The sequence below is a fragment of the Dipodomys spectabilis genome, unplaced genomic scaffold (genome assembly GCF_019054845.1).
Source record: "Dipodomys spectabilis isolate Male_0828 unplaced genomic scaffold, ASM1905484v1 ptg000095l, whole genome shotgun sequence".
Classification (NCBI taxonomy): Eukaryota; Metazoa; Chordata; class Mammalia; order Rodentia; family Heteromyidae; genus Dipodomys; species Dipodomys spectabilis.
In genome coordinates this window covers 24,752,454-24,824,304 of record NW_024870772.1, presented here as the reverse complement: position 1 = coordinate 24,824,304, position 71,851 = coordinate 24,752,454, and the positions used below count along the sequence as shown (strand labels likewise).

The window sequence follows — 71,851 nt, the reverse complement described above, 5'->3', positions numbered from 1 at the left end:
TTCAAGTACAGCCAGGGAAGGTAAAACTGGGAGACTCTTATCTACAATTAATCATCAAAAAGTTGAAAGGGAGTGTGGTTCAAGTGGTAGCATGCCAGCCTTGGGCAAAAAAGCTCAAGGACAGCACATGGGCCCTGAGTTCAAGCCCCAGTATTAGCCTAAAAGGAAAATTTTTTTTTTCCTGTCGGTCATGGGGCTTGAACTCTGGGCCTACGTGCTGTTCCTTAGCTCTTCAGCTCAAAGCTTGCTCTCTACCACTTGAGCCACAGCACCACTTCCAGTTTTCTGAGTGGTTTATTGGAGATAAGAGTCTCACAGACTTTCCTGAATGGGCTGGCTTTTAACTGCGATCCTCAGATCTCAGCCTCCTGAGAAGCTAGGATTACAGGCGTGAGTCACTGGCGCCTGGCCTAAAAGGAAAATCTTGACCAGTAACTAAAAGACATCAAACACATACCAGAAGTGGACAGAAAATTCAGGATGGACAGGATGAGAAGGTAATCAGCACAAAAACTCAAAGTGCAATTAAAGGGGACCTTCATCCCTTTTATCAACAGTTCAGCACAAAAACTCAAAGTGCAATTAAAGGGGACCTTCATCCCTTTTATCAACAGTTTGGTGTTTGGCTTCTTCCTTCTATAACCTACACACACACACACACACACACACACACACACACACACACACACACACACACACACACAGAGTGTGCATGCACAGGTTTGGACATTTCAGCAAATCAGTATGTCCAGATCTATCAGCTCAACTATCACTTGTTTGACAGTTCTCCTACTGAATGCAAGAGGAGCAGGCATGCATGGAGACAGGCTGACTTACAGATCCTGAAGGAAGATCCAAAGGTTATAAGGAAGACAAACAACAAACAAACAAAGACTCCCTGTTTTCATAAAGGAACTTCCTTTTCTTATATCAATTGTTTGCAAAAATTAAAAAAAAAAAACAAATTGTTTGCTTTCCCTCCTCCATTCACAACAGTCAAGCAGCGTCTGCCCTTCTTTACAGGAATGAATAAATGTTCTGCAAATATTAAATAATGTCTCCTGGTGATTATTTATTTATTTATTGTTTATTTTTGTGTGGACATTGAGGCTTGAACTTAGGGCCTCTTGCTCTCACTTGCCTTTGTCTGCTCAAAGCAAGGCTCTAACACTTGAGTCATACCTCCACTTCTGACTTTTTGCTGGTTAATTGGAGATAAGAGTCTCATGAACTTTGCTGCCCTAGGTGACTTTAAGCCACAATCCTCAGATTTCAGCCTCATGAGAAACTAGAATTACAGGCATGGGCCACCCGTGCCCCTGATTTCATCTTTAATAAGGAATATGTGCTGGGTGCTGATGGCTCATGCCTGTGATCCTAGCTACTCAGGAGGCTGAGATCTGAAGATCACAGTTGAAAGCCAGCCCAGGCAAGAAAGTCCGTGAGACTCTTTTCTCCAATAAATCACCAGAAAACCGGAAGTGGCTCTGTGGCTCAAGTGGTAAAGAGCTAGCTTTGAGCTGAAGCGCTGAGGGACAGCGCCCAGGCCCAGAGTTCAAGCCCCACGACCAATAAAAAGAAAAAGAAAAAAAAATATGAGTTGTTGATACATCTTATAAATCTTTATATATTACTATTATAAATAAGTCTGAAGAAACATCATTAGGTATATAAGATACATACCATTGGAGTGTTTCTATAGGGAAAATTCCTTAAACTGAGATCTCAGGATCAAAACAGTTGTGTGTTTACAGTTTGACCAGGATTGTAGGAATGGCTTCTGATGATAGGAGGATGATAGTTAAGCAGGATGAGGGCTCTAGCACTAGGAAAGAGGCCTTGGGCGTTCTCTGTGTCATGGCACAGGCTACTTCCAGCCTTGTCTTGTCTGATTTCCTCCCTTGGACCCTTGGCCTTTGCCCTGAGACATGGTGTTTGAGGCTAGAACCTTGGAAAAGACTTCTACTATGGAAGCATGCTGTCCACCCTCCTTCCCGTTTCCTAATTTCCTACTGGAAGTATGGTGGGGGAGACGTTGCTCCTTGCTTTCACAATCTGGCCTACGGCAGGACCTTTGTGCCCGTTTCCTCTTCTTAGATATGAGGGTGGGCACATCTTCTATATGGGATGGACAATGCCTGCAATAGCACCTGGTTTGAGTGAAAAAGCTTAGAGGCAGCACACAGGCCTTGATTTCAAGCCTCACCATCAGCAGACACAAAAATGTGTTTGGTGGCTGGGTTTGGGCAGCATCCCCATTCAAGGCTAATATATCTGAAAAGCACGGAGCACATGAGGACATTTGGTTCTCACCTTGTGATGGGCTTGGCTCTTTACCCTTTGCGGGGATCAGAGAAGATAAGGGAGAGCATTTTGAAAGCAAAGGGAAAGAAGATAGCCAGGGCAAACAAAGGAAAGCAGCTGGCAGGAAGCAGAATGGATAAAGGAGATCTGAAAGAATTTATCAGAGGTCTTTTATGAGGCTTCACTTGTGAGAAGAGAGATGTCTGACTGGTGGATGTTTGAAAGAATGACTTTTTTTTTTGGTTGGTTGTGGGTTTTGAACTCTGTGCCTGGACACTGTCCCTGAGCTCTTCAGCTCAAGGCAAGCGTTCTACCACTTGAACCACAGCACCACTTCCAGTTTTCTGGTGGTTAATTGGAGATAAGAGTCTCACGGACTTTCCTGCCCCACCTGGCTTTTAACTTTGATCCTCAGATCTCAGCCTCCTGAGTAGCTAGGATTACAGGTGTGAGCCACTGGCGCCAAGTGACTTTTTTTTTTTTTTTGTAATGCTAGTATTGGGGCCTGAACTGAACTCAGAGCCTTGCCCTTTTGCTAGACCTTTTCCCCTCAAGACTGACACTCTACCAGTTGAGCTACAACTCCACTTCTGCCTTCTTTTCTGTTAATTAGTGATAAGTGTCTCATGGACTTTCCTGCCTAGATCGGCCTCAAACTGATACTCAGACCTCAGCCTCCTGAGTAGCTAGAATTACAGGTGTGAGCCACTGGTGCCTGGCAAAGAATGACTTTAGGAATCACAGAAGCTTGAAGACCATGCTGATGCTGGGGAAGTCTTGAAGATGCTCAAGGTGGGCAGGCTCAGGGGGGAAAGACTTAACAGTCCACTAGGCTGAAAATATTTGATTTAATCTAGGGTGTTAAAAACCTACTTTTAAATTATCTGAAGTAATTATATAAGGGGTTTCAATTCCACATGTCAGTGTATACGTATCTTGATCAATGTTACCTTTTTCCATGGTTCTCCTCTCTATCTGTCCCAACCTTCCTTTTTTTTTTTTTTTTTTTTTGCTTATCATCCTGGAGCTGAACATGACACAAATGGTCTAATGACTTCTAGAACTGTTTCAGAGACACAGCAACTTGAAGGAACTTGCTTGAAGTGACTTGTGCTTGTGATTTTGAAGGTGAATGTGAAGAAACTCTGAATTAGACTTTTGTGTGTGTGTGGCTCTGAGGTATATGAAATGAAATGACTGTACTCAGGTGATTCTGTGTGTGTGTGTGTGTGTGTGTGTGTGTGTGTGTATATGAGGGCTTGAACCCAGACCTTATACTTTTACTTTGCTATTTTATTCAAAGCTGGCACTCTACCACTTACGTCATACCTCCACTCTCTGCTTTTTTCTGGCTAATTGAATCTCTTGAATTTGTCTGCTCAGGCTGGCTTTCAACCAGATCCTCATATCTCAGCCTCCTGAGTAGCTAGGATTACAAGTGTGAACCATGGGTGCCTGACTATTAATACATTTACGTAGGACACTAACCTCTTAGAGAGAGACATCGGTAAAATAATCTACAAAATTCTTTATAGCTTGGTGTTCACCATAATTTAAAATATCACATGAATCCTCAATTTATAATTAAAAAAATAAGTTAAGAAACAGGTACGTATCCAATAAATAATACTTATGCATCAGTTGGGCTGACAAGTGCCTTCACATTTCTGAGACTTGTGAATGATGGAGTCTCTGTTGACTGTGGCTTTATCTTTAAAGAGGTTCTTGGCTGTCGTTTCCCAGTTAATTTGATTCCTCATCTTGGTGAATTTTTCCCTCTGAGCTCTGCCATCTGAATGGTTTTAAGGCATTCTGTTACTTCACCGATTTTTCCCTCCATGAAAACGACCTGAAAAGGCCTTGGCCAGCCCCGCTGTATTCATCAATCAGCATTCACCTACATGCTCCTTGTGGTGGGAGAAACCATGGCAACTGCAGTGCTGGTGGATAGGGAAGTTGGTCCCTGGGCTTCTGATCCCTTATGTAGGGAGGTGAAAACCTTCTCCTTCTTAGGAGCCATGCCACACAGATGGAAGAGAACGTATTGATATTCTAGTCCCCAATTAGTTTAAAATGCATTTGCTGATGCTCACTATTTGAAGGAGCATCTTGGGGTTAGGCAAAGGGTGTGAAATTGGCTCTTCTCTGACCAAATGTCCCGTGCCTTAAAAGAGGAGCAGCAAGAACTCAGGAAATCACAAAGCAAGCCAGGGGAGGCTGGCCAAGAAAGAATGGTTCTGCTTGGCTCATGGGCGGCAGTGAGAATCAACAATGACTTTGAACTGATCAGAACAAGCTCAGAAGGGGATGGGTAGGTGAGATATCCCACGTAGGAGAGAGCAGAGACGGGAGAGGGGCAGCAATGGAGGGCAGCAGGGCTTGGGAAGACAGGATCTGCAAACACTGATGGTGCAGACAGAACACAACAACCAACACCCAAGAAAAGCCTTCTGTCTTTAGTCAAAGGAACAGTAAGAGGAAATACTGGTGAGCAGAAATGTTTTCAGACAGTTGAAACTGTATTTTAGCCGAATACCTCAGAAAAAACTCTGTCACAACCCTGAGCTATGTCAGCAAAGGGATGAACTAAATAGCACATCAACACTGTGCCAGATAAAGCTGTGATGGGGGACCCAAGACCCTACCAGGGTGATATTGGAGAAATTACGTGGGGAGTCTGGACTCTACTTCTTCCCCTTGGACTATGTCAAGGGAGACCGAGGGGTAGAGAGTCAAAACCTTCACCAGTGCCCACTGGTGTTGGTGGTGGAGATTACCATGAGAGTGGAAACTGCATCCAACAACGAAGACCTCCTTCTCTACCACCACCACCTCAGGTGTCAGTGAAGGCCCTGTGCAAAGTCAGAGACAGCCAACTAAGATAGTGGGTTTAAATGAGCCCCACAGTTTCATAACATAAACCTACATTGTCCAAGTTTCAGTTGGAAATCCTTTGTTATATCAAGAACCCAGAAGATCTCAACATGAATGGAAAAAAAAAATCATCCATAGGCGCCAATGCTGATAGGTTAATCTGACGTGGACTTTAAAGCAATTATGATAAAATTGTTTCAATGAACAGTTGTGAATATGTTTGCAACAAACGAAAAAAAGTAGAAAGCTTCCATAAAGAAATAGAAATAAGGCTGGGAAGGTGGCTCAGTGGTAGAGTGCTTGCCTTGCATGCATGAGGCCCTGGGTTCGATTCCTCAGCACCACATAAGCAGAAAAAAAAAGAAATAGAAATAAATAGAAAAAAAATATGATGAAAGCTGGAGATGTAGCTCAATGGTAAACTGCTTGCCTAGCATTTATGAGGCCTTATGTTCTATCCCCAGCAACACACACACACACACACACACACATACACACACACACACACACACACACACACACACACACACACACACACAGAGAAATGCAAAGCTCAGTAGGTAAGATGAACAGCAGATAGGTATAATTTGTGGATTAAAACAAGAAGGAGAATACAAAGTGAAAAAAGTAAACCAAGGCTCAGAGACCTGTATTACTATGACAAAAACTCTAATATTTCTGTCATTAGAGTTGAAGAAATTTAGATGAAAGGAAACAGAACTAAAAAAATTACTTGATGGGACACAATGAAGGAAGAGGTGACATTGTCCAAAAAGAAATGTACTCATTACCTAACTAATGAAATCGTAACCTCTCTGTATATCACCTTTATAATAACAATAAAAAATTAAAAAATACTTGAAACAATAATTTCTGGAACCTTTCCATATTTTAAGGGTCTTACATCTACAAGGTCAAGAAGTGAACCCTAAACTAGGCATTGGTGGCTCACACCTAAAATCCTAGCTGCTCAAGAGGCAAAACTAACCAAGGAAGACAAATCTGAAAGACTCTACTTCCAAATAACCTTCAAAAAGTCAGAACTGGAGATGTGACTCCAATGGCAGAGCACCAGTCAAGTTAACAAACTGAGCAAGTGAGAAGCTCTGAGTTTAAATCTCAGTACCTCCCCCAAATTATAATACTAACTAATGTGGCTCTAATGTATAGAATATAATAATATTATATGGAGAAATTATATATTATATGGAGATATAATATTATATGGAGAATTATATATATATGGAGAAAGGTAAAGACATAATGGTAGATAAGGTAAAATGCCACTCAAAATGGCAACATGGTGACATCAGTAAGTGTGATGTAAGCTATGTATTTATGATGTAATAGCTAGAATAACCACAAAAACAAGCTATAAATCACATTCACAAAAGCTGGTAAGTTGAGTGCCAGTCATGTCTGTAATTCTAGCTACTCAGAAGGCTGAGAGCTGACAATTATGATTCAAAACCAGCACAGGCAAGAAACTCTGTAGTACTCCTAATTAACTACCCCAAAGCCATTAAGTGGAGCTGGGGCACAAGTGGTAGAATGCCAGCCTTGAACGGAAGTAGCTAAGTGAGAGCATGAGGCCCTATCAAGCCCCAGTACTGGCGCACATGCACACATAAAGAAAAAGTGAAATTCTAAAACACAGCAGCAAATCATGGAAAGTTGGGAAAAAGAAAACAGCAATAAAAGGTAGACAAACAGAAAAAAAGACAATCCCTTAAAATACCAACAATAACATTCAGCATCATGAGTCTAAGTGTGTCAATTAAAAGGCAGGTTGAGTGGGGCATCAGAGGCTCATACCTGTAATCCTACCTACTCAAGAGGCTGAGATCTGAGAGTCGTGGTTTTAAGCCTGCCAGGCCAGGAAAGTCAGTGAGACTCTTATCTCCAATAAATCACGCAGAAAACCAGAAGTGGGGCTGTGGCTCAAGTGGTAGAGCGTTTGCCTTGAGCTGAAGAGCTCAGGGATAACACCCAGGCCCAGAGTTCAAGCCCCAAGACCGACCAAAAAAAAAAAAAAACAGGCAGGTTTGAGCCAGGGGTCAGTGGCTCACATCTGTAATCCTAGCTACTCAAGGAGGCTGAGGTGTGAGGATCGGGGTTAGAAAGCCATCCTGGGCAGGAAACTCCTATCTCCAATAAACTACCAAAAAGCCATAAATGAAGCAGTGGCTCAAGTGGTAGAGTGCTAGTTTAGCAAAAGAAACTCAGGAACAGCACCTAGGTCCTGTTCAAGCCCCAGACCCGCACAAAGAGAGAAAGAGAGAGGGGGGGAGATTGATAAAACTGATTTTCAATTGTATCTACACTCATTTCCAATTTAATGAAACAGGGTAAAAGTAAAAGAAAGGAAAAACTATGTCATGCATGCATTAATCAAAGCCTTCAGAGTAAAGAAAATTACCAGACACAGAAGGAATATCATCTAATATTGAAAGTGTTAGTTTATCCAGAAGATATAGTAATCATCAATGTATATGAACAAAATAATAAAGCTGAAAAAATGCAATATAAAAATTTTCCTAAAAACAATCTGAACAGTTTTTGGGAGTTACAAAGTTGCCTATGAATGGTCCTAGTTCATATTCCTAAAAGACTTATACCAAAGTATTTACAAATGAGCTAATCAGTCTAGAATTTGCCTCAGAACCATCCAGATGAAAGGAAAAGCAGGTGAGAATTAGAAGATGAATGACCATAGAAAAACATCCAAGCTGGTAGATAGACATGTAGATTCTTTTTAAAAAAATTAAAGAAATTGTTAGCCAGGCACTGGTGGCTCACGCCTATAATCCTGGCTACTCAGGAGGCTGAGATCTGAGGATCGCAATTCAAAGACAGCCCAGGCAGGAAAGTCTGTGAGACTCTTATTTCCAATAAACCACTGGAAAACCAGAAGTGACACTGTGGCCGAAGTGGTAGAGCACTTGCCTTGAGCTGAAGAGCTGAGGGACAGCACCCAGGCCCAGAGTTCAAGCCCCATGACTGACAAAAAAAAAAAAAAAGAAAGAAAGAAAAAAAAAGAAAACAAAAGAAATTGTTACTATGAAGGTGGTGTACAGAGGAGGACTTACTAGTCAGGGAAAGAGTATATTTCCTTTTGGACAATGTCACCCATTCCTCAGACATGTGGGTTCTTAACACTAAAGTTGCTGAACATGGAGCTATGGGAGACAGGCAGGTTGCTGGTTAAGTCCGGGACTTTGCAGGCAACTGAAAAAAGTGAATCTTGTCTTTGCCTCTTAGCCTATATTGCTAATATGTCATAGGGTAACTGTACAGGTAACTTTATTCAAGGATGGGGAGAGGAAGAGAAGACAGTTGGAGACAGGCACGGTGGGAGGTGGGTCAGGAGACTGATGATGCCAAGAATCCAGAAAAAGATTTAAGAGCTGTGGGTATATGACAGTTGAGAAGAAGCCATTAGAGTTTTGTGTTCAGGATGCCATTGGTGCTGATAATGGTTTTGGCTTAGTGCAAAGGGCGAGCCCAGATTCAGTGTTGAGAAATAGGTGGGGAGAGAGGAATGGATGGCCACTGCTTCCAGAACCTTGAGGAGAAGGGTGCGAAGGCTCTGTAGCTCAAAGGAAGAAACAGCTAATGAGGTTCAGGAACAGAAAGAAACAAAAGAGGAAGAGAAGTTGAAGAGAAGAAACAAGGACAGTCGTTTTCATCTCTTGGCTATTGCAATTGTTGCTACTATAAACATCAGTGTGCAAATAGCTTAAGAGCTTTTTCCAGTCTCTTGGTTTGTTCCCAGAAAGTGATTACTGGATCATATGGTAGCTCTATCTGTAGTACTTTGAGGAAATTCCAACTGTTTTCCACAGCTGCCTTATTTTACATTTCTACTAGCAGTGAAAAAGCAACTTCTCTCCAGCAGTTGTTTTTTGTTTTAATTTTTGTTTTTGTTTTCCTTTTTTTTATTGTGAAAATACTGTACAGGTTACAATTACATGGGCAGGATAATGAGTACATTTCTTATCAAGCATTGTAGCCTCCTCCTTTGTTTCCCCTTCCCATCCCTTCCCATCCTCCCCCTCCCCCACCCAATCCTCTCCAGCCCCCCCCCCCATTTTAATTTTTGTTTTGTTGATAATTGTCATCCTAACAGGTGTCATGTAGTTTTGACACATATGTAATAAAGAAAATATGCTTTCTACATAGAATGGAATATTATTCAACCTTATAAAGGAAGGAATCCTGCCTCATGTTACAACATGGACACACCTGGAAGACATAATGTTCAGTGAAACAAAGGACAAATGATTCAGGATTCCATTTGTTTGAAGTATCTAAAATGGTAAGACTCGTAAATAGAAGACTACAATAGTGCTGTCCAGGGCTGGGGTGGGGTTTGAGGATATGGGGAATTGTTATTCAATGCCTGTGTCGCTTCTGTGGTATAAGATCATGCCTGCAGCAAACAATTCAGTATTGCCCACCTCAAAATTTAAGAGGCTGGATCCTATGTTAAATGTCCTTACACAAAATAATAAAAAACAAGGGCACAAGGAAATATTTGGAGCTGACACATTTATTATCTTGAATTGCTTTGCATCCCAGGCATTTACATAAGTTAAAACTTGCCAACTTGCACAGAAATGGAGGGACAAAGCGCAAACAGATGCAGCATGGGTACTCACTAGATATTATGTTGAAAATGAGCTATATAACTTGTGGGTGGGATTGGGAAGAAAAACTAGAAGAGAGAAAATGAGGGGAGGGGTAACACTGTCTAAAAAGAAATGTAGTCAATACCTGACTTGCATAACTAACCCCTCTGTACATCACCTTTATCATAGCAATAAAAATCAAAATGTAAAAAAGACAAAAAAAACTTGTCAAATTGGCTTCAGTAAATATAGCAGGTTTATGTATATCAATGATACTTCAATAATGTGCTGGGGCAGAGAGAAAGAGAGAGGAAGAGAGAGAGAGAGAGACAGAGACAGAGAGTCAGAGACTGAGATAGAGAGATAGAGAGATCGATCTCCCAACCCCAGACTGAAGTTCGGAGTGAGAGTAGGGTCCAAAGAGCAGAGTGAAAGGAAATCCCTCTTCTATCAGATTGGGACTGACCAAAGATTATGCTTCTCCTACTTCCTGGCTCAGACGTTTTAAATTCCCACTCAACCAGCTGTTTTCATTTTTATTTTTAAAAATTACTTGATTGTTATTATAGAGGTGAGGTACAGAGGGGATACATATACAGGAGTCAGGTAATAAGTCCGTTTCCTTTCATACAGTGTCCTCTGTCCCCTCATTCTCTCCTTTTCCCTCCCTCCCATCTCCACCCATGAGTGGACTTTCATCAATGCGCAGTGCGCTCCACTGTTGCACTTTTCACCCTTTTCCTCAGATCCTGGGGGCCCCACTCCCCATACACATGAATACACTGTATATGAAGTAAAGACTACAGAGTCATTAGAAAAAAACAAATTAAAGTGTTTCATTTCTATATATTAGGAGTTCATTTCAGTCTATAGTCTATCTTATATAAATATGGAGAGGCGCTTAGGCATTGCACCGTTGTGATTCTGTCCCGAGACAATCCTCTTTGGGGCTCACTGTAAGTGAATGTCTAGAATCCCATGTAATTTGTCATATCCCAGTACATTTTAGATCCAACTTCTGCATATCAGAGAAAACATGTGCCATTTGTTTCTGATCTTGGCTTATCTCACTTCACATGATTTGTTTTAGGTCCATCTGTTTCTCTGCAAATGATATTATTTTATTCTTTCTAATGGCTGTGTAAAATTCCATTGTATATGGGTACCATAGTTTTTGGATCCACTCATCTATTGTGGGGCATCTGGGCTGTTTCTGTATCTTGTCTATGGTGAATAGTGAGGCAATGAACATAGATGTGCAGGTGTCTTTATTATACCCTGGTTTATGATGTTCATGGTAAATGCCCAGGAGTGGTATGGCTGGGTTGTGGGGAAGCTCAACCAGCTATATTTCTAAATATATGTGTTGTAAAGATACTGTACAGAGGGGTTAACAGTTACATGAGTAACGTCATGAGTCCATTTCCTATCTAGCATTGTTACCCCCTCCTTTGTTTTTCCCTTACCATCCCTTCCCTCCCCATCTCCTCCCTCCCCCAACCAAGCTGTAAAGTTCATTTTCAACATAGTGTCTTGTACATCTCATCGTTACAATGGGTCAACCTGTATCCTTGTTTCAGTATTTTGTTATTTCCCTTCCCCTCCCCAAATTAGAAAAATGTATATACAAGATGCAGGGCACCAGAATCAAATATAGTGAAAACAGGGGTTACATCATGGGGGAAGAACATTCAACCAGCTATTTTTAAAAAAAGAGCGTCATAAGAGAATCATGAATTATGAAGGCTGACTAGGCCTATTTTCAATGTGAAAAGGGAATTGTGATTTTCTTTTAAACATTAGTTCTTGGTATTTATTATTTAATGTGGATACTGGGGCTTGAACTCAGGGCCTGGGCACTGTCCCTTAGCTTTTGTGCTCCAGGCTGGTACTCTGTCACTTGAACCACAGTCCCACTTCTGCCTTTTTGTGGGTAATTGAAAATAAAAGTCTCATGGAGCTGCCCAGGCAGCTTTGAACTAAGATTCTCAGATATCAGCCTCCTGAGTAGATGGGATTACAGGCACCAGCATCTGGCTAGCTCTGTGATTTATAGAACCAAAACGTTTATAGATGAAATGATATAGCTGAAATTTATTGATGAAGAAAGTGAGAGTTGCTTTTTTTTTTCCCTAGGGAAAGGTTGCGAAACATTTTTTTAGGGATCAATTTGCTAAACAAACCCTTCTGTGTTCCTTAATGAAGGTCCTGTTGGCTAACGTCCCCTGCCACTCATCCCTTCCCACAGAGGCTGTCATGTATGTCTCATTACTCTCAAGAGTGACCAGTCTGCACCTACGCATTCACACCCACACAGAAGACGTTGATGTTCAATCTGGAAATTCTAGACGAGAAAGAGGTCTTTCCATCGTTAAGCTTGAGGCTTAGTGCTTTGTCAATCACCATGGGCTGAAGGCTCATGGGGCAAATCCTTTGAGGCAAGCTTTGTCTGAGGCTGCTGCCTGGATACGGATTGAACCTGTTGCCCAAAGCTTTGTGAGCTGGAAGTCCCGTGCTTCTGTGATGACATTGAGATAGTTTCTACCTTAAGAGGGGGAGCTACTCAGGAACTGAGATCTGAGGATCATGGTTTAAACCAGCCCAATTAGATAGGTCCAAAAAGCTGAAAGCAGATCTGTGGTTCAAGCGGTAGAGCACCAGCCTTGCACAAAAAAGCTATGGGAAAGCACTCAGGCCCTGAGTACAAGCCTCAATACCAGTGAGTGCGTGTGCACACGTACCCCCCCCCCCCCACACACATACACAGAGGAGGAGGAGCCTCGTAGAAGGAAATCAGGCTATCAGAACATGCTCATGGAAGGGATTAATGGCAATCTTTCAGGAACTTCCTAGAGTAGGTTGTTATAAGCAGGACTGACACGTCCGTCCCCTGAATCACTTGTTTACTTCCTGCTCAACAAGTGACCTCTCCCTCTTTCATGTGACCCACCACAGAGCCATTCACTGTGTTATCAGGATCCACAGGCCTCACCAGAGCCCACACAAAGCTGTAAGCTTTAAAACTGTGAGCTAAACAAACCTCTTTGTTACTTAGTTTCAGAGGTTTTAGTATGGGCTAGACAGGCATTTAAGACTTTCCTAACAATTTTCTCCTCCTCATTCCTTTCTCTTCACTCTTCTTCTTTTCCTCCTCTCCCCCCTCCCCACTCCCTCTCCTCCTCCTCTTCTTCTTCCTCTTCCTCCTCCTCTCTTCCTCTGCTTCTTCTTCTTCTTGACAGGGTCTCATTGTGTAACACATATTGGCCTCCAACTTGCAATTCTACTGCCCCAACCTACAGAATTCTGGGACTCATAGCAGCTCCCAATCTATGAACACTAACCTGACCCTGGAGTTCTACAAGTGGCCCACTCTTCTCTAAGCCAAGGGCCTAGGAGTCTACTGAAGAGTCTCTGCTCATTTGACCTGGCAGTGCAAGAATTTCTGTTGAAGTCCAGGTAAATGAGGCCTCCCGGCAAAAATTACCCAACCCACTGATGGCCCCATTGCTACATCAATGGTAGGCAGGGGCCCAGAAGGAGCAGAAACTCAAACACAGGGAAGGTTAAGCAGTGGGGATGAGCTTTATTAAGGTGGTCACCTTCATGTTTCCAATGTTCATAAGAACTTGTACAATAGGCCAGTTTTAACACACATGCCCTTCTGTTACAGTACCATCTACATCCAGAAAGCAGTACAAATACATTGTACAATGAATATGTTCCACCTTAAAGGTTTTGTTGATAGACAATGCAGAAACAATATTTACAGACCCTTTGTAAGTTGAAATTTTAGATACTCAAGATTTACTCATAAAACTAACATTTATGTAGGTTTTTTTTTCTTCAGGTAAGAAAGGCCAGTCTTTATAAAAATACTTTGTATAAATTCAGAGTCAGAACTAAAACATTTAATCCTATTAAAATACCTTTTACTATAAAAAAGTACTGATTTCTAAATCAATTGCTCTTTTTGTGTGTGTGTGTGTGATGGAACTGGGGCTTGCACTAAGAGCCCGAATATTGTCCCTTAGCTTTTTTTGCTCAAGGCTGGTACTTTACCACTTGAGCCATAGCTCCACTTCTGGCTTTCTGCTAGTTAGTCAGAGATGAGAGTCTCACAGACTTTGCTGCCCAGGATGGCTTTGAGCCATGATCATCAGATCTCCGCCTCCTGAGTAGTAAGGATTATAGGCATAAGCCACCAGGCTCAGCTTAATAAATTGCTTTTCACAATATTTATCAATATTCAAGGAACACCCATTCACATATGTGGACGAGGCCATCCACATACAAGGGATTTGTTAAAGGAACCTCCGTCTTAGTCACCATCAGGAATTTGATTTTAGAGATGGTCCATGTGTTCAACTATGTTTCATGTGAACGATGCAAAGTATTCTATGAAAAGTGAACTCAAATGTCTATCTATGACCATCATTTATGAAGACAAACTCTCCGGCTTAGAGAGAGAATTGTCTCCATGGGAAATCACGTTTGTTTAGGATTCAGCTACATTTTACCTTGAACTGTTTAACTTGGGAAACTTGTGATGGCATTTTGGCCACTATCTGAAATCAGCTCATTCATTTCATTCTGCTTACTCTCTTTGAGAGCATGGTTGGGGTGAGTTTTCTGTGTCTGGACTCTTTTGGATCTTCTAAAGCAGACTTTCAGTAGCAGATAACACAACTCTGCCACATTGAGCAACATGCAAATCACAGACGCAGAAATCATAAAAATGGTGAAGACAGTTTTCTCAGTTGGCCTGGAAATGAAGCAGTCAACAAGATTGGGGCAGGGATCAATGCCACATTTCAGCACCCAGGGCAGGTGGTACCCATTGTAGAGAAAGTAAAACACATACATGAAAGCAGCTTCAAAGATGATTCGGAAAAAGATGCTGCTGGTGTAAGTCCACCACAGTGATCCCTCGATCCGCACTTTTTGTCTTTTAATATCCTCTAAGTCTTTGAATTCATCCCTCTTCTCTCCACGCCTGAACTTGCGAGCAGCTTCTTGTCTGTGGTAGGCCACGTGCATGGCCACTAGCAGTGCAGGGGTGGACACAAAGATTAGTTGTAAAGCCCAGAGCCGGATGTGGGACACTGGGAAGAAATGGTCATAGCACACGTTCTTACATCCTGGCTGCAGTGTGTTGCAGACAAAGTCCTCCTGCTCATCACCCCACACTTCCTGGGCAGCCACCACAAGGATCATAACTCGGAAAATGAAGATGACAGTGATCCATACCTTGCCGATGCTGGTGGAGTGCTTGTTCACACCCCCGATGAAAGTGTGCAGCGTCCCCCAGTCCATGGTGCCAGCTTATTCCTAGGCAATAGGGACAAATCGGGACAAATCAGTGGAGTCTCTGAATTGGTGAGACAATGCTACAATGAACTATACATTACAGGTACAGATGAGTAAATTGTGACATAACTTCCACCCCCTAGTCTATGAGTAGGAGTTTTTCTATCAGGAAAGCCTGTTCCAAATATATTCTGTTGCTTAGAGGGGAGGCAGATTCCATATTAGGTTGCTAATCACCATCAACAGAAATATAGGTAAACACATCTGTGTTGAAGTTCCCTTTCAGTCCCGCTGTGTAAGCTTGGCTTTTACAGAAATCATATAATCCTAGTTGGTGTAATCCTAGTCAGGAGGCTGAGTTCTGAGCATCTCAGTTTGAGACCAGTTTGGGCAGAATAGTCTATGAGACTCATCTCCAATTAACCAGGAGAAAGCTTGAAGTGGAGCTATGACTCAAGTGGTAGAGTACCAGCCTTGAGTGAAAAAGCCAAGGTACAGCAAGCTCCCAGGCCCCGAGTTCAAGTCCTAGTACCAGCACAAAATACAAACCAACCAACAAGAAAGCAAGGACTCACAGAACTTTCAAACAGTAGATTTTATTCACTGAATTGCTTATCCAAGAAAAGATTTAGTAGGATTGTATAACTGGTTTTACTCAGTAGAAATGGGAAGAAATAAAATAATTCTTTCCTTACTTTATACACGATACACATGCTTATTTCTATTTTATTTCTTTAAAAAATTATATGTAGCTGTAGTTCCAGTTCAACATTCTGGTTTATGAATACAATGCGCCTTAATCAATGTTCCCCTCAAGTTACTGGATTCCATTCTCACATAAACACATTGAATATTATGACTGTACTCTCCCATCCTTTCTCTCTCCATTTATCTACCCACCTCTCTTTGACCTCACCTCCAGTTTCCTGGTCTTCATTTATTAAACTGTAAGCTAGTTGTTTACTCATACTTATTTCTAGCTTGAATTATACCATTGTCTGGAATCATGTGTTATTAGAAAAGCTCATATTGTGAGCTATTTTCTTCAGAAAGAGAATCACAAGGTTTTATACAAATTATTTCCTTGTTCTCCAATTTAAGCAGGCCCTAGATGGCTTTCCATCAAAATTTGGATTCCTTTTACAGCAGGACCCATTGCTAATGGGGAGCAGCTGCCACCAAGCCCCTAGTTACCCTCTCTGCTAAGGACTGATTTAGCATCTCTAAAGGAAAAGGATTTCCATACATCTCTGGAAACTTTTGCTGCAATCCAAACTGTTTGTTTTCTTGTCCTACGAAAAGATTAGTCTTTAGTCAAGAAGACTAAATACTTGCTGGATGCTAGTAGCTACTGTTATCATAGACTGAGATGTGAGGATCATGGTTCACAGCTAGCCTGGGCAAAAAAAGCCCATGAGACTTTTTATCTCCAATTCACTAGCAGAACCAACAACAAACTAACCAGAAATGGAGCTATGATTTGAGTGGTAGAGTGTTAGGTGAAAGGAAAAAGCCTAGTGAGATCAAGAGGCAGGCTACAGGGAATAAGCAAACAAACAACCTTGGTCAACATTCATACACTGAATTTATCAGCCTAGACTTTAGGAAAGCATATTAATTGATTAAATTAAAAAGAAAAGAGAAGTTAAATTTTGTAGCTGAAGCAAAGCAACAAGCTGAGGCAAGCAACAAGGGTTTATTAACGAACTTGTTCATTGTTACGAGGGCAGGTAAAGACTGGAGAGGCTTCAGGTAGCTTGAGGAATGAGGTGGAAAGCCATAAAAAAAGTGGGAGATGATTCAGATCCTCCCTCACACCAATGGAGTGGCCCAAGCTTATAACAAGATCAAGAATTTAAAACAGAATACAAGCTGCACCTTACAAAACCAAAATCAATATAAAAAGGTAAAAATGTCAGGATGTGAAAAATAAAGAAAACTAAGATACTTGAGCCCAACTGAGTGCTGGTGGCTCATGCCTGTAATCCTAGCTATGCAGGAGTCTGAGATCTGAGGAATCAAGTTCAAAGCCAGGTCAAGCAGAAAAGTCTCTAAAACTCTTATCTCTAATTAGCTATTAAAACACTAGAAGTGGAGCTGTGGCTTTTGTGCTAGAGCATAAGCTTTGAATGAAAAGCTAAGGAAAAGTGCCCAGGTCCTGAGTTCAAGCCCGGCACTGGCATTTGTATACCTCAAGAGAGTATGAAATATTCTCTTTTATATGCCTGTTATTACATGGGCAAAAGAAGCTTTCAGTATCCACACTAAATAACCCTTTGATGTTAAAAGATTAATCCTAATTAATAAGAATTATACAATTAATTTTTAGTCTCTGCTGAAAGACATTATAATGCATTGTTCTTTGCTGTTCTGTCCTAGTGTCATTTTAGAATGTTATCAGTGGGGAGAGAGGAGTTTAATCACCTTGAACTTTAGACCTAGTTTACAGTAGCTGTTCTCTTATGGGATCAGCCTGTGTGTTTATAAATTGACGTCTTCTCATTAGCCAATAAACATAAACATATCCTATAATGTACCTAATCAGCCAGGTATTTTTGTTTTGTTTTGTTTTGTGTGCCAGTACTGGGGTTTGAACTCAGTGCCTGGACACTGTCCCTTAGCTTTTTTGCTTCAAGGCTACTTGAGCCACAGCTCCTCTTCTGGCTTATTAGAGATGAGAGATTCACAGACTTTCTTGCCCTGGCTTCCCATTGAGATCCTCGGACCTCAGCTTCTTGTATAGCTAAGAATACAGATGTGAGTCACTAGTCCCTGACCTGCTTTTTCTGTGCTTTTTTTTTTTTTTGTATTAAAAAAATATGTAGTTTTACAAGAGTTTCAGCTCAACATATCAACTTATGAGGACAATGCATCTTGATTACTGTCACCCCTTTCACCAGTCTCCCTTCGTTTTTTTAAAGAAAAAAAAAGGGTTATCCAAGTCATCAAGAAAAATGAGGTTAAACCCCAATACAGACATATTTAGCCCACTAGTCACTGAAGACAATCAGGCAAGAAGCAAGTCACCTGATTCAAAGGATCTTCTTGCAAGAGCAACAAAGGCCCTGTTATTTATAGTTGAAGAAAAGATCCAAAAGGACTAGTGTTTTCTGCTCTTTGTAATTTACCCTGGCTGGGTTCAGCAAAGCAAGTGCTTTCAGTGAGGAGGAGGCAAATTTCCTAGCAGTGAAAAATGCCTTTTGAAATTCTTTTGTTTTGATCTCATTATTCCTGAGGGGCTCATAACAAATCCTCCCGGGTACCTGTCCTGCATAGCATTCTCTACAGGCCAAGAGTGAGGAAGGAAGGGTCACTCACAAGCATTAGGAGACAGGCCAAGATGGTGGTCCTTGTTGGGTTTACTGAGCCCTAAATTTGCTCACATAGGTCTGCAGTCATTGGGAAAGTCTAGAGGACTTCTGGAGACTTCTGCCACAAGGGAGCTATGTGAGATAAAGTGACAGAACGCTGACGGTATAGCCAGGTCAGCACTGAGCTCTTTATGCTCTATTCTGTCAGTGGGTCCAGGCACCCAGGCCAGAGGGCATGCAAGGAGTGGGGACACAGCATCCCAGGTTTTAGACTACCCTTGTGGAAATGTATGACCTGCTGGTTGCCAATGGCTCATAACTATAATCCTAACTACTCAGCAGGCTGAGATCTGAGGACCCAGGTTTGAAGCCAGCCAGGGCAAGAAAGTCTGTGAGACTGTTATTTTCAACTAACCAGCAAAAAGCCAGAAATGGAGATATGACTCAAGTGGCAGAGCACCAGCTTTGAGCAAAAAAGCCAAGTAAGAGTGTGAGGTCCTGAGTTCAAGCCCCACATACTGACACAAAAGAAAAAATAAAAAAGAAACGCATGATCAGGATGTAATTTTCATTAGTACTTTGATTAAAGAGCAGAAAACCCAACACTTGTTTGGAAATTGTCAATAATTTAGAATTAATTTGTAAAATTACTGCATCCATTGGAACCCTTTGTAATCTTAGTAAAGCAAATCCTTCTTTCATGTTTCAGCTGGCCCAAAGCTGATGGGAGGAGCTTCTTCAAACATAAACACACATTTAGTTCTCTGTAAAGCAGAATTTTGTTTTAACTTCTCTGATTCTCACAAGAAACAAGTAGACATACTTAGCCCTTTGTGCTCCTTCGATAGCTCAGTTGATAGAATGGAGGATTGTAGGGAGCTGTCACCTTCTAAGAATGCAGTTACATTTAAACTTAAGAAGGTAAAATGGACCTGGTGTAGTGATACATCTAATTATAGTGCCCAACCCCACTCTCATTCTTGAAACTAAAACTCCAGTCCTAAATATTTAGCTCCAAAAGTTAGTGCCTACAGTGGCATTACTTCTGATGAAACACATAGTAGTTTAAATTAATAATTCTTTCCCTTCACAATTCAAATCACTTAGGTCTATTGACGTTCTAACAGCAGTGCCATCTCCCTTGATAATTTTATTTATTTTTCATTTACTTGTTTATATATATATATATATGTCTGTCTATCTATCATGCTGGAAAACTGGGGCTTAAACTCAGGGCCTTTTATTCTTGTTTAACTTTTTAGCTAAAGGCTTGTACTCCACCACTTGAGCCACACCTTCACTTCTGACTTTTGCTGTTTAGTTGGAGAAAACAGTCTCTCAGACTTGTCTTCCTGGGCTGGCTTTGAATGTCAATTGTCAGATCTCAGTCTTCTGAGTAGCTAGGATTACAGACATGAGCCACTGGTGTCCAGCTTAATTGTTACCCTTCCTCCCCTTTTTGTAAGGAATTTAATCACAGCTGCTTAGACATGCCATTTTAGACAAAACCCAAGCTAAAGCCCTAAACATGAGAGCATTATCCATCAGCATGCAACAAGAAGTGGGAAAGATCTTTCTTTTTGTAAGATAGCTTGGAAAAAAATCATTTTGCAAATATTTGCTAGATCTGAGAGGAGAACACACTCTTCACAAGGTCTATGTGAGTTCTACGGAACTTCAGATAAAAGGAAAACAAGGACTGGGCAAAGCTAACAAACCTGAGCCTTATTTCCACGGATTCTCAGTGTGGGAGATCCAAGATCAGGGCAAGGTACCTGCTTGATTGCCTGGAAGACAGCAGCACTCAGTGACTGTGAATGTAAATCTTTGCTGTTTCTTGCAGTAAGTGAGGAAACTGCCTATAGAACAAAAAATAGTAGTTGTTGCCACACTTTTTAAAGTCTTCTAGCCCATGTTCATTGAATTAACTTTATGAGTACTTTTCCTTTATCCCCAGAATGATTATGGGGTAGGTTTGGATGGTCTCCATTTCCTAATGCTAAAGAAAAAATCAAAGGTGTTCTTTGTATAGATCTTTCCTCTGCCAAAACAATAACAACAATAATAACTATGATCCCTCTAACCCAAATCTCTCATGCTTCAAACATGAAAAAAATGGAACAAGGAAGAATTTGGGAAGCTAAATACGCCTTTAGTTTCAAATCAACAGCTTAACATGAAACTCTCAAGGTCTTTCTTTAATCTGGAAGAATCAATATCTTTTGTCTCCAGAAATCTCGGGCAATCTGAGGGACAATCTGATAGTTGGTTTTTAAATTTTATGATGCAAAACTTCAATGCTTTCAAAGTAACATTTAATGATAACAATGCACTTAGGCCTCTCAGACTTCTTCACAATTATTAAGAGTGAAACTTTCCTTTTGACTGTGAGTTAACATACAAGATGGGCCATTTATAGAATTACACATCTCTTGTTCTACTTAAGAAATCAGCGTTTCAAATAGAATTTCCACTAAGTTTAACTTCTCTAGATCTGTTGGCAATATCTGTTCACTTGCAAAGTTGGCTTTCCAAATATTTAAATTCTACCCATTTAAATGACTCTAGCAATAAAAATGGAAAAGGTCCTCTGAGGCCCAGTTCCTTATGGCTGGGACAAATAAACATAACTTTTATCTATTATTGTATAGCCATTGGGAAGACTATGACTTACTATACCAAGAAGCTTGAGTCAAAAATCATTTTCCCCAAATTTTATTCCTCTTAATGTGCATACAAATGACTCAAAGCTTCTGGAATATTCAGACTGAATCAAAGATGCATACTGGTCAGGTACAAGTTCGAATTTTCTTTCAGCCTACTGAAATGGCTGAGCCAGATCTTATATAGTTCTTTTCCTTCTCAACATAGAATTGTAAAATGAAAATGTAAGATGCTGGTGGCTCGTGCCTCTAATCCTAGCTACTCAGGAGGCTGAGATCTGAGAATTGAGATTTGGAGCCATCCTGGGCAGAAAAGTCTATGAGACTGTTATCTCCAATTAACCAGCAAAAAGCTGGATGTGGAGCTGTGTGTGGTTCAAGTGCTAGAGTGCTAGCCTTGAGCAAAAGAGCTAAGCAAGATTATGAGCCCCGAATTCAAGTCCCAGTATTAGTACCAAAAAAAAAAGAAAGAAAGAAAGAAAAGAAAGAAAGAGAGAGAGAGAGAAAGAAAGAAAGAAAGGAAGGAAGAAAGAAAAGAAAAGAAAAGAAAAAGAATAATCTCTATTACCTGTATCAGAATTTGTCTTAACAACTAGTGGAACAGTTGAACAGAGACCAGTGTCTTCAGGGTCTTAGACTCTGTAGTGACAGTGAACATCTCAGTTATGTGACAGGCTAGAGCCTTGGGGTTCTCTCTTTATAACCCCCCTCCCAAGGTTCAAACAACATCAGCAAAGACTGCCCAATAGAAACAGCAAGACACAGCTGTCCCTCCACAGAAAGAGTTCTGAGCAGCATTCTACAATTCTGAGAAACTGCACTGGGGCAGGACATTTCTTCTAGTACACTGGTTAGATTCTTCTAGAACTGGGGCAAGAAAAGCCGAAAGTATACTCGAAGGAAAACAAAGATAGAGAGTTAAACTTAACCAGGCATCAAACTGACAGGCTAGGAGGGGACACTAAGGAGACTGACCCAAGCATCTCTGACCAGGTGTCCATAGCAACCTGAAGGCCACACTCACCCTGATCTCCGGCAAAGGAAGGCCAGCCCAAGTCAGCAAAACAGAATGCCCAACACCTGGGATGTCTCCTGCAGGGCCATCTGACAGGTGACTGCACCTTTTAATAGGACGTGTCACCGGTTCCTTTAAATTACTGTTGTCCACACTCTTGTCACCTACTCATCACAAGTTTCTTGGATTGAAATTATGCAACCCATACTGATCAGCTCTCTCCTGGACTTAATCTGTTGGCTCCAAATCTCAGGATTTGACTGAAGTTAAACATCGTCTCTGGACCTGGTTTTCTGTTTCCCCCCAAAGGAATTCGGTTACCAGTCCCAAAGTAAAAATAAAAATCCAAAAACGCAGCAAAGAGAATAGGGGAAAAGGGCACATAGTTCTTGCTCTGGCCACTTCCACACACAATGCGTATACCAATGAAACCTGTCGCACAAGTCGGAAGGGACTCTGCGGTGGAAGTCAAACCAGTTTATCCTCGTTCCTGGAAGCCAGCTTTGCGGGAGAGGGGTGCCCAGAGTGGCGCCCACTGCTCAGCCCGCCCGTGAGCTCGGAGGGATGCGGATGGAGAGGCAGATAAGGATGCCGGCAGCCCCAGGGCGGCGGGCACCCACCCTCAGCCACCCACCTGCGGGCAGTCACCAAGGGGCTGGCCTCCAGCGCCCTGCGGAGCTACAAGGGCCAGGAAGGGGACAGATCTCCCACCTTACCGGCTCCGCTTCTCGGGGGGGGGGGACTCCCCCTCCCGCTTTCCCTAGGGCTCGGATGGCGCCCCTCGCTCGCGCCCCTCACTGCCCGGCGCCCGCGTACCTGCTGGGTAGGACCGGGGTGCTGGGCGCGGCGGCGGCGCCCTGGGCTCCGGCTGGCAGGGCCGATCGGCTGCGGGCGGCGGGATTTAAGACGGGTGAGGAGTCGGAATCGGTGTTGGGCTCCCACCTGCAGCGCCTTTTTAACCGCGCCCCACCCCGCCTCTGCCCTGACGCGTCCCGGGCGGGCTGCGGGAAGCCAGCGCGCGGTCCCTGACGCGCACGACCCGGGGCGCAGGCTGGGCCCTTCCCGCGGGGACAGGGGCGCACGGAGGGTCTTCCTTGGGGGTGCGGAGGAGCCTGGGGTGCAGGGCGTGCGGGGGCTCCTGCGCACAGGAATGGGAGCAACAGCCAGGGCTGGTCATGGGCACCCAGGGCCCACCCGCAAAGCATGTGACCAGGCTAGCCCGGCCGGGGTAGGGGCTGCCAGGACCCCCCCAGGGCAGCAGACTTTGGGTGGTTGATCTCATCTGCCTTAGCAGGGGTTTGGAGGAAGCAGCAGCCACTGGAACAAGCTGATGTGTTTTTGAGAGGAAAGGTCCAGGACCCCAGGGGCCTCGCCGTGGTGCTCTCTCCTGGACAGCAGTCTGGAAGGCCTTTATGCATCACTGGCCACTTGGAGAAGCAACAACGGTTAATTTATTAGTTACTCCCATTTTTTTTGAAGTTTAACCCGGGAGCAGGGTGGCCTTCCGCAGGCCTGCCTACCACCAAGGGACCCTACGTTTACATACAGGGCCCAGAAAGCCCAGGGCTGGTGCACAGGGTGGTTGCTGCACGGGCTGGTGGGGTTTAGGGACCCGGCTTTACAAGTTCTGACGTATCCTGCAAGATATATGGAATTTGCTTATTGCACAAAATTGGTTAGTAATTAACCATCATCTACCAGTTGGGTCATTCTCTCATAAAACAGGACTAATGGGGGGGGGGGGGAGCTGAAAATATGTTTTCTAGGTCATGGAGATTGAGCTAAGACTTTATTAAAAAACCTGCTTTCCTCAAATACTTCAATACTAGGTTACCAAAGGATTAGTTCTGGGCCAAACAAGTTTATAACGTGTCTAGTGTACCTTGAAATGGCTTTGAGCCAAGGATGGAAGGACAGAACCTGAGGCTTAGGTGTAGCTTGAGCCTTGAATCTTTGTCCCTTCTCCTGTCTCTCACAGTCTGGCCACAGTGGACCTTCCAGTTTTGTCTCCATCATACCTCTAGGCACACATTCCACACAGGCTCCATCTGTTTTGCCCAGGAAAACAATTGTTTCTAAGCGGATGTTAATGTTGTGGGGGTAGGGGTGGGTGGGATGGAAATTATAAACAATTTAAACTGTTCTTGCGCCTTCCTTCCCCTCCCTCCCCTTTCCTCCTCTTCCCCTCCCCTCCCCTCCCTCCCTCCCCTCCCCTCCCTCCCTCCCTTCCCCTCCCCCCTCCCCTCCTCTCCCCCTTTCTCTCCCCTCCCCTCCCCTTTTTTCCCTTCCTTCCCTTTTCTCCTCCCCTCTCTTCTCCCCTTTCCCCTTCCCTTCCCTTCCCTCCCTTTTCCTTCTTTCATTATTTTGTCTCCTTTTTGCATTCCTATAGTAATAGGTAAAGTACTTTGTATATAGTAAGTGCCATTATGCTATTATTTGTGTATTATCAGCATAGCAGAGTCCTGCTTTTGCTTTCTTAAAGCCTGTCACCTCTCAGTCCTACAGCTGGTCCCTTGCAAAAACAGTGCCCAAGGGGCTGGGAAGGTGGCTCAGTGGTATGCATGCATAAGGCCCTGGGTTCAATTCCTCAGCAGCACATAAGCATACAAAGCTGCAAGTGGTACTGTGGCTCAAGTGGTAAAGCACTAGTGTTGAGCAGAGGAGCGGAGGGACAGTGTCCAGGCCCAGAGTTCAGGCCCCATGACTGACAAAACAAAAACAAACAAAATACAGTGTCTGAGCTTCTTCACGCTGGGCAGTAGGAGCAATTCAGGACAGGACTATCAGGGCAAAGCGGTTTCCAAGAATGTATGTGCTAGCCTCAATCAAGAAAGCTCAGAAACAGTACGCAATCCCTGAGTTCAAGCCTCATTACTGGTGCGTGTGCGCATGTGCACACACACACACACACACACACACAACCCCACAACAAACAAACAAAAATACTTCTTGTACTCCTGGTTATAAGTGATAACGAAATTCATTTGATAACTATCCTCTGCAGTGTAGTGGTCATTTCTGAGGATGTAAGTTTAATGGGTACGAAATGTGTAAAGTGCAAATTCTGCAATGTAAGGAGATGTGAAGGGATGATGGATGAGAGGCTCTTGAAAATCTACAAATTTACTTGGTGGTCTCTTCTGATTTTACATAAAGAACTAAGGGGGTTCCCGTGGTTGCTGGTGCTTGCATACAGGATAGAACTTCAATTCCATTGATCAAGCTTACACCATCTGACATGAAAGCTCAGCTTTGGATTTTTTTTCTGGTACTGGGGCATGAAAGGATAAATTCAAACATATTTAAATATCTCAAATGTCATATTTATGTACATACACACATTGTACTGATACTAGGGCTTGAACTCAGGGCCTGGGCATTGCCCTTGAGTTTTTTTTTTCCCCCCTCAAGGCTGGAGCTCTATCATTTGAGCTATAGCTTCACTTCTGGCTTTTGGCTGGTTAACTGGAAATAGTCTTAAGGATGGGCTGGGAAGGTGGCTTAGTGGTAGAGTGCTTGTCTTGCATGCATGAGGCCCTGGGTTCGATTCCTCAGCACTACATAGGCAGAAAAAGCTGGAAGTGGCTCAAGTAGTAAAGTGCTAGCCTTGGGGTGAAGAGCTGAGGGACAGTGCCCAGGCCCAGAGTTCAGCCCCATGACTGATAACAACAACAAAAGTGTCTTAAGGAATTTACTGTTCAGGCTGACTTCAAATTTTGATCCTCAGATCTCAACCTCTTGAGTAGCTAGGTGTGAAGCACCAGCACCCAGGTTGGACTCTGTCTTGATGTGATCTTAGATGCCTAGCAGGGAAGAAATGAAATGGAAAATAACATTTGTCTACTTACTCAACTCCAAAGCCCATACTACAGTTAGTAGCATATCCCTCAATGGGGGTTTCGCTGTCATCAATACAGCTTATCATTGTTGATGATGACTTTGAACATCTGGGTGAGATAGTGTCTGTCAGGTTTGTCTATTTCAAGTTTCTCCTTTCCCTATATTTCCACACAGTGAAACATGTGCCTTTTCCCAATGTATTCACGTATTTGTTTACTTCTACTAGTATGGACTTATGGATATTTATTGCATATTTTGGAACCACTGAGATCTCTTTAATTTGGCTCCTGTGTCCATTTTGATACATATAATTGAGTGTGTGTGTGTGTGTGTGTGTGTGTGTGTGTGTGTGTGTGTGTGTGTGCATGCATGTATGTTTCAACACTCTGCCTGGTACTGGAAGTAGTTCCAGCTCATTTGGGTTATTTCCAATTCAGCCCTAAAATCAGCCTTTCTCTAAGTTGTGTCCGTCTTTTCCTGGAGTACCAACGTGTGTCCTGTGTGCTTTTTTCCCATTAGTTGTCTTCCCAAGTAACTGTAGGCTCCTTTCTGAGAGGGACCACAGCTTTGCTGTCTGGATCTTTTGTCCCTTGTACAAACATCAGTGTTGAACTTGATGTACATCAGGGTGGGTGACAGCAGGTATTTGTTGAATGAATGCCCTCAAAAATTTTGTGAAGATATTAGGAGGAGTCTGATTGATGAATGAGGAGGACAGTTCTAACCCATTTTATCATTGGTCTGGTGCCTTGTGCATAAGAACATGATAGCTACAGAAGACTAGAGCATTGTGCTGACTCAGAATGGTTAGACTCCAACAGGGAGATGTGACATATGCTGATCTAGGGGAAGGAGCTGTAAAACATAGAGGTGTTTCACACCCCACCAATCAGAGGTTAAGGAGTCCATACCGGTCCTTTGCTTTGCAAGCTCAGAAACAATCTTCAAAACAGTCTACAAAACCTGAAGAGATTGGATCCTAGGCCATAATGCCAATGTTTCAATTTTTTGTTGGAGATGAACCTGCCCTGTTGGGAGCTGGGGAGGCCAGTTCACTTCTACACAGCCTGATACTGAGCCTAGAATCAGGCTTACAAAAGGCACATGGTTCCCAGAGTTATTTCTATGAAGCAGTGGGAGCCTGATAAATTGCCTTTTTTAAATTAAAGTATATGGAATATCATATAGGCTTCCCAAAGATCTGGATTGTCCATCTTTGGTTTCTGTGTTGTTGTTGTTGTTTGTGCTTTGTTTTTATCATCCTGGAGCTTGAACTCAGGGCCTGTATGCTGCCCCTGAGCTTTTCTTTTTTTGTTGTTGGTTGTGGGGCTTAAACTCAGGGTCTGGGTGCTGTCCCTGAGATTTTGTGCTCAAAGCTAGAACTCTACCACTTTGAGCCATAGAGCCACTTCCGGTTTCCTGGTGGTTAATTGGAGATAAGAATCTCAAGGACTTTGCTGCCCAGGCTGGCTTTGAACTGTGAGCCTTAGATCTCAGCCTCCTGACTAGTGAGGATTGCAGGTGTGAACTACCAGCATCTGGCTCCCTGAGCACAAAGCTAGTACTACTTTAGCGAGAACTAGCTCTACTTCCAGCTTTTTGGTGGTTGGTTGGAGATAAGAGTCTCATAGACTTTACTGGCCAAGCTGGCTTTGACTTGTGATCCTCAGATCTCAGCCTCCTGAGTAGATAGGATTAACAGGTGTGAGCCACTGACACCTGGCTTTGGCTTTGGGCTTTTAAAATTATATGGAAACCATAGATCTCAACTAAACACATCTTCACTTCTCATACTCATATCAAATTATAGCTAGTTGAGTCATAATTTCCTTCTAACATTTGTACCTAGACTTTTTCTTCTTCTATTTCCTTCCTTCCATCCTTTTCTTTCTTATTGGTGTTTGAACTTGAGTTCCAAATAGACACTCTTAATACATAAGCCACACTCCCAGCCCCATTTATATTGCATTGTATTGTATTGATCTATTCTATTCTTTCTATTTTTTTTTTTTTTGCTGATTCTGGGGCTTGAACTCATGGCCTCACTAATTTACTCATGACTGGCTCTATTACTTCAGTCCTACCTCTAGCTCTTCTTTTTGCTAGTTAATTGGAAGTAAAATCTGGTGATTTTTCTGACTGGGTTGTCTTAAAATCTAGTTAATTTTCTGAATATGTAGGAATACAGGCACGATCCACTTTATTTTTACATGAAAATTTGAAAATAGGCAAGTATTTAATAATCTGTGAGCAACTTCTTTGGGATATTTCTGAGATAGGTCACAACTCATTTTTAGGTGTCATTTTCATGACCTTAAACACATCTTGGGGTGACTTACTGAACTTTCTTACTTCTATGAAGATTATATAACAAAGTATTATTCCACAGAATGTTATTTCACAATAAGAAGACATATGAGACACAATAAAACCAAATTCCGCTGGGCAAAGTGGCCCATGTCCTAGTTACTTAGGAGCCTAATATCAGGATTGTAGCTCAGGACCAGTCAAATTTCTCAAGACCTCATCTCAATAAGAACTGTGTGTAGTGGTACAAACCTGCATCTCAGCAATGAGAAAAATATAACTAGAATGATCAAGGCCCAAGCTGGCCCAGGGGAAAAAAAATGAAACCTTATTTTAAGAATAACTAAAGCAAAAGGGCAAGGGCTAGAGCATGGTCAAATAGAATGCCTGTCTAGCTAGTATTTGGCCCCTAGTTCAAATCTTAGTACCACAAAAAACCCACAAAAAAATGATCAATTCTTTTCTGCACCAAGTCAAAGGAGGGACAACTCAATGAGGTGGAAAGATCTGTCCAAAGCATCACAACCTAGCCTATAGGGAGAGGTTGGCTAGGAGAATCTGGAATGAACATGATGTGTTGGTGACAGAGGAGACAGGCTAGCCTGGCTAGAGTGTGATGTGGCTGCCTGCAAGTACTTTGAAAGTTCCCTCTAAATCACATGTCAGAATGTGTGCTTCAATTGCCATTGAAACAGTTGTAAGAGGCGAGACATTCACAAAGGAACTAGGCTTTCTCCCTCTGGGTGGAATCAATTTGCTCGGCTTGCCTCCCATCTTCAGTTCTGTGAGGACAAAGTGAGCTAGTCACTGCCATCTTGGAAACCAGAATTTGACATTGGACTTGGTACCACCCCAAACTGGGAGCTAGTAAACTTGTATTCATTATTGATCACCTGGTCTGCAGTAGTCTGTTAAGAATTCAATGTCTCCATGAGGTGAATGGCTCTGCCCTTCTCTAGGCTGGTTCCACCTGGTGTGAGCTGAGGGCCAGGCATGTGCTTTTGGAGACAGTCACAAATGCTGAACAGAACAGGCAGGTAAGTGTCTATCAGATGATCAGAGGCCAGCAGTGGAGGCTGGCTGAAGGTGGGGGACTGAGGACTTCCTGGGGGCTCTGTAGCCTGGGCTCTGAGGCTTCTTACGAGAAACTCCTGGTAAAGGGGGAGGTGTCACCAACTTGGAGGGACCATACTGAGTCACACATACAGTTAGGAGCTCAAATGAGCTAGATCCGTGGTTTCTTCTAGCAGCACAAGGACATGCTGACAAAAAAGTTGACTTGGGAGTGCCTGAGTATGTGCAAGTTTTTGGCAGCCCACACTTGAATCGGGCTGAAATGTGTGAAATGAGCTGAGAAGACAGGGGTGATTTAAAAAAAAAAAGGGAATTAAAACTGATATACAAGTGTGACTCAGATTGTAGAGGGTCAGCCAATGAGTGAAAGCAAGTGTCAGATACCGACTTTGAGTCCTGGTCTCAGCCAACAGCAAAAAAACTTGATATGCACAAAAATAACTTTTTCATGGTTCATCTATGTGTGAATACATCCATGGAAAAAGTATATGGTTTTCTGGTGTGCATGTGACTATAATTTCTTTTTACCCAAATGATATACTGTATGTGTTATTTGCAAATTATGCTTTTACTTAATGATTTTATTAGAGATTTATCCATATTGATTTGTGCAAAGTTATGGTTCTTAACATCAAACTACTGTTATAGCAAATAAATATGCCACATTTTATTTTAGTGAAATAAAAAAGACTGGGTAATGCTCTGGACCCTAGGATCCAGCCTTGCCTCTGAGTCTCCCTGCTCACCACTCCTATCTTCTTCTTTCCTGGCCTCAATTTTTCTCAAACATGCTACACTACCCCTGCTTTGGTGACTTGACTCCCACAGAGTCTTCATGCCCTTGTCCTCTTCTTGATAAGCCTGTACCTGCATCCAGCCTCCTTCCCAGGTACCCAGGTACACACCATGTTGCATTCATTTCAGACAAGCCATTTCAAGGACTCCCTTACCCAGTATATAGCCCCATGCCCAAACCCTAGGAGTAAAATGGTCACGTTCAAGTGGAATTAAGTAAGTATTTGCTGTTTGGAGGAGTGATATTTTTTAATGTTAAATAAAATTTAGGCCTGAGGAAAACTTTGTACTTGAATCTTTACTTAGAGAACTGCACTAATTTAGTACAAATAGCAATCAATTTATCAATCAACCAATTATAGCAGCCAAGCCTCAGTCAGTCATGGGTGGTCCATGGATTCAGATGCCAAGCTGTGATTAGTTTAGCTGGCTCTGTGTATCACCTCTGCTTCCTGCCCATAAATGTCTGGTGTTGCAGCTTTTTGGTTTCCAGAAACTGTCCTGGTCCTAAAGGCTGAGAACTGTGAACCCAAGCCAGCTTGGCTCTTTAAACTAAATTTGTTGTAATTTGTTATTTTTTTGGTGATATTGGGGCTTGCAAATGCTCTACTCCTGAGCCAGACCCCCAGACCTTTTTGCTTCATTTTGTTTTTAGATAAGATATTATGATTTTTTCCCCCCAGGCCAACCTCAGACATTGATCCTCCTATTTCTGCTTTCCTTGTAGCTGAGATTATTGCCATGTATCACCACACCCAGCCTTTAATTTGAATTTTGATGGAACGTGAGTGGGAGAGAAGTCAGTGAGATAAGCACTGAGCCTTGTAGAAAATCAGCAGGTCCACCACTAAGAGAGCAGGAACAATGTAAAAAAACAGGATTGGAAGGGAGATGAGTGTGGCAGAGATTGGCAGGTAAGGCAGTTTCCTAAAGAGTGATGTGTGGGTGAATCCGAGTTATCTAGAAAGAAAGAACTGATTGGAAGTATGTACTCATAGATTGATTTTTAAAAAAGAATTGGCTTATGCAATGTGGGGCTGACAAATTAGAAGTTTACAGGATAAGCTAGAAAGCCAGGAAGGAGTTGGTGATTCAGTATAGTCTGGAAGCAACCGGGGGCAAGTCCTCAGCCTCTTTTCCTACAGTCTTTAACTGCTTCAATGAGGCCCACCAAATTATAGAGGACCATCTGCTTTACTCAAAGATTTAACTGTTATTCTCATCTAAAACAATAGACCTTCACAATGATATCTAGATAGGTATCTGACCATATTGGGGTACTACAGCCTAGACAAGTTCATAGATGAAATTAACCTGAACCATGGGTCCATTCATGCTTCAGCAACTGCTGATTGATTCCCATCATGTGCAAGACTTTAAGGGCCTGAAGCGCAGAAAAAATCTTCTTAAAGGGCTCAGAGTCGAGTAGGGAAGCCATCCAGTGATCAACCAGGTGCAGAACATCAATGAGAGCTTCTGACAGGATCAAAGGCCACATGTACTATGGACAGGTCAAGAGCATGAGCACAAAGGAGAGGTTTCTGGAACCTCTAACTTTTAAGTGGGTGCTGATGGCTCACACCTGTAATCCTAGTTTGATGCTACTAGGGCACACTCTTATCTCCAATTAACCAACAAAAATCTGGGAGTGGAGGTATAGCTGAAGTGATAGGTCACAAGCCTTGAGTAAGAAGTTAAGGGAGAGTGCCCTGGTCCTGAGTTTAAGACTCAGTACTGGCATTAAAAAAAAAAGACCCTAATTTTACATATGGTATCTAAACTGAAATGAAACACTACAAGATTTTTGTATTTTTTAGGTCCCAGATGAGGCTTGAACTCAGGACATGGGCACTGTCCCATCTCTACTTATGACTTTTTGCTGGTTGATTGAAAATGAGAGTCTCATGGACTTTGATGTCTAGGCCAGCTTTGAACCATAGTCCTCAGATCTCAGCCTTTTGAGTAGCTTGGATTATAGGTGTGAGCCACTGGCACCCAGCTACACAGTAAATCTTAAGCCATCCTGTATATATAGAGAGAACTTGTCTTAAAAATAAAAATAAATAAAATTATTTTTATGGGCAGGAATGTCCAATTAACTAGCAAAAAGCTGGAAGAGAGACAGCTCATGTGGTACAGCACCAGCCTTGAGCATAGAAGCTAAGAAAGTACAAGGTTGTGAGTTCAAGCCCCAGTACTGGAATATACACAAAAATATAAACAGAAGATATTTAGGGTATTTAAATAGGATTGAACTTTTTCCCAGCAATAAGGAATATATTGAAGACATTTGTCTATGAGTGTGTCCTTTGGAAGTAATCACTCACTGCTAGATGTCAAATTCATTCTCTGCAAATGTGCTCCTTTTTGAGCAATGAATTTCTTGCATTGTTTTTTTTTCTTACTTCTTTTTTTTTTTTTTTTTGGGTCCGGTTGTGGGGCCTGAACTCTGGGCCTGGGTGCTGTCGCCGAGCTCTTCAGCTCAAGGCTAGTGCTCTACCACTTGAGCCACAGTGCTACTTCTGGCTTTTTCTGCTTAAGTGGTACTGAGGAATTGAACCCAGGGCCTCATGCATGCAAGGCAAGCGCTCTACCACTGAGCCACCTTCCCAGCCCCTTCTTTCCTTACTTCTTTTCTTGGGCTTTTCTCCAAAAGTCTCATGCTATGACAATTTTAGCATATCTGTATTATCAATGGAAGTTTTGAGGGCTGAATGTGACATGAGGCATTTTTTTGCGTTGGGGCTCAGGAGACAGAAGCATTGGGAAACACTATGAATACATGAGTGTTGTTGTGATAGTAAGTGAAAGATAAGAACATTTATTTGAAGTGGATCTCTGAGTCTTGCTTGTAGTTTTTCAGTGAACTTTGTTAATAACTTATTTTCCATTTTCTCTTGATCATGAGAAAACATATTCAGTCTTCAAGAGCTCACAGTACTTCCCAGCAAAGGACATTACACTTGACCTTTTCTTTTCTTTCCTTTTTTTTTTTTTTAACCTGGTTGCAGTGTGTCGGGTACACAAAAGTGGAGCTTTTATGAAAGCCCTGGTCTTCAAGGGGACTGAGTTCTGGGTTTCTTACTCAATTTAGAGCAAGTCTGTGTTTTTGTTGTTGTTGTTGTTATTATTTTTTGTGCCAATACTGGCGCTTGAACTCAGGGCCTTGTGCTTTTGTTTTTTTCTGCTCTAGCCTGGTACTCTATTACTTGAGCCACAGCACTACTTAAGGCTTTTGGCTGCTTAATTGGAGACGAGTCTCACAAATTTTTATGTATGAACTGGCTTTGAACTGGGAGTCTTAGATCTCAACTTCCTGAGTAGCTAGTATTACAGGTATGAACCACCAGTGTCACTAGCAGAGGCCTTTTACTCCAGTGGCAAGGAACAATCCGAAAGAGCATTTTCAAACAATTTTCACTTCAGAGACCACAGAGTTTCTTCTATAGGAGATGAAAGAGGATGAGGAAGGAGACATTGCCCTGAGTGAGGCTTGAAGTCCCTTAGAACTCCGACTCCCATCCTCCTGAATTTCTCCTTTAAGAGCTTCCATCCACTGGGTGCTGAATGCTCACACCTATGATCCTAGCTACTCAAGAGGCTGAGATCTGAAGATTATGGTTTGAAGCTAGCTAGCTAGCCCAGGCTGAAAGACTTATCTCAAATTAACCAGCAAAAGTCTGGAAGTAGGGATTAGGGATTTATCTCAGTGGAAGAGCACTAGGCAAGTGCAAAGTCATAAATTTGGTCTTCAGTTCTGCAAATAAATTAATAATCTGGAAGTGGAGGTATAGCTCAAGTGGCGGAGTGCCAGCCTTGAGTGAAAAAGCCAATCAAGATGTAGAGGCCCTGAGTTAAAGCCCTATTATTGGCGCGCGCGTGTGCGTGCGCGCGCACACACACACACACACACACACACACACTCCATCAGAGCACCAGCTACAAAAGTGCCTTCCCTCCCTGAGCTTTTCAGCCAACTCAACCACCCTCCAGTGGGGAGAATTTATCAATAATATTTTATTGTTTATTAAGAAATACCATGGGCCAGGTGCTGGTAGCTCACACCCAGCTATACAGTACTACTCAGGAAGCTGGGATCTGAGGATCCTGTTTTGAAGACAGCATGGGCACATAAATCTAAGAGACTCTTTATCTCCAACCAACCAGCAAGAAGCATGAAGTGGAGGTATGGCTCAAGAGATAGAGCACCAGCCTTGAGTGAAAAAACTAAGCAAGAATGTTAGACCCTGAGTTTAAGCCCCAGTACCAGAACAGAAAGAAGGAAAGGAAAAAAGAAGGAAGGAAGGAAGGAAGGAAAGGAAGAAAGAGAGAAAGGGAGAGTGAGAAAGAAAGAAGGAAAGGAAGAAAGAGCAAGAGAGCTTCCAGAGTCCCAGGTATCATCACAGAGGGTCTATCCAGGCTGCAGCTGGAATGGAACTCAGAGTGCACTGAAAGCCAGGCATTGGGGCTCAAAGATGTCCCACAGGTTTCTTGTACTTTTGGTATTTTTGCATATTTCATAGTATCGCTTTATTCCTTTTGGCTGTTTTCCTTCCTTCCTTCCTTCCTTCCTTCCTTCCTTCCTTCCTTCCTTCCTTCCTTCCTTCCTTCCTTCCTTCCTTCCCTCCTTCCCTCCCTCCTTCCCTCTCTTTCTCTCTCTCTCTTTCTTTCTTTCCTTCTTTCTCTTTCCTTCTTTCTCCTTCCTTCTTTCCTTCCTTCCTTCTTTTTATTCTTTCTTTTTTTTTGTGCCCATCCTGGTGCCTTGAACTCAATGTCCCTGAGTTTTTTCCTCAAGTCTAGTACTCTAATTTGAGCCACAGCTCCACTTTTGGGGTATGTTTGTGTGTGTGTGTGTACCTGTAGTTAACTGGAGATAAGAATCTCATGGACATTCCTGCCCTGGCTGGCTTTGAACCATGATCCTCAAATCTCAGCCTCCCAAATAGCTAGGATTACAGATGTGAACCACCAATAGCCAGCTCTCTGTGTGTGTGTGTGTGAGAGAGAGAGAGAGACAATACTGGGGTTTAATTCAGGGCCTAGTAGCTGTCCTTTAGCTTTTTCACTCAAGGCTGGTGCTCTATCACTTGAGCCACAGTTCCACTTTCAGCTTTTGGTTGTTAATTGTAGCTAAGAGTTCCATAGACTTTACTGCATGACTAGCTTTAAACTGTGATCAACAGGTCTTGGCCTCCTGAAGGTAAGATTATAGGTGTGAGCCCAATAGCACCTGGATCATTTTCTTTTTCTTTTTAAAAATTATTATTCTTACATAGCTGTACAAAGTTGAAATATGTTAGTTGAAAGATTTAAGTTTTAGGTTGAGTGCTGGTGGCTCACACCTGTAATGCTAGCTACTCAGGAGGCTGAGATCTGAGGATTGTAGTTTGAAGCCAGTCTGGGCCAAAATATCCAGGAGACATTTTAATTCCCAGCAAAAAGTTGGAACTGGTGGTGTGGCTGAAGTGGTAGAGCGCCAGCCTTGAGTGGAAAAAGTTGAGGAAACAAAGCAAGGAGGAATGAAGGCAGGAGGGAAGGAAGAGAGGATGGAGGAAAGAAGGGAAGGAGGGTGACAGAGTAGGGAAGGAAAGAAGGGAAGAGGGAGGAAAAGGAGGGAGGGAAAGAGAAAAAAAGATGAGAGGAAGAAGAGGAAACAAGGGAAGGAAAGGAAGGAAGCAAAGAGGAAAGGAAGGAAAGGAAGGAAGGATATGTTTGCTAGTTGAAAAAAATGAAGTTGTAGCCATCTCCTTTCAGAGCTCTGTCTTCTTCCACCCTTTATAGCAATGTCTGCTCTTTGCTCCAGCCTCCATATACAAGGTTGTTGTTCATTTCCAGTCCATGGGGCAGCTTATTAGGAAGTTCAGAGGCTTTCTATTTTCATAGCATATGTGCAAGTAGCTCCTTTCTAGAAGAGAATAATAATACAAAGTCAGCTGACCCCGAGGCAGGTCATTTAGAAAACATTGTCACACGGGCTGGGAAGGTGGCTCAGTAGTAGAGTGCTTGCTTCACATGCATTAGACCCTGGCTTCAATTCCTTAGCACCACATAAACAGAAAAAGCCAGAAGTGGTGCTGTGGCTCGAGTGGTAGAGCGCTCACCTTGAGCTGAAGAGCTGAGGGACAGCGCCCAGGCCCAGAGTTTAAGCCCTATGACTGACCAAAAAAAAAAAAAACACAAAAAAAAAAACAAAAAACATTGTCACTTTCCATGTTCCTCATTTGTAACTTATTTTTCTTGAGGAGAAATTTGAAGGTGAACACAGTTACTCATCTACTAAACCTTCATTCAAGAAAAGGGCTGAGCCAGTGACTTGCAGAATCTGACCCGATTTCAGCCTTTGGCACAGACAGCTGTACCTTCCTGAGCCCTTGCTGAGACTTTGACCCAGAGCCCAAGCTGTTTATCTCCTTAGACTGTTGTATCAAAGCTCCACAGCTTCAGTAATTCAGGCAGATGGAATCTTCCGTCTTAACTGATCAAGAAGATTGTGGTTCACTGTTTCTCTTTGAAATCTTAACTCAATACTTGGCATAGCTAAACTTGGCCACATCATTTCTCACTTCAGCCCTGGGAAAGATCAGCATCTGTCTTTAGGCTGACAAGGATTAGGATTATGTCACTGATATGGTGCTATTCCAGCTGCTATCAACAACTCAGCTCAACATCAGTTACTCAGCAGCCTTGTATTTGGGTGACATCAAGCTGTAACAGTCTCTGACAGGTCACGACAAACTCTCAAGCTGTCATTGGGACAAGGAAAATAATAGTCCATGACAGGTGAATGCTGAAGAATTTGATATGATTTGTCTCTTGTGGCCAGTTTTCTATGAGACCTGAAGAATGGGAGAAGATGGAAATAAAGATGTGTGTGTGTGTGTGTGTGTGTGTGTGTGTGTGTGTGTGTGTGTGTGTATGCGTGCATGTGGGCGCTGGGGCTTGAACTCAGGGCCTGGGAGTTATCCCTTAGCTTTTCCTCTCAAAGCTGGTGCTTTACCACTTGAGCCACTCCTCCACTTCTGACTTTTTGGTGGTTCGTTGGAGATAAAAGTCTCACAAACTTTCCTACCTGGACTGGCTTTGAACAGTCTGGCTTTGATCTCAGTCTCACTCACAGGAGTGAGCCATCAGTGCCTGGCTTAGATGTTTAACATTAATTATTGTTTACAATGCTCAATTTTTAAGCAAGGAAAGGAGGGAGACAGGAGAAAGGTGGTGATAACAAAAAAGCCAAGAACATTAGTGAAGTGTCACCACCCACCTTCTCTTCAAGTCCCTTGCCTCAGGCAAGGCTACTGAGCCCGCTTCTCTTCTAGGAATCATGGGGCATTGCTTCCCTGTCCAAGTCAAATCTCCTGCTACGTGGATGATTTCTCTAGAAATCTTTTCTAGAAATAGCTCTACAAGTCTCTCTTCTCTTTTTGTTATCTTGACTCAGGCCTTTATTATCCAGCTTTTTCAGTCATTTACTGTGTTCAACAATAGTTTGTGAGGTCTAAAAATGTGGGAAGTCCTTGGATGCAGTTGCGAACCCTGATTCCTGCAAGTAGGATCTTCCATGGCCAGGCAGGTGAGAGGGACATTTAACAGATAATCCCGAGTGCAATGCAGATTTCTACAATGGGGATCGCAAAAGGAAGCATCAGGACACCCCATAGGTGAAGGAAATTAGCCTGTAGGGTACAGAGAGAGTATCTCAGTTGGGTGCTAGTGCAATCCTAACTACTGAGGAGGCTGAAATCTGAGGATCGCAGTTCAAAGCCATCCTGAGCAGACAAGTTAATTAGTCTCTTATCTCCAGTCAACCACCAAAAGCCAGAAGTGGAGGAGAGACTCAAGTGGTATAGCATCCGCCTCCAGTAAAATAGCCAAGTGAGAGCACAAGGCTCTGAATTCAAGCCCCAGTACTGGCTCAAAAATAAGATTTAAACAAAAAGAAAGTGTCACACTTGAAGTGACACCAGAAGGAAGGAGGGCATCAGGACCTCTTCTCTTCCCACACTTGTGCCCTCCATCTTGCAGTATTTCCTTTGGGCAGAACAGCCTGCATGTTCTAGAGACCAGTCTCTGCCTTTAATTCCCAATGCTTGCATACAAGTCATGTTTTCAACATACACAGCCCCATTACTACTTACCAGTTGTCCATTTATGCTGCTCCTTGATTTGGAATTTTCTCCTTCCACCTCAGGAAGTCTTTCCCACCCCCTCTCCCTCCCTCCCTCCCTTCCTTTTCTCTTTCTTGTGTGCTGGTACTGGGGCTTGAATCCATAGCCTGGGAACTAAAACTATCCCTTAGCTTTTTCACTCAAGGTTAGTGTTCTACCACTTGAACCACATCTCTAACTTTTGGCTTTTTTGGTGGTTCATGGAGGTAAGAATCTCACACATTTTCCTGTCTGGGCTGGCTTTGAACCATTATTCTCAGGACTCAGTCTCCTGAGTAGCTAGGATTATAGGAGTGAGACACCGGTACTTGGCTAATTGATTCTTATTAACTGTCCTTGTCTTGAACTATCTTACTAATACAATTATTTAGTATTCAGACTATTCTACCATGTTACACTGCAGTTCATTTGTATTTTTTTTTAGAGTAAAAGAACCTTAAGGACAGAAGCACCATTATTGTCTTTCTTAGCACTTAGCATCCAGTACTAGAACTAGCTCAGCACCCACCACTAGCAACAGCACCCAGCATCTAGAACCCAGTACCCAGGGCTAAGCACCTAGGAGTACAAGAAGCATCTAGTGTCCAAGAAAATGCTTCTATACAGCAGTACTTTCCTAATCAAGCTAAGAAAGCAATTTCCTTTGCCCCACAGGGGACTGCAGAGGAAACAACAGCTGCCTTTCAATGCTGTTAAAGATACTTCCTTTATGAAGAAAATCATCATTCTAAATGTATAACCCTATGAATGCAAGGCTACTGTAAATACTTTTGCATGTACTTAAATTACTATCCTATAATCACAAACACATAAGTCTATTCAATTTAGTATGGTAAAAGGAGTTATGCTGAATATTTTCTAAACTCCTGTTGTATTAAGAAGGTTAAGAGAACGTATACAAATTCTATTCTGTGGGCAAAATGCCATAGAAGCGAAGAATCTGGTTTACTAGCCAGGCACTGGTGGTTCACACTGTCATCCTAGCTACTCAGGAGGCTGATTTGAAGATCAAGGTTCAAAGCCATCCCAGGCAGAAAAGTCTGTGAGACCCTTATTTTCAATTACTCAGCAAAATGTTAGATGTGGATGTGTGGTAGTGTGTCAGCCTTGAGTGAAAACACTGAGAGCATGAAACTTTAAGCCCCAGTACTGTCATATACACACACACAAGAATCACACACACACACACACACACACACACATCTGGTTTACTGGGCCCATTGAGTCATTTGGTGGTTTCATAGACAGCAGTGAGCCTGCCTCCCCTGAAGTAAGAAGTGGGTGGCAATTTTGGAGACCTCTTAAGAGGTGAATCCTTATCTTACTCAGGAATGGAAGGGGAGGCAGCAGAGATTCATGCCAATAATATTGCTTGCTCTTCAGGTCATGAAGACCTTTCATACGGTTCCACTGGAAAAACAATTCCCAGAAGATACTGTGACTTCCCTTCCCCTCCCTCTTTCTTTCTTTTTTGCGTGCCAGTTCTGGGACTTGAACTCAGGACCTTGAATTGTTGCACAATATAATCTCCACTTCTGTTTTCTTCCTCCTCCTCCTCCCCTTCCTCCTCCTCCTCCTATTCCTCCTCCTCCTCCTCTTCCTCTTCCTCTTCTTCTTTGTGCTGGTCCTGAAGCTTAAACTCAGGGCTACAGCACTGTCCCTTAGCATTTTTGCTTAAGGCTAGTGCTCTACCACTTGAGACACAGTTCCATTTCCTGCTTTTTGCTGGTAATTGTAGATAAGAGTTTCACAGACTGCCTGAGCTAACTTTGAACCATGCTTCTCAGATCTCAGCCTCCTGCGCAGCTGGGATTACAAGCACAAACCACTGGCACCCAGCTGTTTATTTTCTAAAAAGAAAACAACTCTGGGTTCAGGATGGTTCATTTCTTTCTTCAGATAACAACTATTTATTGGCTGTAGCTGTGCCAGCCAGACAGAGGGACTTGCCCAGGCAAGTCGTTAGGACAAGCTTCCTGATGCTCGCTCACACTGCCTCATCCCACAGGGCACTCCGGTGGACACCGCCTGGGAGGTAGGCATGGGGGACAGGACGCTGTCATTAGACACACCTCGGATCCATGTTACACTTTGCTTCTCCAGTTAGATCAATGGTTGAGCTTTGAATAAAAAGGCCAACTCTGTACTCTTCATTTTGAATCTTCTAGCACATGTTAAATATTCAATAAGATCCAAGGAAGGTTTCTGGGCTGAACTTCTCCATTTTCTGCAAAGCTATCTTTTCTGTTCTCTATATAGACAGATTTTCAGATCTTTTTTTGGTTGCTTGTGAGGCTTGAACTCTGGGCCTGGGTGCTGTCCCTCAACTCTTCAGCTCAAGGCTAGTGTTCTACTACTTGAGCCACAGCCCCGCTTCCAGTTTTCTGATTGGTTTATTGGAGATAAGAGTCTCATGGATTTTACTTCCCAGGGCTGGCTTTGAACCGTAATCCTCAGATTTCAGCCTCCTGAGTAGCTAGGATTACAGGAATGAGCCACTGGTGCTTTTAGATCTATTATGTAACATTATTAGGACTAAAGTCCTCCAAAATTCTACTAATGTTGTAGAATTTACTATTAAATGCCACAAATATCAAGGATTTGGACACAAGATTTTGGCTGTGACATTCTGTTCAAAGTTGAGTTATAGCTTTATGTGGAATGTGACTTTTTTTTTAACACTTCCATGTAGGTGAAGGCAGGATACATTTGAAACTCCTCTGCATCTTTGATGATACCTTTCTTCCGTTGTAGCTTGGCTTTTGTGTGTGTGTGTGTGTGTGTGTGTGTGTGTATGCTGATACTAGGGTCTTGACCTCAGGGCCTCCTGCCTTTGCTTGGCTTTTCTGCTCCAGGCTAGTACTCTATCATTTGAGACACATCTCCTCTTCTGGATTTTTGCTAGTTAATTGAAGAGTTTTTGGACTTTTCTTTTCTTTCTTTTGTTTTGGGGGGGAGGGTCCAATCGTGGGGCCTGAACTCTGGGCCTGAGCGCTTTCCCTCAGCTCTTCAGCTCAAGGCTAGCGCTCTACCACTTGAGCCACAGTGCCACTTCCAGCTTTTTTTTTGCTTATGTGGTGCTGAGAAATCGAACCCAGGGCCTCAGACATGCAAGGCAAGCGCTCTACCATTGAGCCAACTTCCCAGCCCGAGTTTTTGGACTTTTCTATCCAGGCTGATTTCAAACTGAGATTAAAATCTCAGCCTCCTGAGTAGCTAGGATTATAGTGCTTGCTCTAAAGTCACAGTGACTTTATGTGTGTTCTGGGATGTTCTAATAATACTGACATCAGCTAATAAAGCACTTCTCAGAAGCTATCCCCATCCTTAAGCCACACATGAGCTTGTTATTGTCAAGTAGGCTTAGTGGCAATAGAAATAGGAAGATGGAAGAAACTACAACAGATGTGACGTTCTCTAAGCAGACAGCTACTTCCTAAATCTAAACAATAACATGGACTGGTTTAGTTGATCAGGTATCTTCTTCATGCTTCTTGTTTTTACCAGTTTAGTTTGAGCTTGTGTATTCTGGGGCTCTTCTCTGGTGTTTTCAGTGTTTTGGTGTGATTCAGAGCTTCAAGCTTGGGTGTGTTCTAGTACTGGAGCTTGAATTCAGAGCCTGGGTACTCTCCTTTACCTTGTTCACTCAAGGCTGGTGCTCTATCACTTGAGCACAACTCTACTTCCGGAGTTTTAGTGGCTAATTGGAGATAAAATCTCAGAGTTTTTCTACCTGGGCTGGCTTCAAACAGATCCTCAGATCTCAGCATCCTGAATACCTAGGATTATAGGCACAAGCCACCTGTACTTGGCAGAACTTCAAGCTCTTTGAGGAGGAGGAAGCTAGTTATACTGGAGTACTTTCTTGCCTAACTACAAATTATATTTTGAGATAAAGATCCGTGGGTAGCAGTGTGGAGACAGTTTGCCACTGCCACTGGGCATGGTGTTTGGGGCCAAGTACTTCCAGACTCAAGAGCAGTGTGTATTAATTTGAGAAGACAGGGATATGAATATAAATCAACACATATGACAATAAAAGTTTCTTGATGGATTGTAATTACATTATGCAATAGGAAACCTGGACTGAATAGCAGGTTATGGCTTCCTAAGAGAAGAAATGTAAAGGCAAAAAAATGTGAGGCAACAAATCGGAAATGAGACAGAATACTTAAATGGGCTGAGGAAAGAACATAGGAATGCTGACTACTTGTCTGGTTGCCATTATGCCAAAGCTCCTATAAAATAGTCCAGCTCTGTTAGGCATAGGTTTCTCTCTTCTTTCCTTCCATAAATCAAGTTTTCTTTGGCTTCTTTCTTACTGGTGATATTGTTTTATTATCTTTATTTTTTTGGGGGGTGCTGGTTCTGGGTTTGAACTCAGGGCCTGGGGCATTAAGCTTTTGTACTCAAGGTTAGGGATCTACCACTTGAGCCATGGCTCCACTTCTAGCTTTGTTGGTGGTTAATTGGAAATTTGAGAATCACAGCTTTCTTGCCCAGGGTAGTTTTGTATTGCTTAGATCTTAGCTTCCTGAGTAGCTAGGATTATCCATGTGAGCCACTAGTGCCCGATGATATTGTTTTATCTCCACAGTTGAGTTCCCTGAAAGAGTAAGGGACACCAACTCACCTGTCAGTTCTGTCCTTCACAACCATCCTAGCAGAGTTGGATGAGCTTCTGGGATGGCTTCCTAGGCCCTCATTCTTCCAGTCATCCCTAAGGATTTGTGGGGCACTTGATTCCAAGGCACTCCCCTTCCTCCACTACCTTCATGTGGATACCCTAAGCTGTAGAGGCTCACGTCCCTCATACAAAATGACAGTCTTAAGCCAGGTGCTGGTGGCACATGCCTGGAATCTTAGCTCCTGTGCACATCAAGATTCAAAGCCAGCCAAGATAAGAAAATCTGCTAGACTCTTATCTCCAATTACCCAGCAAAAAGCCAGAAGCAGATGTGTGGCTCAAGGGGAAAAGTGCCTGTCTTGAGTAGAAAAGCCAAATGAGAGTTTGAGGCCCTGAGTTCAAGCCCTACTACCAGAACACATACACAAAAATGACCTAGTCTTTGCAAAGAACCTAATCACATCCTCCTTCTACTTTAAAATCATCCTATAAAACCTAAAAAATTCAAAATTCTGTATAGTCATATTATGTTGCTCTCAGAATAGTAACAAGAAAAAGTCTACATTTTATCTGTCTCATTTTATCATACATACTGATGAAGTAAAAATAATTTTTTTGTGCCAGCACTGGGGCTTGAGCTCAGGGCCTTACTCTCTAGCTTGGCTTTTTCCCTCAAGGCTCATACTCTACCACTTGAGTCATAGTTTCACTTTCAGATTTCTGCTGATTAAGGGGAGATAAGAGTTTCTCAAATTTGTCTTCCTGGGTTGGCTTTGAACTACAATCCTCAGAACTTAGCCTCCTGAGTAGCTAGCATTATAGGTATGAGATACCTGGCTTATCAGATTTTCTTGTCCATGTTGGATGCTCAGATGCAGATGTGAGGGTCAACTCTAGCCTATTTGTCTCTCTGTGACTTATGAACATTATGGCCTGTGGTTAAAGTGGATATTTAAAATACCATCTGCACTCTGTTCTTAGAAGTTAATGCTTCATTGTAACTTATAGATACATTTCAATAATTTCTTCAACCATTCTTATGCATTGATTTGGTAGCAAGTCAGAAGATATATGCATCTTCTCAATTTTATTTTAAGCTTTTCAACAATCCTGGAAACGCAAAATGCAATGCCCACTCTGAAGTTGAAACAGAAACTCACAAGTGATTCGTCTAAGATGCACAGCTAATAAATGCAGAGGTATGTTAGGACAACTGGTCTTAGGGGAAGGATCCACATTATCAAGGAAGGAATTCTTGATCTGGAACCCATAGAGAAGGTACAATGACGAGCTTCCGGTGGTTCATGAGCTCCATGAAGTTGAGCACAGAAGCTTGTGTGCATGTACTCATGCGCATTTTTCTAGAGGAAGTATATACAGCATTGGCTACATTCCCCAGGGATCCAAGGTAACATAGTGTTTGACTTCTATGCAAGTCCTCATAGCATTGGTGGCTGAGAGTGGTACTCCCTGGGGAAGATTGATCTTTCTTGTTTAAATTTCTTCAACCTGTTCATAAAAAATAGAAAATGAAACACAGTTGAGTGCAGTGGCCTATACCTGTAACCTTAACTACTTAGGAGGTTTGAGATCTGTGGATCGTGGCTCAAAGCCAGCCTAGGCAGACAAATAGGAGAGATTCTTATCCCCAATTAGTCAGCAAAAAGCCAGAAGTGGAGGTATGGATCAAGCTGCAGAGAGTCAGCTTTGAGCAAAAAAGCCAAGTGGGAATGTGAGGTCTTGCATTGAAACCAGTATACACACACACATGCAAATAAACCAAGAGTTTATTTAGCTCATAGTTTTGTGCCAGCCCTATTCTGATGAGGACCACTTAGCAGATGGCATCACAATGAGATTGTGTACAAAGCCAAGAGATCACATAGCCAGTGGGCCCTCAGGTGTAAGCTCACTCTTACAACAGCTCAGTCTCTTGAGGACCAACTCAGGGTTCTACCAGAATAACCTCAGTCTCTTCTCAGTGCGTTCTGAGCTTTTTGAATTCTGAGATGTAGTACCAGGCCCCACTTATTGTGTGGATGAATTCAGCTCCAATGACTTCTGTACAAAATGATTCCAATTATGAGATTTTTTTTTCCCTCTTACCTATGATGCAGGATGGACCTAGGCCCAGATGAGGAGAGAAAAAAGTGTGAAAATAAGGATTATAATCCTAAGTGGACATACCTCTTGGGAGATTTTTTTTTTACTCTCAGGATGGTAGTTTGTCTTTTTAGCAAGCTGGTGCTGCATACGTCCCAAAATGTGCATTGTACAACAATGGAACATTCTACCTTAACTTCAATCGCTCTGAGTTGTCCCTTATTAGCAGCTTTCTTGTCATCATACTGTACTGTTCAATGACCAGCTCTGTCTGGGGAAGTGGAATTTGAATAATTCCTTGGCATTTCATACCACATATGTAATCTCCTCAGCACAGCAGAATGTGCAGAGTGTGCTGAGATGGGTGGGAAACACGAGCTGTGTGACAAGTGTAATAGAAAGCCTTAGACTGAGAGAACCACCGGCAGCTAGGTAGCTTTCCCCTACTATAACCAAGACCTGAGCCAATAAGCTCATAAAGAAGAAAGGTTTATTTCAGTTCATAGTTTCAGAGTTTTTTTTTTTTTTTTTTGCCAGTCATGGGGCCTGAACTCTGGGTTTGGGTGCTATACCTCATCTCTTCAGCTCAAGTCTAGCGTTCTAATACTTGAGCCACAGCACCACTTCCGGCTTTTTCTGCTTATGTGGTACTGAGGAGTCAAACTCAGGGCCTCGTGCATGCAAGGCAAGGACTCTACCACTGAGCCACCTTTCTAGCCCGTCAGACAAAGATTTATTTCATGAAAGTCCCATTGCTTTGGAGAGGTGGTGAGGCAGCAAAGGCAGGAGTTTGTGGCAAACTGTTCTCCTCATGGCCAAAAATCAAAAGAGGAAAATTGAAAAAGGATCTATGGCTCCAATATCTCTTCAAGGACACACACCTTGTGTGTGTGCGTGTGTGTGTGTGTGTGTGTGTGTGTGTGTGTGTGTGTGTGTGTGTGTGTGAGCCAGTAGTGGGGCTTGAAATCAGAGCCTGGCATTGTTCCTCAGCTTTTTTTGCTCAAGGCTGCTTCTTTACCACTTAAGCATACCTCCACTTCAAGATTTTTGATGGCTAAGTAGAGATAAGAATCTCATGGACTTTGCTGCCTGGGCCGACTCTGAACCTTGACCCTCAGATCTCAACCTCCTGAGTAGCTAGGATTATAGGTGTGAGCCACCAGCACTTGATTTATTTACTTATTTATCTTTTTTGTGGATCATGGGGCTTGAACTCTGGGCCTGGGTGCTGTCCCTCAGCTCTTCAGCTCAAGGCTAGTGCTCTACCATTTGAGCCACAGCATTATTTTTCTGGTGGTTTATTGGAGATAAGAATCTCATGGACTTTCCTATCCAGGCTGGCTTTGAACTGCAACCCTCAGATCTCAGCCTCCTGAGTAGCTAGGATTACTGCAACCCTCAGATCTCAGCCTCCTGAGTAGCTAGGATTACAGACGTGAGTTATGGACAGCTGGCTTGATTTTTTTAATTGGCATATATTTTACAAGGAAATTTCATTGTGATAGTTCTGTAGGTGTGTAGTTTATTTTGAACAAGTCCTATAAGCCCCACCTCTTAAATGTTCTATCACCTAGACCGTGTGTCAGGGATCAAGGCCTTAACAAATGGACTTTTAGGTACACATACCATGCCATAGCAGAACTGACCCTTTTTTAGCTGGTAGTAATACGGTAGATATGATGTCTCTCTGGGGAGAGCAGGGAGAAGTGACGTTTGGTCACAAGAAATAATCATCTTTTTGGGGTAAACATAGGTTTGGTTCAAATTCCCAAGTCCATTCTTATTCCTCTGACTCTCTCTCTCTCTCTCTCTCTCTCTCTGTATTGAATACTTATTTCAAGAAATTCCAAAAGAGTGAAGCATAATAGGAATAATAGGGGTTAATTCTCTTCCCTTCTGCCTTAAAACCCTGAGAAAGAGCAATGTGTATCCACATACACCCAAAGGAGTATGTAAGTGGTTGAATGCTGAATGGCTTCTTCAGAGCCTCCACTATATTAGGTACAGGGGTTTGCCATCAATAGAATCTTCCTTTTAGAGTCATTGTTTAAAGTACTTGTTGTTGGGTAACCAATCATTCTAATACTGGTTTAAAAAACCCAATGGTATCCTTGCTACTCAGGAGGCTGAGATCTGAGGATTGCAGTTTGAAGCCAGCCTGGGCAGGAAAGTCCATGAGACTCTTATCTCTAATAAACTACTTAGAAAAGGCCAGAAGTGTTGTGTGGCTGAAGTGGTAGAGTGCTAGCCTTGAGCAGAAGAAACTCAGGGACAGTGCCCAGGCTCTGAGTTCAAGCCCCAGGACCAGCAAACAACAACAAAACAATCATAACCAAAAAAATCCCAATGGTTTATTCTTTCTCATGAATGCAGGTTGGCTGGACTCAGCCAGGTAGTTCTGCTCTTCTAAGGAATTGTGAACATGTTTCAGCTGGAAGCTGGGATGACTGGAATGTGTGGGATTCTTTCCTCATAGTGTCTTAGCTTTTTAGAGTTTAGCTTGGGCATCTCAGGTAGGAATAGAATCTCCAGATGTAGGCTTGGACCTCCTATAGCTGCATTTCTGCTATATTTTGTTGATCTAAGCAAGGTACAGATCAAGTTCAGGTAATGGGCACATGGCTCCATCTTTTTGGCCTTCTGTCTGTCATGATTATCTATTTTTAAAGCAGGTGTTAATGCCTGTTTACAGGGTATAAAGTGTGTTTAACGATTGTCTAATTAATTATAACCCTTCCTCCTAAGAACAACACACCGCATAGCAGGAAAGTGACTTGCTCTAGGTTCTATCAGTCATCAGAAGTGGAGCCAGCTCCCTGGACATCTCCTGGTGCTGGATCCTTGTGGACAAAGCTTTCCAGTGTGTGTGGAGTTGGTCTTTAGCAATAGCTGAATGTCATCAGGTTTGGTTAGACAATGTGATTGACGAAGTGGGTAAACTCTCTATTGGCCACATGTGATGAGATCAGGCTCCTTATTTTCTGGTGTAGATCATCAGTGGCTCCTACACACACAGGTGCAATGTGATTGTGGTTCCTGGGGGGCCACTTCAAGGATGTACAAGTCTTTTTGTCAGTGCCACATGCCACCCCTAAGAAAATGTTGTGCCTGGAGATTTGTACAGGCAGCTATGGGGACTGTAGAGGAGCCAGGTAACTGAAGACAGGCGGCTAGGTTGATGGATCTCCACGAGTCATTTCTAGCTCTGCAACAGTGAGCACTGTCATTGGTGTGTTGATTTACAGGTATTTTGCTTTCTTTTCAAACTCTACTTCAGAAAAATGCTGGGAAAGAGGAAAGCTTTGAAATGAAAACCTCTTATCTTTAAACTGTTTTCAGCAGGTTTGTGTAGCTTTTCTTTGATTTCTCTCCTGGCCCCTGGTGCCAGATTCTTCTAGAAGGATCTTCCCCACATGGGATCGGTATTAACAGCTTCATTTCTGTTGCTTGCACAGGGTTTCAATATTGCTTTCCCATGACCTGCTCTCTCCCCCTCTTTTTCCCTCCCCTCTCTCCCTCTCCTGTCTCCTCTTCTTTCCTCTTCCCTCCCATCTCTTTTCCTTTCCTTTCCTTTTTTGTGCAGGTACTGGAGCTAGAATTTAGGGGCTAGGAACTCTCCCTTAACTTTCTGCTTAAGGCCGGTGCTTTCCTATTTGAACCCAACCCTTCACTTCTGGCTTTTTAATGGTAAGTTGGAGATTAGAGTCTCTTAGATTTGTCTGTCTGGGATGGTTGTTTGAACTGCAATCCTCAGATATCAGCCTCCTGAGTAGTTAGGATTATGGGTATGAGCCATTATTATTTTTGTTTTTTATTCCACACAATAGATCCATGGTCATTCTGGGATAATGGTTTTTCCATGTGGCTGCTTTCAGTTTCTCCTGTGCAAAGAATCAGTTATTTAAAAACATGTTCCTGGAGCCCCAACATGTTCCATGCATTTTTCATAGCACAGAAGTTATGTGCAATTACTTACTGGAGGAATTTTTAAAATAAACATGCCAGCAATCATTCTTTTACTTACTCTGCAGGGATTTGACAGGCCCCTGCTATGAATGATGACTGATGAGTGATGAATGATGACTGTCCCATGCTGAGAGGTTATGGGGGCCAATGATGGAGATGGAGCTATAGGAATTTTGTGTTCTAAATTAAAACCCTGTGGTTTCAGAGTCTTATGACAATAATGAAGTCTGTGGAGGAAATCCTGACTGTTTTCCAGAATATTCTGTAGTCTCCCTCTTTTCCTGCTCTAGGCTAAGCCAGGTCCTTCAGGTTTGTTCCTGATCACTCAAGCTCTGCTTGTGCTACTGCTCTCTGGGCTCTATGCCTTTTCCTATTTCTTGGCTTCGACCTTCATCTTGCTTCTAGTAGCTTCAAGCTGAGGTAATTTCATGTCCTTTGTAGAAAAGCATCTTCATATCCCCTTCAAAAATGATCTGTCAGCCAGGTGCTGGTGACTCACACTTGTAATCCTAGCTACTTGGAAGGCTGAGATCTGAGGATCGAGATTCAAAGTCAGCCCAAGCAGAAAAGTCTGTGAGACTCCTATCTCCAATTAGTCAGCCAAAAGCCAGAAGTGGAGCTGTGGCTCAAGTGGTAGAGCACCAGTCTTCAGCAAGTAAGTCAAGGAAAATATGAGTTCAAGCCCCAGAACTGGCATGTGTGCGCGCACACACACACACACACACACACACACACACAATGATGTCTTCCATCCTCTTCTCCTTGCTTGTTCTTGAGATTTTACAATTTTATTCTTCACTTCCATTGGTGGCATTTAAGATGAGCACACACGCAGGCTCCTATCAACCAGGAATGTCCAGGTGTGAATATATCCATTGTTTTTGCTGGGTTCTTTTGCAAGGTAGCACAGGGCTTGCCAAGCCATGCCAGCTCTGGGACAGCTAGGTCAGTGTCACAGAAGATGATGAAACTGAGATCACAGGCCTTAAGGGAATTTCCTGAGGCTATATAGCTACTAAATGGAAGAACTGAGACCCCAAATCTAAATCAGATTATTCCTTTCCTGCCCCACGGGTAACTGAAGCCAGGGGATAGGCATTACTCCTTGCCACATATGGATTCATAGTCAATCAATCAATGCTGGCTGGCTGTGAAGATGAGGATGGGCCTTGAGGAAGATTCTGAGAATGGGCAGAGTAAGTAGGAAAGTAAAGTTCTGGGTAGAGTGAATCACAGGAGAGGTTCACAGCACTGAATTTGAAAATGGTTGCTCTGCCCAGCTGAAGAACAAGGCCTGTGAGATCTGTGCAGAATCAGGTCAAGCCTGGGGCTGGGGCAGCAAGAGCTCTATTGTTTCTTCTGTGGCCCAGGGCAAGCTACTCCCCTAAAATCGTCATAGCTCCCAGTTACTCAGAAGGCTGAGTTTGAGGATTGCAATTTGAAACTAGCGTAAGCAAGAAAGTCTCTGAGACTCTAATCTCCAATTAACCACCCAAAAGCTGGAAGAAGAGCTATGGCTTACGCGGTACAGCACCATCCTTGACAGAAAAAGCTATGGGCCAGGAGTTAAAGCGCCACTATTGCCATACATACAAAAAAATTGCTTCATCCATCAAGGGACAGGCAGTAACTTTTTCTCAGCATTATTTCGAGGACTATATAATGGCTTTTACACAAATGTTCAACTTGTGAAAATGAAAGACACTTTTATGGGCCAGGTGGTTGTGGTTCATGCCTGTTATCCCAGTTACCCAAGAGCCTGACATCTGAGGATTACAGTTCAAAGCCAAACTGGGGCTTTCCCCCTGCCCTGGAACTCTTTATCTCCAATCAACTACCAAAAAGCTGGAGATGGAGCGTTGGTTCAAGTGGTAGAGTACCAAATTTGAGAGAAAAAGCTAATGGATAGCACCTAGGCCTTGAGTTCAAGTTCTAGTACTGACACAAAAAAAAAATAAAAAAGAAAGGGCCTTCTACATATAAGGCACCATATTCTTAGCAGCCTAGAAGATTCAGCTGTGTCTGTCTGAACCCAGAGTGCCGATGTGGGGAATTATTATTTTTCTGGGCATGGGAGAAATGGAGAGTAATTCTGATGCCCCATGGTGCCTGGTAGGTGGCGGGAAGCTGGAAGTGTCTGCAGTGTCCTGGGCAGCTGAGTTGGGAAGCACTTTGGGCAATGAATAGACTTGGTACTCACAATTGAACCCAATGGAAAATTTTAAGCTGCCTTTAGGAACCTCAGGCACAGCCTTGGAAACTGAAGATGTTCCTTTAAAAGAAAAGTCACAGTGCTTTTAAAACTCAAATGACAAGTTTTGACCAGGGTCAGCCTTTTTTCTCTTTTGCTAACTGCTAGAGTTTTCTTAGGGGTGTTATCAAGGCTAGATTCAGAACAATGCTTATTTTGTTTTGGGTCTAACCTGAGCGACACATTACCAATTAGCAGATGTAGGCCATGGGAGGAAGTTTCTCTTGAGTGTTGGGCTTTGGCAAAAATTGCAAAGGCTTGGTTTGTTTGTTTTGTTTTGTTTTTTTTTCCTTTCCTTGTTCCCAGTAGAGATGTTCAGGTTTGGATTGTTTGAAAACTTCACTGCAGGGCTGGAAACCATCTGACATTATCTGTTGCCAACTGCCACTTATTATTCTAAAATAATAATAATAAAACAAGTAGAAACTACTTTCCCAAACAATTCCAAGACAACCCCTACAAACAGAACAAATTATATAAACAGCATTCCCATGATTGCTTCTGAGAAGATTACCACCAAACTTAAAACTATTTAAAATGTCAAGTTTTAACAAAAAATAAATAGAACTATTTTTGTTGTTGTTGTTGTTTGAACTGGTACTGGGGTTTGAACTCAGTGCCTTATGCTATTGCTTGTTTTTGTTGCTCAAGGCTGGTTCTCTAACACATGAGCTCTACTTCCAGGTTTATGGTGGTTAATTAGAAATAAGAATCCTAATAGATTTGAAACTCAGGATGCCTTCAAACCTCGATCCTCAGATTTTAGCCTCTTGAAGTAGGATTACAAATGTGAGCCACCAGTGCCTGGCTCAAATAAAACTTTTATCTGATTTTTTTTTCAGGTTCTAGGGATTGAACATGAGTCTGGCGTGTACTAAAGCACTTTACCACTGAACTACACCTCTCACCTCTGTTTTGTTTTGCTTTGTTTTGTTTTCTTTCACTGTCATGTTTCTTTCCTTGAAAAATGAATTACATAAAAACAAACTTTTAAGATTCTCCATAGTTTAATTTTGATGTGTCCTGGGTATGTGATTTCTGGATTCAGGCTGCACACTACCAGCATTCTTCACATGTCACTGAATATCTATCTGTGGCCTTCTCTCTCCTGTCTGAAAGCTTGTCCCTTGACTACAGATCATGCTTATTGGTGACTTAAAATCATCTGGTTCCCAGGAATTGGTAGATTGTTTGAGAACAGAATAATGTCACCTTCTACTTGGTCTCACTCATATCTCAGTAGGGATGGTTGAGTCCATTAAAAAGATGGGAGCTAGTTGGGCACTGGTGGCTCATGCCTATTATACTAGCTAATCAGGAGGTTGAGATTTGAGGTTTGTGATCTGAAGCCAGCCCAAGCAGGACCGTCAATGAGACTCTGATCTCCAATAAACTACTCAAAGCAAGTGGAGCTGTGGCTCAAGTAGTAAGATGACAAAAAAGCTCAGGGACAGTGCTTAGGCCCCAAGTGCAAGCCTCAGGAATAGCACCAAAGAGAAGGAGGAGGAGGAGGAGGAGGAGGTAGAGGAGGAAGAGGATGGGGAGGAGTTGGGAGCTGGTAGCTCATGTCTGTAATCCTAGCTGTTAAAAGGGCTCAACTCTGAGGGTAGAAGTTTAAAGAAAAGTTTGTAAAATTCTTATCTTCAATTAACCAGCAAAAAGCCAGAAGTGGAGCTGTGGCTCAAGTGATAGAATGCCAACATTGAATAAAGAAGCCAAGGAAGTGGCGCTGTGGCTCAAAGTGGTAGAGTGCAGCCTTGAAATGAAGAGCTCAGGGACAGTGCCCTGGCCTGAGGTCAAGCCCCGGACTGGAAAAAACAAAAAAGAAGCTAAGAGATTGTAAGTGCCCTGGCCCTGAGTTCAAGTCCTAGTATGGGCACTAAAATCAACAATAATAAAAATCTATTAGAATATTCATTACAAAAAGCAGTAAAGCTACAAGAAAACAGGATACTGATACGCATGTGTTTCTCATCAGTGGCAGGATGAGGCAGGTTTTACGTAGGAAACAGGGAATTATTAGAAACTGATGGCTCTCATAAAAATGAAAGAGTTGGGTGCCCATTATCCTATATGTAATCCTAGCTACTAAGGAGACTGAGATCTGAGATTCACAATTTGAAGCACACCGAGGTAGTTCACGAAACTCTTATCTAGTTAACCACCAAAAATGCCAGAAGTGGAGCTGCGGCTCAAGTGGTAGAGTACCAGCCTTGAGCCAAAAAGCTAAGGGACAGCACTCAGGCCTGAGTTCAAGCTCCAATACCAGAATAGGTACATGCGCACACACACACACACACTCATACACACACAAAAAGTGAAAGACCAGGAAGCCCTAGGTCCCATCCCTAGTGAGAGATTTAAATACTTTCATTAAACTTTTATAGCTGTTCTATTATCATCTCCCCTTTATTTCTACATACAACATTCAGTAACAGCAGGGAATGTTACTATGTAACATGCATTTTGTTTAAGTGTGCATGCACATGCAGGATTTTAGAATGTCCAGTGATTTTCTATGAAGTATATAATGTGTACTATATGAAGATAATCATCTATCCCAAGATATGTTTAGTATATATTTTAGTATCAGACTATCTCTTCTAAATATCCTATTGTGCAAATAACCTCTGACTTGGTCTTTGAAAAACAAATCTTTGAGAAAATTAGATAAAAGTTCAGTTCTTGGTATTGTCTTTAAAATTCAACATAGTTGCTGGGTGCCTGGGGTTTAGACTTGTAATCCTAGCTATTCAGGTAGCTGAGATCTGAGGACTATGGTGCGAAGTCAGCCCAGGCAGACAAATCTAAGAGACTCTTATCTCCAAATAACCAACAAAAAGCCAAAAATGGAGCTGGGCTCAACTGGTAGAGAACCAGCCATGAGACTCTGTAAATGAAAAGAGAATGTTCTTTTGAATACATTAATTTTCATTATTGAAATCCAACAGTACTCGACTTACTACCTACAAACAATATCTGAAGAACAGGTAGACAGTAAACAGCAGCTTAGGCTGCCAGTGTCTCTCAGATGTTCTGTCTGGGCAGGGAATTGGGACACACCCCAGCAGGCTAGTTGGCCCCAAGGGGAATGTCGCCACTGCTGCACGCTACAGGAGACAACCACAAAGTTTAGGGAACCAAGAACCTCTCCTGCTCTATGAAATGAACCCCCTCTTCCTTAAGTTATTCAACTGTTTCCATACAGTGATAAGGAGGAAGAAGAGGATTTTGGGACTCAGAATGTCTAGAATATCACACTTGGAGACACATAGGCCTTAGACACAGGACCAGATATCAGTTCAGTAACTGCTGGAAAACTACCCAAAAAGTTGTGGGGTTTTTTTGTTTTTTGGTTTGTTCCAGTATTGGAGCTTGAACTTGGGGCCTGTGCACTCTCCAGCTGTCTGCTGGTGGCTCTACCATTTGAGCCATGCCTTTACTTTCAGCATTTTGATGGTTCACTGGAGTAAGTGTCTCATGGGACTTCCCTGCCTGTGTTAGCTTCAAACTGTGATCATTGATTGGATCTCAGTCTCCTGAGTAGCTGGAATTACAGATGTGTACCACTGGCACTTGGCTTGCAATTACTCTTTTTAATTGCTTCATTTTGAGTTGTACAAGTCACAGGGTTACAGATTATACGACTATATGATTATTGTTGCTTCCTGACTCTGGTATCCATTCTGAGGGAAACATCTCCCCAGGAAGCATGCAGAAGAAAGTTCAGGTTTGGAGACAGAATGCCTTGGCTTCGGGAGAAGCTTTTTTTTTTTTTTTTTGTCGGTCGTGGGGCTTGAACTCTGGGCCTGGGCGCTGTCCCTCAGCTCTTCAGCTCAAGGCGAGTGCTCTACCACTTGAGCTACAGTGCCACTTCCGGTTTTCTGGTGGTTTATTGGAGATAGGAGTCTCACGGTCTCTCCTGCCCAGGCTGGCTTTGAACCGCGATCCTCAGATCTCAGCCTCCTTAGTAGCTAGGATTACAGGCGTGAGCCACCAGCGCCCGGCCGGGAAAAGCTTTTTTCCTCTCACTTTCAGGGAGTTGGTGTCCAAGTGCTCTTGTTACCCTGGGGTGCTGTGAGGCCATGTGGCACACCCTAGAGGAGAGGTATGGGAGGCGGGCTTTGATCATCAGTCTAGGGATGATCAAGTTCTGGAAGGAGAGTCACCCTGCTGCAGGGGTTCAGGGCACAACTAGATTCTCAGAGTGCCCCGTACCTTATCTAACACTTACTCCAGGCTCAAGTTCAACTGGGCAGGTGGAGGGTAGTGCTGCATGTAAACACACTGAGGCTCGAGGCAACACTTTATTAGTTTGGGGGCTAAAACTCCCCTTGCAGCCAGGTAGCAAGTTCCAGCTGGAGAGCAGGTTCTGTGTTCTTGTAAATGTCTGTCCAGCTACCTATTATCTACCCATCATACCCTTCTTCCTTAGAGACAGAACCCTGATGTTAGCCTGAGACACAATCATCTTGAATTTTTTTTTAAATGACTTTTCTCTGCCTTGGTCCACACTAGGTGAAGTGACTTCATTCTGACCTCAAAAGATAAAAATGTGAATGTGGTTAGGCATTAGTGGCCCATGCTTTTAATTCTAGCTACTCAGGAGGCTGAGATCTGATGATGAAAGTTTGAAGCCAATGTGGGCATTACCAGCCCAAATCAGAAGTAATGGTGTGGCCTAGGTCTTGAGTTCAAGCCCTACTATATAAATTAATAAATAAATAAATTAATTAATTAAAACTCTAGAAAATAAATAAATAAAAATGTCGAGAGCAATTGTAAAAATATTACATACAGCTGTTCATAGAATAATTATGATTGACAGCATTATATCAGGACCATCATACTTTCCTTATCCTCTTAAAGACACCTTTTAAATATCAATATAAAGAATGACCTATTATATATAAAATGACCTATTGTATTATATATAATACGATATATAATATAAAATGTATATATTTTTGTATTGTATTATGTATACTAGATCATCTTTTTTATGTGATACAATAATTCATTCTAATATAATAGTATATATTATATTATGTTGTACAATATATATTATTGTATTATATGTATGATACAGTATAAATACAATATATAACATGTATGTTATATATATACATGTTATATATTGTATTTATATGTATCTACTCAGTTATGACTTAGTATTATATATATATATATATATATATATGCAGGTTACTTTTATATATAATTCATCATTTAATTTTCTTTTTAAGAATAGTTGGGCACCAGGGACTCAAAGTCCCTGGCAGCTGATGCCAGGCCAGCCAAAGCAAAATGCTCCCAAAGTTTCTTCTCAACCAATAGCTGAGTGCAATGGTACATTCATGTTATCCCAGCTACCAGGAGGCTGAGATCAGGAGGATTACTGTTCCAAGCCAAACTACACAGAAAAGTCTGCTCTGCTAGACTTCACTTCAACAGAAGAAATGTGGTGGCAGGCAGTGATCATCAGAGCAATGGTGGGGAGCGAAAAACAGGAGGATAGTGGTGCCTAGAGAAATTATTATTATTTTTTATTGTGAAAATACCATACAGAGGGGTTACAATTACATGGGCAAGGTAATGAGTACATTTCTTTTTTTTGGGGGGGGGGGGGTCTAGTCATGGGGCCTGAACTCTGGGCCTGGGCGCTGTTCCTCAGCTCTTCAGCTCAAGGCTAGCGCTCTACCACTTGAGCCACAGCGCCACTTTTGGCTTTTTCTTTTTGCTTATGTGGTGCTGTGTACTCATGTGCCCATGAGTACATTTCTTATCAAGCACTGTTGCCTCCTCCTTTGTTTCCCCTTCCATCCCTTTCCATCTCCGCCTTCCCCCCCCCCCAAATTATTTTTGAGACAATCTCAAAACAAAAGGACTGGAGCTGGAAAGGTGGCACAGTGGTAGAATGCTTGCCTTGCATGCATGAGGCCCTGGGTTCAATTCCTTGACACCACATAAGCAGAAAAAGCTGGAAGTGGTGCTGTGGCTCAAGTGGTAGAACTGAAGAGCTCAGGGACAGTGCCTAGCTCCAGAGTTCAGGGCTCATGACCAACCAAAAAAAAGAAAAAAGAAAAAGAAAAAAAGGACTGGAGCTATCCCTCAGTGATAGCACATATGGCTAGCAAGTGTGAAGCCCCAAATTCAAACCCCAGTACCATCAGAAAAAAAAAAAAAGGATAAAAAGTGTAAGCAAGGAAGAATGTGCTTGTTTACAGATGCAATTTCTAGATGGCTGCCTGCTCTTTAGAATGGTATTGCTTGGAGTGTAATGTTTGGATATTTCTAATTATCCTTGCAAGTGCATCTCATATATACAATAATGCTAATTTTATTCAAGACACTGACTGGCCATATGTTAAATAGCAGGACAGTACAAATGGCATGCTTTTCCCATTGGAAGTATACTGATTACAAACAGCAGAAATGCTACAGGTTTTATTGACAATTTTATATGTCAGGGACAGTGCTCAAGCCTTGAGTTTAAGCCCCCGGACCAGTACAAAAATTATCCATATATAATTTTTAATATAAATATATATATAGAGAATGAATTTTTAGTTTTGTATCATATATTATTTTGTGTGTGTGTGCCTAATACCAGAGGCTTGAACTCAGGACCTCATGCTCTTCCTCATGGCTGGTGCCCTACCCCTTGACACACCTTTGGTCTGGGTGTTTTTTTTTTTTTTTTTTCTGAGTAGTTGGAGATAGAGTCTTGTGGCTTTTTCTCCTCAGCCTAGCTTTGAATGATAATCTTCAGAACTCAGCTTCCTGAATAGATTTGATTATAGAGGTGAACCACAGATTTCTGACCAGTATATAAAATTTTTACCTACGTTCGCATATAGAATTGCAAATGTTAATTAGAATTACTTTCCAGGAGGAAAGTAATCTTCAACAGTGTTAACAGTTCACAAATTACATTAGTTAGTAGACCCAAATATACTGTAAAAGAAAGCTAAAACTAAATTTTAACAGAATAAAACAGATTAAGATCACTTATCCACATCGAATTAGGCAGTTTCATATGGCTTGGTTTAAAAATGATCTTTCCTTTAGTTCTAAGTATTTGAAAGTTAACTCCTTCATGTTTGTATTTTATTTAGGGCTAAGATAAGAATTTTTGTGTAACATTTTAGAATAAATAGCAGAAGATTAAAAAAAGGAAGGGGGCAGGGAAGAAACAAGAGACAATAGCCCCTTTATTCTACAATTGCAAGAGTTATCCTAAAGATAGCCACACATACACAGACAGATACTGATAAGCAAGAAAGTTTTAAATCAGGCGTGCCAATTTAGGCATGCATAAAATCCTCTCTCCTCTCTCTCTCTCTATATATATATAGGTAGTTGTTTTCTGGAATTCTAAGGGCAGATTACATTTTGTTCAATACTTAATAGACTAAACACAGAGAAAACCACAATTACATTTAGAGTGCATTTTCAGATAAAGCTTTTAGTCACAGGTTACAAATAGACTGTTTATCTAGAATTCTCCCTAGAGGGTAATAAAAAAAGACTTCAAGCTTTTCATTCTTATGTAAATCACAGAAGATCTTAAACCTCAGTTTTTCTTTATCTTACTCTCCTTTCTTTCTTTCTTTCTTTTTCTTTTTTTGTCAGTCATGGGGCTTGAACGCTGAGCCTGGGCACTATCCCTCTTTAGCTCAAGGTGAGCACTCTACCACTTGAGCCACAGCGCACCACTTCCGGTTTTCTGAGTGGTTATTGAAGAGTCTCACAGACTTTTCTGCCCCGGCTGGCTTTGAACTGGGGATCCTCAGATCTCAGCCTCCTGAGTAGCTAGGATTATAGACGCGAGCTACCAATACCCAGCCTACACTCCTTTCTTGTTAATTGTCAAAGTTAGGGAGTCTAAATTTATAAGATAAGAGGCAAGAGCTCAAATTAGATTAAATGAATTCAAATGTTTAGCAAAAAGTAAGGGGCCCAAAGATGTGATTTTATTAAATGTCTTCTCTTGCTCTCCTCCTTTCCTTTCCCTTCCATTTTTTCAAATTGTGTGATCCCATTTATTTAAAGTTCATAGTTACCTAGTATGTGCAAGGCCCAAGGTTCAAGCCTTAGTCCAACAAAAATAGTTCAAAACTAACCTATAGAGGGCTAGGAAGGTGTCTCAGTGGTAGAGCGCTTGCCTTGCATGCATGAGGCCCTGGGTTCGATTCCTCAGCGCCACATAAGCAAAAAGAAAAAAAGCCGGAAGTGGCGCTGTGGCTCAAGTGCTAGCCTTGAGCTGAAGAGCTGAGGGGCAGTGCCCAGGCCCAGAGTTTAGGCCCCACAACTGGACCCAAAAAAAACAAAAAGCTAACCTATGATAGTTTGTGGAGGGGTTTCAATGAGCAAAGTCAAGAATATTTCTAGGCTACTTCCTGACAGGGAAGTGTTATCAATATCACTGTAAAATCTAATGGTTGGTAACATTACTTACTATCATAGGATGAACAGCTGGCCTACCCTCACGTCTACCCTTCAGAATTCTTGGAGGTGGACAGATGTATGTTAATGTAGAACCCTAGCTGCAAGGGAGTCCAGAACACTTGCTTCCTCTCTTTAGTTTTCACAGGATTAGGCACGACTCATAATAATGGACACAATGTCTCTGGATGGGTGAACTGAGGTTTGGACAATAGCCTTTGTTTCAAGAGGCAATCCTTTCAGTGGATCTGTTTTTTTTTTTTTTTTTGTCCAGTCGTAGGGCCTGAACTCTGGGCCTGGGTGCTGTTCCTCAGCTCTTCAGCTCAAGGCTAGTGCTCTATCACTTGAGCCACAGAGCCACTTCTGGCTTTTTTCTTTTTGCTTATGTGGCGCTGAGGAATCGAACCCAGGGCCTCAGGCATGCAAGGCAAGTACTCTACCACTGAGCCACCTTCCCAGCCCCTGGAGCTGGTTTTTTAAATATTCAGTGCTTTCTATTCTGGCTACTCATTTCCTTTTTATCTTGTCCATAATAAATGTCTGCAGTTAACAGGATCAGATTTCCTTTTTGGGTATCAATCAGAAGTCTTATTTTGACTTGTTAGGCTTGAAAAGTCATTTTGACAGGATTTATAAATAATTTACTGATTCTAGATCCCTAAGAGCAAAAGGTACCTTTTTATTAGTGTAAATTTAAGGAAACAATGTTCTTACCTGAATCCGTGTTGACAAGACACAGTCACCCTTTGAGAATACACACCAGAAGAGACATCAGAAGAGACTACTGCTAAACAATGCATAGTTCTGATTCCATCTCTGAGTTTGGGCTTTCTGCTGCCTTTATCTGAAGTGAAAATGTCCTTTGCATTATGAAGAATCTCATCTCTAACTTCTACAGAAAGTGCAGCTTCCTCTAGACATTGACTCCTTAGAAGGAAGAAACTTGATGAACTGGGCAAAATAATTCATGGTAAGCTTATTTCATAGCAGGTTTAGATATAGACTCAATAGCAATAGGACTATTTGTTGATCTCCATTCAGACTGAGAAAAACTTCATTTTGACCTCTGGGGTCACATGAATTGCAGGCTGAGGCACATGAGAAAAATTTTGACTGAGGTAGCCTTTTCTTCTTATTATGTATGATCCTGGCTAACTCTGCTTAAAATGTTTAAAATGTTTTTTTTCCCCCTTTCTTCCTTCCTTCTCCCTTCCTTTTTTCCTTCCTTCCTTCCGCCCCCCCCCTTTGTGTGTGTGTGTGTGTGTGTGTGTGTGTGTGTGTGTGTACAGTAGCTTGAACTCGCGGTCTGAGCACTGACCCTTAGACCACTCAAGGCTTTGATGCTTTGCCAGTTGAGCTACACCTACACTTATGGCTTCTATTGTTAGTTAGAAAGAAAAATCTTGTTTTCTGCTCAGGCTGGCTTTAAATCTCAGTCCTCAGATCTCAGCCGCCTAAAGAGTTAGGGTTACAGGTGTAAGCCATAGGTGCCTGGCTCTCAGGTGTTTGCAAATTTGAAATCACCCTGATGAACTTAGCATCTACATTTTCATGTCCCATCCCATGGAAGATCAGCTCAGCGCCTTTGTCATTCTTGCTCCTCTGGATTCTGTCTGGTGTTTGATCAGTAGTTCTGGTTCTGGTTTTTCCTACTCAAAGAGAAGCAATCTGCCACAACTGAAATTGCTTGATTGAAGCAAGTAGTTCCTTCAACTCCCAGTTGTTTTATAAATTGACACCTTAGAGTTCTTAAAGTTGTGACTCCAAATGTTTCATTGTGGCTCATTCTGGGCCACAAAGGACACAGAAGCTGGAACATCCATGTTTACTCCTGGAAAAAATCATCCAGAGATCAGCAGCCAGCTCCTGTTGTTCCCACAACTTGCTGCATGCTCTTCTGAGTCCTTCCTCTACCCTTCTTTTCTTGTCTACCTCACTTGGAATTGGCCTGCCACTAGTGGCTTGTGCCCAAAGGGCTTATTTTATTACCCAGACTATTAAAGATGTAACTGGAGTCTTAGGCAACTCTAGGAGATTCCAATATGTTAAATTTAGACCTTTGTTTTTCCTCTTAAAATTTCAATATCTTAATATACATCTAAGGAAAGATTGTCAGGAATACTAATGATACTCTTTTTGGTTTTCTTCTGTGCCTCAATAAAAAAAAGATAGAAGCAGACAAAGTAAAGATGAGCATTGCTACTGTAATTTCTAGGGTTCTCCTAGAACTAGGGGTTCTCCTCTGAAGCTCTCATGTACTAGAAGTCCTGAAAGTATCCTTTAATCAGTCTCCTTAATCACTATGCTCCATAGACAGTGGCAGCTCCTGCCTTCAGAGTAAGAACATCCAGGGAAAGCATTTCTCCCTGCTAGAACTGCAATAAGCCTTAGATTTTAGACCACTCAACACTTGACGAGGTGATGCCAGCAACTAGGAACATTGGGGCAAACAGTTCCTGAGGATCAAGAAGACCTTAACTTATAATGGCCTCTTTGGATATCAAAACAGAGGCTTAAAAGATTTAATCCCCAGAGGACTTTAAATTATTTTTTCCTTTAGAGTTATCTCTAATAATTGCCAATAATAGTTTACTTCGGGCTATAGTAATTTTAAAAATTATTCAAATCACATAAAATTAATTTAGGAGCTCAGACACTGGTGGCTCACTTTGTGACTCAGGAGGATAAGATGTGGAAGTTATTTATTTTTTAAAGTGAATATCTGTGTTTGATAAATTCTATTTGATCTCAAGAACTGTCAATACGTTAGTGAAGATAACTCAGCATCAACATTTTTCAGAAATATTAAAACTGTTTTTTAATAAAAATAAATCAATGTTTCAACAAGCTATATTTATGTTAAACAAAATTTTACTAGTAACAGCTGATGGCCAAGATCACAACCGTAGAACAATCCTTGGAAAACTTGGAATATAACTCGTTGAGTTTGGCTTAGATATCATCAATGTCTTCATCATCATCCCCGATATCATCAAACTGGATTTCGTCATCATCTCCAGGACCAAACGTGTCAGTTTCATTGATTTTGGCATGTTCTGGCAGCTCTCCATACGCCTTCAGACTTCTAGCTTCATCTGCATTATACTTTAAAATCACATCGGCTTTGTTGTCTTGATAATCTCGTAGGCCAACCAAGATAATGTCTGAGGTATTTATCCAAACCTTTTTCCTCAGCTTTCCCCTGATATGGCATAACCTCCGCACACCATCAAAGCACATTGCTTCTAGTCGTCCATTTCCCAACATCTTGATTACTTGCGCGTATTCCTGTCCATCCTCTTTAAACACCAACTCTCTTTTCTCCGATTCATTCTCGTTCTTGCCTCGGCGCCTGTTTTTGCCTCCCTTGCCTTTATTTTTTGGCATGGCGCTAACAGCCCCCAAGATGGGGTGAGATTGAAATTGCTCTCTGGAGGCGGCTGCGACGCCTTCCCCGCTCCTCGCTGGGACCCGCCGGCCGGAAGTCAGCGCTCCCTCCGACCCGGGCCGCTCGCCGGATCTGGCTGAGGGTCGCGGTTCCCATGGCTTCCGTTGCCTCTTGCGTCATAAGCGCGCGCCCCGCCCCGCCCGGCTCTCCCCCTCCCTCCGGAGCCCGCCCCCCACCCCCACCCCCGAGGGGCGGGAGATCTCCATTGGAAGCCAACAGTGCCAGGGAAGTTCTCGAGATTCCATCGCTAACGCGTGAACGAACAGCTGGACTGAGGGGGTGGCTCAAGTCGCGTGGAGCACCGGATTAGCCCCCTCAGAGCCCCAGGTTCAAACCCCAGTGCTGGCGACAATAAAAGAAGTTACTCTAGGCAGCCTGGTCCTCGGGTGAAGAATCAGCCTCTCGTGGCTTCCTTTAAACTCCTAGCTACTCCGGAGGCTGAGATCCTGAGGATCCCGCATCAAAGCCAGCCTGGGCAGGAAAGTGCCCGACACCCTCCGATTGATCATCAAAACAGCTGGAAGTGGAGTGGCAGAGTGAAAAAGCTAAGGGACAGCACCGAGGCCTGAGTTCAAGCCCCAAGCCCCGCACCCTTGTGTGCGTGGCACATGCTTCTCTCCCTCTCCCCCCTCTCCCCTCTCTCTCACGCACACAGAGTAAATAATGGTAAGAAAGTACTAGGCAAGCCTCCTTCTGGGGTGGAGTTAAGGCTACTGCAGTGGTCTATCCTAATCTGTGGAGGGGTGTCTTCAAAGCCAGTGAGAGCTAGGGGTGTACATTTGACATCTGCAATTGCATTTTTTTGGGTGGGGGGTCGGTCGTGGGGATTGAACTCTGGCCTCTGTCCTTCAGCTCAGGGCTGGCACTCTACTCCTTGAGCCACAGCACTACTTCTGGTTTTCTGGTGGCTAATTGGAGATAAGAGTTCCATGGACTTTCCTGCCCAGGCTGGCTTTGAACGGCGGACCTCAGATCTCAGCCTCCTCAATAGCTAGGATTACAGGCCTGAGTCTCGACCTGGCTTGCAATGGCAATTTTGTCTCTGGCCCTCTACCTCTGCCAGTTTTTTAATTTTCTATTTCTGCCAGGCAATTTTTGTTATTCATTTTGTTGATGTAGTTCCTTTTTTTTTTTTTTTTTTTTTTGTGCCCATCCTGAGGCTTGAACTCAGAGTCTGGGCATTGTCCCGGAGTTTTTCTTGCTGTTAGTGATATACCACTTCTGGTATATCAGCATCACTTCTGGCTTTTTGGTGATTAATTGGAGATAAGACTCTCATGGATTTTTTTGCCTGGGCTGGTTTTGAACTGCCATCCTCAGATCTCAGTCTCCTAAGTAGCTAGGATGATAGGTGTGAGCTACCAGTGCCTGGTTTGTAGTTACTTTACCTTTTTTTGTCCTTCAGTTTCTGTGAAATGGAAAAAAAAAAAGTTCCTAGTTCTACAAGGTGGTTTCGAAGAGTGCCCTGGAATAAGCATTTATTAAATACAAACAGTGATTACTTATAGTACTACCATTTGAAATGCATCATTTAGAATTACAGTCAATAGGAACTATGAGAGGCCATTGGTTTGGAATGATCTCCTGCACTAGGCCAAAACACACCAAACCAAACCACAGTGGAGTCACTCAAGCTAAATATCACACAATCAAACTGGAACTTCAAGGAAGCAGGAAGAACAGCAAACAGACCAGTTCGTCCTGAAAATAAGAGGATACCAGTCTTTGTGAGTCAACTATGGAAGTCCTTCTGCTTTAATCCTTGGAAGACAGTAACTTCATGTCCATTACTTTTTTTGGTTTGTTTAATTAGCTAACATTAGTTATATACAAGTCCCCTTGTATATTGCTTTTGTTTTTTAAATTTTGTTTTTCTGTTGCCTATTATTTTGTTTCCTTGTTCATACCTTACAGTACCTTCTGTTCTACATTTGTGGCAGGTGTGTGTGTGTATGTGTGTGTGTTGTGTATATGTGTGTGTATGCCAGTACTGGAGTTTAAACTCAGGGCCAAAGCATTGTCCTTTAGCTTTTTCACTAAAGGATATTAGTCTATTAATCTACCACTTGAGCCACACCTCCACTTCCACCTTTCCCATTCTTTTCTTTTCTGCTCTTTTCTTTTCTTCCTGCCAGTCTTAGGGCTTAAACTCAAGGCCTGGGTTTTATTTGCTCAAGGCTAGTGTTCTACCATATGAGCCACAGCACCACTTCTGGGTGTGTGTGTGTGTGTGTGTGTGTGTGAATGTGTGTGTGTTTAATTGCAGATAAGAATCTCACAGACTTCCCTTATCCTCACATCTAGCCTCAAACTGTGATCTTCAGCTCTCAGCCTCCTGAATAGCTAGGATAGAGGTGTGAGTTCTTGCACCCAGTTCTGGAAATACTTTTTTTTTTATGTGAAGTATTACTCCCTGCACATAGACTTGTATATGTATGCTCTCTGCTCTTGAGTTGGCTTATGTTGGTGGTGTTATATTTTTTCCCACTTTTCTGTGCATATCAGGACTTAAAATTATAATTTATTATAATTATTATAAAATATTATAATTATTAGACACTATGTAATAGTTTTGTGCCCTTTTAATTTAACATTATAATAACATAACAATAACAATATAATAATTGTCATTTCTGCCTTCTATTTTTCTTTTTCTTTTTTTGTAATGAGTTTTATCGTGTAGTTCAGGCTGATCCTTAACATTTGGATCCTCCTGTCTCTGCCTCATGAGCCCTGAGAGTACAAGTGTGTAGTGGCTCACCTGATTAATATTTTGAAGATACAATTTTTCAAGGCTGAATGGTATTCCATGTTATGACTATAACATGATTTAGTCATTCTTCTATTTTTAGGCTTAGCAAATATGTCTAATATCTACTATTAAGATATTTGCAGTGATCTTTCAGGTACAAGTGTATTTATTTCCAACAAAAATGTCTATGAGACTTTATTAGATGCTGAAGAACCTCATCTCACTAATCCTTAGAGTTACAATTCTAGAAGTTCTGCCTCTGTGTGTGATGTGTGTGGATTTGTGTGTTGGTTCTGGGGCTTGAACTCAGAGCTTTGCACTCTTGCTTGGCTTTTTCTCTCCAGGCTAACACTGGAACCACATTCCACTTTTTGGTTTGTTTCTTGTTAACTGGAGATAAGAGTCTCTTAAATTTATTTGCCTGGGCTGGCTTGAGTCTCAATCCTTATATCTCAGTCTCTGAGTAGCTAGGATTATAGCATGAGCCACTAGCACCTGGCTTTAATGTCAGCATTTTTGACCCAGTAATTTTTATATAAGAATGCAATGTCTAACTCTTGCTTCCTCAATGCTAGTATACTTCTTTTCACAGAACCTTTGATGACATTCAGTATCAAGTTCACACTTCTCAAAGCCTTTTGCTTAACCCACAAGCAGAGTTTATTCTTATTTTTATCCTGCAGCTGTTTCCAGTGTTTGTATTGTTTAGGTAGGTCACCTACTCTTAGATTGCCGGTACTCTTGGGAACTATTACATTTTGTGGAAAAATCATTTGGGGAATTCCTCTTAAAAGTGCCAGTCTAGGGCTGGGAAGGTGGCTCAGAGGTAGAGTGCTTGCCTTGCATGCATGAGGCCCTGGGTTCAATTCCTCAGAACCCTATAAGCAGAAAAAACAGGAAGTGGCACTGTGGCTAAAGTGGTAGAGCACTAGCCTTGAGCTGAAGAGCTAAGGGACAGTGCCCAGGACCAGAGTTCAGGCCCCACAACCACCACCACCACCAACATAATGCCAGTCTGTGCTTATAGTGATGTTTCTCAAAAGAAAGGTCTGAAACCTTTCCTGAAATGGTGGTGTTTTTACCAAGTGTATGTTACATGTTGGTGAATTACCCTTGTCCCTGGTTACAGAGCACAAAGTGGTGCTATAATTTGGACACTATGATGCGTGATCAAAGCAAGCTAACTCAAACCAAGCTAACCTACCTACGAACCATCAAAAAATTGAAAAGTTGACAACTTGTTTCTCCCTTCTTTCCTTTCTTCCTTTGTCTCTTTCTTCTTTTGTTCTTTCTTCCTTTGTTCTATCTCTTTTTCTTTCTTTCTTTATTTCTTCTTTTCTTTTTTTCTTTCTTCTCTCTTTCTCTGTACTCTCTCTTCTTTCTCTCCTTTCTTTCTCTCTTCCTATGGACACTTTCTCTCCTTTTTCTTTCATTCTATTTCCCTCTTTTTTTCCCTCTTTCTTTATTTTCTTTCTTTCTTCCTTCTCCTTCTCTGGACTTCTTTCCCTTCCTTCCTTCCTTCCTTCCTTCCTTCCTTCCTTCCTCCCTTCCTTCCTTCCTCCCTTCCTCCCTGCCTCCCTGCCTCCCTTCCTCCCTGCCTCCCTCCCTCCCTCCCTCTTTTCCTTCCTTCCTTCCTTCCTTCCTTGCTTCCTTCCTTCCTTCCTTTCTTCCTTCCTTCCTTCCTTCCTTCCTTCCTTCCTTCCTTCCTTCCTTCCTTCTTTACTTCCTTCCTTCCTTTCTCTTTGTGCTAATATTGGGGCTGAATATCAGGCCTAGGTACTGTCTCTTAGCTTTTCACTCATGGCTGGTGCTCTATCATTTGAGTCACAGCTCCACTTCTGGCTTTTTGTAGTTAATTGGAGATAATAGTCTCATGGACTTTCCTGCCTGGGCTTGCTTCAAACTATGATTCTCAAATTTCAGCCTCCTGAGTTCTGAGGATTACAGGCATGAGCCACTGGTGCCCAGCTCAACACTTGACATCTTTCTTACCTGAGAAGAGCACTTGAGGCCCATCATCTCATTGACATTGTAATAGTCAGTTGTAATAAAATCAGAGAATCTTATTAAATGAAATATGCCAAACAGAATGACTCCAACCTGACTTGTATCCTTTTAAGCTAGCTACTAAGGAGGCTGTGATTTGAGGATTGTGGTTCAAAGCCAGCCCAGGCATGGAAGCCCACAAGACTCGTATCTTCAGTTAATCAAAAAGCTGTAAGTGGAGATTTTGACTCAAATAGTAGAGCATCAGCCTGGAGCAGAAAACACTAAAGGACAATGTCCAGGCCCTGAGTTCAAGCCTCAGTGCTAACACAGAAAGAGAGATTGAGGATATGGGAGAAGAAAGGAGAGGAGAGAGGAGAGAAAAGAAGAGAGGAGAGGAGAGGAGTGGAAAAAAGAAGGGGCACACAGAGAAAAGGTCAAATGAAGACAGGGAGAAAGGTGTCAGCCAAGGAGAGTGACATCAAGAGAAAGAAACATCAACACCTTGTTTTAGATTTCCAGACAAATGAATTTATGGTGTTATAAGCAAGCATTAAATGAAGTATTAAAATAGTCTGGTGAGGCTGGGGAGATAGCACTATGGCAGAGAACATTTATCTGAGGCCCTGGTTCTATTCTCAGCACCCACTCCTTCCCACACACAATCCAGCTTACTGGCTTCTTTCCTTTGTGGTTGACCTGGCCATTCACAGAACTGCAATTCATAGACTGCTTTTTACTAATGATGAGACAGGAGGTAAGGTCTGTTATCCCCATATAGATCATTAACAGATGGACTACTATTTGAAAAAAAATTGTGCTGGTCACCAGTGGCTCCCACCCATAATCCTGTCCTCTCAAGGAAGCTGAGACTCCAACTTTAAAATAAAGCAAAAAGTAAGGATGGAGACATGGCTTCAATGGTAGAGCACCAGCCAAGTGAACAAAACAAACAAGTGTGAGCCTCTGACTTCAAACCCCACTAATGACAAAAAAAAGCATCAGCTTTTCTTTGTAGTTACTATTTGTAGTCTGTCATCACAGAAATGGTGGGACAAAGGGGGAACCAATTCAGCAGAGATACTAGACACTATGTTGGAAATGACCTATACAACTGGGGGGGGGGGGCAGAGAAGAGTAAAAATTGGGAGAAAATGAGAGAGTTGGTGACACTGTTCAAAAGGAAATGTATGGATTACCTGACTTATATAACTGTAACACCTCTGTAATCACCTTTACAATAAAAAAACTTAAAAACTTAAGTTTTAACAATTCTAGTGTATGTGTGTGTGTGTGTGTGTGTGTGTGTGTGTGTGTGTGTGTTCCTGACAATACAATTATTTCACTTTGATCATTGTTCTAATCCTATATCTTGGATTTGGAACATATCCACATTTGTATTACCGTTAACGCTTGAGGTCTTTTTTTGTACATCTTGTGCGTATTAGAATCTTCATCTGAGATGCCGTTTTTATGAGGTTGTTGATCATGGATGTGTGGATAAAAGTTGGATTGGAGTTACTTATCTGTGTCAACATAGGAGTTGACAACATTGCCGCCAATCATCAGAGACAAGATCATCGACGTCTTGAGGAATCAGCTCATTGCATTTTGTCTCATCGTCAACAAATCCCTGCGATTTCTCCACAGTGTGTTAACACTTTCTTAACAGGTACACCTCCAACCTGCCTGGAACTAACTGTTCTCTGAGTCACCAAAATATAGGCATATGGGCCATGGTACAGGAGAAGCATACATGTCTGTCCTATTATTTATTGTGTCCTGCATATCCTGTAATGTTTGTGAGTTATTTTGTGTTTGGTTTTTGTGTGTGCCAGTATTGGGGCTTGAACTCAGGGCTTTGCAGTCTTGCTTAGGTTTTTTTTTTTCCTTAAGAGTGGTGGTCTACTTCTGGCTGTTTCACTGGTTAATTGGAGACAAGAGTCTCTTGGCTTTTTTTTTTAACCTTGACTGGCTTTGAACTACAATCTTCAGATCTCAGCTTCCCGAGTAGCTACGATTATCTAGGATTATAGGCTTGAGCCACTAGTATCTGGCTTCTAATTCTGTATTGAATTGTTACTTATCTGTAATAATAATTTACATTATTATGATGATTCACTTAATATAAATGTATCTTGCTATGAAAAGAGCCTAGATGTATTGCTTCTGAACCCTGCCTGTGGCTGCCTTGGCGGGGCCATTGCAAAGGATTCCTTGGGCTTTGTAGCTGCTGTTCCCCACACCTGTCCTAACTGATAGTGTTTTCAGGTTAATCTTCTTCACAATGTCTTGCTTATTCTTGGTGCTTTGAATTTTCACATCAAGTTTTTTTTCCCCTCCAGCTTTATTGATATCTAAACAAAGGAAAATTGCATCTCTCCAGGGTGTATAGTGCTTTGGGATCAAAGTCTCAGATCTTAGCTTCCTGAGAAGCTAAGATTACATGCATGAGCCACTTGTGCCCAGTCCTTACTGCCCTTAACACTGATGCCCTTCTCTGGGCTCCTCTAATGCGCTACACAGGCTTCTCCTCTTGTGCCTTTTATATTGTACTATTTATCAACTCCTTCATTAGACTAAGGCATTTTAGAGATAGAGATTACACTGATTCAAATTTGTGTCCTCCTTGCCCCAAAATGCATAGATGCATAGGACTGTATATATACACATCCTAATTATTAAATATTGAGTGAGTGGATGAAGAATTAAAGGAGATATTAAAGTTGGATACTGATATCTCCTGACTTTGGAGTCAAAGTGCTAAATGAAGAGCAAATTCAAATCTTGACTTAAATTTGAAGTTTTCTAAGAAAAAGTCATAAATAGAAAGATGTACCCATTCATTTATTTGCTAGAACTCCACAACCACGTTCAGATAGATTGATACAAACATTTCCATACCACAAAGCTCTCTTGAATTCCTGCCATGTTCTAGAACCTGCCACTAGCTCCCGGGAGGTTCGTCATGGGAAGATGGACTTCAGCCAGCTCCTGAAAGTCTTATGCTAGCCACTAGGCACTTCCAAATCACCTCCTTTCAGAGCTCTCTGGAGTAAAACTCTCCTCAGCTGGTACTAGTGGCTCATGCCTGTAATCTTAGCTAATCAGGAGGCTGAGATCTAAGGATCATAGTTCAAAAGCAACTCTGCATTTAAAAAAATGAGACTAACCATCAAAAAGCTGAAAGTGGAGGTGTGGTTCAAATGGTAGAGAGCAAACCTTGAGCAAAAAAGCTAAGGGACGATGTCCTGTATCACACACACACACACACACACACACACACACACACACACACACACACACACATACACACACACACCTTCCTCAGTCCTTTCTGTTGTTATATGGAATGCTTCTCCTAGGCAGAACTCATTATATAGTATGAAAACATGGGATAGTATCGCCTGATTTTCCAATGCCACGTTTAGCTCACCTTTACAATAATTAAAATGCAATTATGATGGACTCACATTGTGTATCTTTACTGTACTTTCCAATATTCTGAGTGGGGAAGGAGGCTGATGATCACCTCCAAGAAAAGGAGCTAAGGGTGTAGATGACAGGGAGGGTAAGGAGCAGACTCAGAAGAGCAGGTTTGTGGAGGGAGGTGAAATCCAGGGACTTCTGGTATGGAGAGATCTCCCCTAACATGGAGACCCTGGAGCTGAGGCCAAAAACATGATCAGATCACGGTGTGGCACTGCTTTAGTAAGTGCTGACTTGGTAAGGTGAAGGCCAGTGCAAGGGAGGAGATCAGTTCCCAAGGCAGCCAGCCAGATGGATAGCTCTTTTTTTTTTTTTTCCCCAGGGCTGAGGACTGAACCCAGGGCCTTGTGTGCACCAGGTGGGTGCCCTTCCGCTGAGCCAAACCCCCAGCCCCAAGATGGATAGGTCTTGTGGCTACTTAGGCCAATCATCTTTCTTAGCAAATTCAGTATACAGTACCAACTTTTAAGTGACATTATCTTTCTTAATCAAAGG

General features: G+C 42.3%; 2 protein-coding genes and 1 long non-coding RNA gene across 3 annotated transcripts; all 3 read right to left on the bottom strand.

Moving 5' to 3' along the window:
- Positions 1-14,013: 14,013 nt before the first annotated feature.
- Gjb6 (gap junction protein beta 6) lies at positions 14,014-20,247 on the bottom strand. The gene is made up of 2 exons (XM_042685579.1): positions 20,146-20,247; positions 14,014-15,137 (listed from the first exon to the last, which is right to left on the bottom strand). The coding sequence occupies exon 2, from the start codon at positions 15,120-15,122 to the stop codon at positions 14,337-14,339; it is 786 nt and encodes a 261-aa protein (XP_042541513.1). The 5' UTR covers positions 15,123-15,137; positions 20,146-20,247; the 3' UTR covers positions 14,014-14,336.
- A 24,103-nt stretch (positions 20,248-44,350) lies between these two features.
- LOC122112665 lies at positions 44,351-71,177 on the bottom strand. Its single transcript, XR_006148249.1, has 3 exons — positions 71,166-71,177; positions 60,396-60,468; positions 44,351-44,422 (listed from the first exon to the last, which is right to left on the bottom strand). It is a non-coding gene; the product is annotated as an uncharacterized LOC122112665 (long non-coding RNA).
- LOC122112664 (eukaryotic translation initiation factor 1A) lies at positions 62,394-63,167 on the bottom strand. Its single transcript, XM_042685521.1, has one exon. It carries the CDS (start codon positions 63,066-63,068, stop codon positions 62,634-62,636), a length of 435 nt encoding a protein of 144 aa, XP_042541455.1. The 5' UTR covers positions 63,069-63,167; the 3' UTR covers positions 62,394-62,633.
- Positions 71,178-71,851: the final 674 nt, after the last annotated feature.

Coding starts and splice junctions, on each gene's coding strand:
- LOC122112664 (XM_042685521.1), bottom strand. CDS start 63,068: ATGCCAAAAAATAAAGGCAAGGGAGGCAAAAACAGGCGCCGAGGCAAG.
- Gjb6 (XM_042685579.1), bottom strand. CDS start 15,122: ATGGACTGGGGGACGCTGCACACTTTCATCGGGGGTGTGAACAAGCAC.